Source organism: Engystomops pustulosus, chromosome 4 (genome assembly GCF_040894005.1).
Source record: "Engystomops pustulosus chromosome 4, aEngPut4.maternal, whole genome shotgun sequence".
In the NCBI taxonomy this organism is placed as follows: domain Eukaryota; kingdom Metazoa; phylum Chordata; class Amphibia; order Anura; family Leptodactylidae; genus Engystomops; species Engystomops pustulosus.
In genome coordinates, this window is record NC_092414.1 from 189,088,253 (window position 1) to 189,160,341 (window position 72,089).

At 42.4% G+C, this 72,089-nt stretch overlaps 2 protein-coding genes across 2 annotated transcripts; both read right to left on the bottom strand.

The window, feature by feature from the left end:
- Positions 1-465: 465 nt before the first annotated feature.
- Positions 466-41,665, bottom strand: LOC140127825 (STE20-like serine/threonine-protein kinase). Its single transcript, XM_072148933.1, has 18 exons — positions 41,278-41,665; positions 27,233-27,397; positions 27,072-27,120; positions 26,831-26,980; positions 25,971-26,043; positions 25,146-25,340; positions 24,917-24,998; positions 24,227-24,340; positions 20,673-22,238; positions 18,722-18,891; positions 14,785-14,908; positions 14,279-14,458; positions 10,839-10,965; positions 9,784-9,908; positions 7,297-7,482; positions 1,483-1,608; positions 768-881; positions 466-685 (listed from the first exon to the last, which is right to left on the bottom strand). Exons 1-18 carry the CDS (start codon positions 41,422-41,424, stop codon positions 581-583), a joined length of 3,798 nt encoding a protein of 1,265 aa, XP_072005034.1. The 5' UTR covers positions 41,425-41,665; the 3' UTR covers positions 466-580.
- An 18,634-nt stretch (positions 41,666-60,299) lies between these two features.
- Positions 60,300-69,249, bottom strand: NEURL3 (neuralized E3 ubiquitin protein ligase 3). Its single transcript, XM_072148934.1, has 4 exons — positions 69,095-69,249; positions 63,720-64,181; positions 63,582-63,632; positions 60,300-62,216 (listed from the first exon to the last, which is right to left on the bottom strand). The coding sequence occupies exons 1-4, from the start codon at positions 69,123-69,125 to the stop codon at positions 61,876-61,878; spliced, it is 885 nt and encodes a 294-aa protein (XP_072005035.1). The 5' UTR covers positions 69,126-69,249; the 3' UTR covers positions 60,300-61,875.
- Between the last annotated feature and the right edge of the window lie 2,840 nt (positions 69,250-72,089).

Consider the following 72,089-nt stretch of genomic DNA (forward strand, 5'->3'; position numbering starts at 1 on the left):
ACAATTCACCCACTGTCTATGGGAAATGATGAATTTCCCTGTGGTTCACGTTCATCCAACAGTGTGAACAAGGGCCTAGTTACTGCTGCTGACTGAATTCATCACAGTGATGCTCTGGACCAGCAATAGTTAACACCATTTGACTGAATCTCTAGTTTCCCAATCTTGTCTTATGTTTTGTGACTATCCCTTTGTACCTATGATTCTGTTCTATATCACTATCTCTGTTGTGATTCGGACTGTTGACCTTTCGCTTGTTTTGTGTTGATTTATCTCAGTGTATTGCTCAGGTACGGACTTTCTTTGTGGTTGTCTCGTATCACTTAGGATACACAGAGGCAAGCAGGCAGGGGGCGTTTGGGGGACTGGAGCTTAGGGCTCACTGTCCTGTCTTGCTTGTAGTCCCACAATCCAAATCGCCCCAATAAATTATTTACATAGAAAAAAAAGGAGAAAATAAAACACTTTTCAGCCAAAATCCAAACAGTTTAATATTTGACACCAACAAAAAAACAAAAAACATGTACAAGAAGGAACTGAATGGGTGAGTGTTTATCTCCTAGTTTGGGATGGTCGGCCGTCAGGAAGGGGAGAACCAAGACGTACACCTTTCCATGCCTTTATACTTCTGCTTTCCGGAGCCTATGATCTGCTGCTGCCTGGAAGCAAACTCTGTATCGAGGTTCTGTGAGGAGCCCAGAAAGACGCGTCATGAGAAGGAAGCACAATCTGCTAGACATCTATCAGAAGGGTTTATGGTCCTTTACCTCTTTACTCAGTCGCAGGCGCTCCTGCCACTGTTCTGACTCCATCCTGTGTTCTGCGTCCAACCGTTGTATCTTTTTGGTCTCCTGGTCTTGTAAGGTTCGCATTTTCTCCTCCTAGTTGCGGAAGTAACGCATTATTCATGAATGAGAACTGTCACATTTAAGTCCAACACTACCTTCAATTTCACACAATTGTTTAGTAAGCTTCTCTATGAATGAAACAAAAAATAATTGCACCCTATTTGAATGAACTTGGCCACAATTTACAGCAGAGTTTCCACAAAAGGGCACCTTTGAGGGGCTATGTCAATGGGGCAGATTTACTTACCTGGTCCTGACGTGATCCCGCGGTGCGTTGTCCGACGAGGATTCGGATCTGCCGCGTTTCACTAAGGTCGTGCGTCCAATATCCTGCATGTGTCGCTTCCCCGCTCAGGTCCGCCTTCTTCTTCCCGGTGCGTGTGAGTGCTTGATCTTGCAACACAATTTTGTTTTAAAATTCTGCGGTTTGTCTCAATCTGTCGTGTTGTCCGACGGCCACGCCCCCCCCCCCCCCGTTTTCTGTCGCATTCAAGTCGGCACCAATGCGCCACAATCCAATCGCATGCAATCTGGGCAATTTTACGCAAAAAGGAAATATTCCAGAAACCTGACGGAATTGCAGTCCACGGACCCTTAGTAAATGAGCCCCGATATGAATGATCTGGTTGCTAACCTGGATCTGAACCAGCTCTCTACACGTCTCTTCTAGATGTTCCTTAAATTTCTGAAGCTCTTGTTCTTGCTTCTGCTGCAGTTTATGAGACTCTTCCTTTTGTCGTATCGTTTCTTGTTGCAAGAACTTAAAAAAAAAAAGGATTTAGTATAATAACATGTATTTTGTATGGAACTGATGTCTCAAGCTTAAAATAGCCCTTTCAAATTCACTAACGGTGCTCCACACTTACTATATACATTTGCAAAACCAATAGCTCATGTCGTGTAGGGAAACTTTGCATTACATTTTCAATAACAATGTCCAGCGGTTTCAGCTGTAAATAAGATATGGACTTACAGGATCTCTCCTAGTCCATATCTTATTTACACAAAAGAACCAGTAAAGATACCACAGATGATAGGGGTTGCTAGTTCCTGGTCACTGTGGAGTCAAGGGCATATCAATTGATGTTGCTCTCTGAGTAGCTTCCAGTAGAGCTTTGTGTCTCTGTGGATGCATTAGTATCCTGCACATAACAGGGGTGAATGACGGTCTTCCCTGCTCCCTATCAGTCTCTCTCTGCACCACAAACTGTATCATAGACTCTTCCACTGCAGCCCCTCTCATTTGCAACCTGCTTTCCAGACACAGCACAGACTACACTTCATATGACTATTTCACTGCTGGTTTCTACTACTTATTCCACTTCGCGTGCGCCTCCATATGATGAATGCTGCCAGGCTATTCGCTATATAGGATTCTATATGTACAGGCCTTGCAGAGCTCAGTGGCTTTACACGTTTGAATCTTATTGGATTTACTGCCAAAACCCACTGACCCAAGTATAGTACTTTTCTTACAAATAGATAATGACATGGAAACATTTTTAAAATCTCAAAATTCCTCGAAAAAGTTCAACATAAAAACCTGGTTATCAATAAGTAATTTATTCCTTTAAAGGAAACCTACCACCACGGATCTACCTATTAAAGTAGATCGGGTGGTACCGTATATACTCGAGTATAAGCCGACCCGAGTACAAGCCGAGACCCCTAATTTCAACACAAAAAACTGGGAAAACCTATTGACTCGAGTATAAGCCGAGGGTGGGAAATGGATTGGTTACAGCCTCCCAGTATATAGTCTGCCAGCCCCTGTAGCATACAGCCTGCCCAGCCCCTGTAGCATACAGCCTGCCCAGCCCCTGTAGCATACAGCCTGCCCAGCCCCTGTAGCATACAGCCTGCCCAGCCCCTGTAGTAGGAAAAAAAATAACACTGTACTCATCTTTCCGACGTCCCCCATAGGTCCTCTTCTGTCTCAGACAGAAGAGGACCTACGGGTGACGTCAGAAAGGTGAGTTTTGTCTTTATTTTTTTAGTTGACTCGAGTATAAGCCGAGTTAGGGTTTTTGAGCACAAATTTTGTGCTGAAAAACTAGGCTTATATATAAGGTATATAAGGTAGGTGCATCTGTAGGACATGAGGATAGCCCTTTTAAGGGCTAATTCTCGCGTCCCCTGTATCTTTTTATCACTAACTAATAATGCTAACTAATGCTAATTCTAAGAGGCTACTTGTGGCGTGGAGTTGCCGGAGCTGAGGCTACACGGCGTGGCTAATCCATGCCCCAGTAGCCTCTTTGATCCTCCTACTGCCATATCTTCGGTGCGCAGCTACGAGGAGCTGCGTGCCTCGTCCGTGAAGCCTCTGTTCTTATGTCCAATAGCGGCACCTACCACCCGATCTACCTTTAAAGGTAGATCCCTGGTGGTAGGTTTCCTTTAAGAGGAATAAAAAGTGGATCCAAAAAAATTAGGATTGTTTCAAAAGTGTATATTACCAAACCCTATGGAGGAGAGAACTGATATAGAGCGCTAGGCTGTGCAGTTGCAGGTTGTACGGCATCTTTGGCTGAGCGTTAGCTCAGAAAATAATCCTTCTGTTGTTTGTGTACCAGAGAGAGAGGGTGTCTAGGGAAACCATTTAAAAAAAATCAATCCTTGGCTGCAAGTTTGTTCTGAATCATGGCTCTGTGATATGCATACAAATGCCCTCTTTAAGGGGCAGTGCAATAACCAGGCATGCTTTGGGTATCAATTAGTGATTTTGGAAAGCTTCTTGAATAGATAATTTTTTCAGTTTATCAATCTGAGAAACTATTTGATCCACAAATAGAAAACTTTTACTTTTATCTCTCAGTACAAAAAAAAAATTAAAATGTAGATTTATTTTCCATGAACCCGGTGTAATACTCCCTTTAGGGAACAGACAATAAGCTGGAAAAGTAGGTCAGACACTGATAGGGATCCCTAAAGCTAGACGTCCCAGATGTCCCTACCCACTTTATCCTACTCTAAACGGTAGGTGGCAACTGGTTGTCATTCCCCTGCTGTGCCAAAGTAGAAACACCTGTGCCACTTGGTCTCCATTCAGCGCTACACACCGCTATATGCAGCCCTTCAATAATAATAATAATTCTTTATTTATATAGCACCTACAGATTACGCAGCACTGCACAAAGCATGGAAAATTGTTCAATCAATTTATCTGTATATTTGTGTCTGAAGAGGGTCCTTGATGGAACGAAAAGTCACAAAAAAATCTGCTGTTATAAAAATCAAATAAAAATATTATTATGCATCTACCCAGTGTGACTGGAATCCAATATTAATATGCAAATAAGGGGGTTGGGAAACTTTTCAGAGCACCTGTTACACTTGAAATAATGGGGCACATTTACTTACCCGTCCCGTTGACGGCGCCGGTCCGGAATGTCCAATGAGGATTCGGAGCTGCCATGATTCACTAAGATCGTGCGTCCAATTTCCTGCATCTGTCGCTTCCCCCGCTGAGGTCCGCCGGAGTTCACCTTCTTCTTCCCAGTGCTGATCTTGCGACACAATCTGGTTTTTAAATTCTGCGGTTTGTCCTATTCAGTCGGGTTGTCCGACGTCCACGCCCCCCGATTTGTGTTGCATGCAAGCCGGCGCCAATGCGCCACAATCCGATCGCGTGCACCAAAAACCCAGGGCAATTCAGGGCCAATCGGAAAAAAATTGCGAAACCCGATCGAAATGTGTCCGACAGACCCTTAGTATATGTGCCCCAATATGTGTAGCAAAATTTCTTGTATTCATTTAAAAGTGAAAACAAACGGGACAAAATAAAAACAGAATAGTAATCATAAAAACATGGGTCAAATATAATATCATATGTTTAGTCAGAAGACTTTATAGTAAGCAATGGGAAGTGGTCAGACACTCTTCTTATGAGATATTAAAGACCCAGTCCAAAGAGTGATCGGACTGGTCCTCTGACATCCAGTCAAATCAGACTAGAAGAAGAGGAATGTGAGTGGAGGAGACATCTATCCATCACAGCTGGTTTAACCATCTGCAGCCCAGCACAAAGTCAACAGGACACAGATAGGTGAGGTGTAAAGCAAAATCTTAGTAAGCAGTGCATCTTCATCTATACTTTATGGGCATGAGCAGGATGTTGGATGATCTTTAGAAGATATCTTTTCTTGTGCAAAAGCACATGTAAGGAAACTTAAGTGGAAAATTCTGAAACAAATGAACTGATGTCCCGAGAAGCCCTAAACACAGCCCTAAATAGATTGGTGGTACAAGTCATCATTAGGAGCAAATCTTGAGCATCTGCTCAGACGTTCATATACAAGGTTCTGCCAGAATCAGATTAAGCCAACAGAATGACTCTTCAGTTGAGAAATGATATGTGCAACTCCTCGTCTGAATACGTTAGAGACAATAATTCTCAGCTTCCTGGGTCTTTCAACAGTGCAGATTCACTTGAAGAAACTTTTGTATCTCTGCTCATCTTTTCCAACAATATTAAAGAATCTCAAGAAGAACATAGGTGAGCGTATGGCCGATTCCAATGATGTCACGTCATGTCTGCAAGTCTTGGCCTCCCTTCACAAATGAGTCTGATCAGGGTGCGATCAGGGTTTGGTCAGTGAAAAACGCACATTTTGCATCAGAGTGCAATCAGTTTTCAGTCAGAGTTTGTTCAGTGTCTCAGTTTTTCACGCGCGTTTTCACAGCAATTTCAATGCGTCCTGGACTCAGGACTGAGCTCTATCTTTTCTATGGCAGTTGATGCCTGAAATACGCATTGCACTTGCATGTGTCTCCGAGTGTGATGCGTTTTTGATGCGTCTCCATATACTTGTATGGTGCGTTTTTCACACGTGTGACTTGCAAAAGTAGAGCATGGCGAGATTTAAATGCGTGTGTGTGCGTGAAAAAAAATGCATTCTAATCTGTATTTTTTTAAATAACTGACTTACCGTATATATTTAAGTATAAGCCGAGGCCCCTAATTTTAACACAAAAACCTGGGAAAACCTATTGACTCTAGTACAAGCCGAGGGTGGGAAATGCATTGGTCACAGCCTCCCCAGTATATAGCCTGCCGGACCCTGCCCCATAGTATATAGCCAGCACCTGCCCCCCAGTATATAGCCAGCCCCCTGCCCCAGTATATAGCCAGCAGCGGTGGAAACCGGAAAGGTGAGTTTTGATAATTTTATTTACTCGAGTATAAGCCGAATTCAAGGTTTCAGCACATTTTTGTGCTGAAAAACTAGGCTTATACTCGAGTGGATGTAGTCTATCATTATATGACATTTCACTCGTTTTCTCCTCCTTAGTCATATGAAAATGATCAAAGAAGAGTCATATTTTCATAAGATGAGTCAAGTTTAGAGGCTGCAGGTAAAGCGTCACTTCAGAAGAACCCATCTTCTGTTCTATATTACCTAGAAACATGCTCATCTTTCAGAATCTTATCTTTCATATTGCATCAGGCTTGTGGTTCTGTGAGCTATAGGCTACTAAAGATGTAGTTAGAATTATGAGCTCCATATAAAAATGCAAATCTTGCCTTTTTAACTGTCTATGGGACAGATTTATCAAGCTGTCTAAAAGTCAGAATATTCTTAGTTGCCCATGGCAACCAATTACAGCTTCAGGATTTGTGGCACACAATGTTCATCAATCTGGCGCCCGCACTGCTCCTACAGAGGGCACCAACTTTTTTTTGGTGCACCTCTAGCTTAGGGCGTGCGACACACTTCTGTCGGACTTTGCATGTTAAATCTGGCGCATGGTCCGATTGAGCTCCGGAACGCCGCCTAATTTGTGTCGCATGCATCTGCGCCACAAAAGGCTCCCGTGCGACACATATGTGGAACAGACACTTATTAAATACCTGTGCAAACAGTTTGCACTAGAAATGACGTGCAAAATCCGACAGAAAACTGGCACATGGAGCCTCGTAAATGTGCCCCATTATTATGTTTAATATGACACACAAGAGAAGCAAACTTGACTCATCTCAGGCAAAATTTGACATTTCTCTGATTTCACATGACTTTGATGGAGACTTTCACATAAAAAGGGAATTCTAGAAAGGACATGTTATACCCTACCTGGAGGGGATGCTAGATTTGTGGAATAAAATCTGGTGATAGGTTCCCTTTAAGATTCAATATGGCCACTATTACATTATCAGATACAGTAATCACAATGGGATTAAGTAATAGTTCACTGTACATGTAAGCTTAGTTAAAAGGACATCTACCACCAGGATAAAGGACTGTATGCAAATGAGCCTGAGGGGCTCCAGGCTCCATAGGTGTTAATGGAGCTTGGAGCCCCTTAGGCTCATTTGCATACAGTCCTTCATCCTGGTGGTAGATGTCCTTTAACCTATGGAGGTCTGGCCACTCATAAATCCAATATGAATAAAGCTATGAATGGATATTTCTAACAACCATATAAGCGGTAAATATGTTGAGGTCACCTGCTTGTTCCGTTCTTTCTGCACAGACGCGCTCAGTCCTTGGTTTTTCAGTCTCTCTTTGAACATGGCCTGGCGATTTCTAGCTTCCGTACGCTGGGCTTTTTGACTCCGTACTTTCTCTTGCAGCTGCTGACTCTTCAGTTCTTCCAATAAGATTCCCTGATAATGTTTGAGGCGCTCCATTTCCTGAAAATGGATGTAAATACAGTTATTACAGTATTCTGTACCCTCTTTAATATGTGACTCCTACAATTCATCCAGGTCCACCTTGCAAACAGGGAATCTGTAATAAACTCAATTTGGGGGAGATTTATCAGAAGTGTCTGAGAGCAGAATGGTTCTGGTTCTAATTTGCCCATGGCAACCAATCAGAGCTCAGCTTTCATTTTCCCAAAGCTGTTTATAAAATTAAGGCTGAGTTTTGATTGGTTTCCATGGGCAACTGGAACAGTTTTGAGTCAGACACTTCTGATAAATCTCCCCCAATGACTAAAAGAGCTTGCAGTCTATGAGGATGAGGGGGTGACACAAGAGCTTACAGTCTATGAGGATGAGGGCTGGACACAGGAGCTTACAGTCTATGAGGATGAGGGGGTGACACAGGAGCTTACAGTCTATGAGGATGAGGCGGTGACACTAGAGCTTACAGTCTATGAGGATGAGGGGGTGACACAAGAGCTTACAGTCTATGAGGATGAGGGGGTGACACAAGAGCTTACAGTCTATGAGGATGAGGGGATAACACAAGAGCTTACAGTCTATGAGGATGAGGGCTGGACACAGGAGCTTACAGTCTATGAGGATGAGGCGGTGACACTAGAGCTTACAGTCTATGAGGATGAGGGGGTGACACTAGAGCTTACAGTCTATGAGGATGAGGGGGTGACACAAGAGCTTACAGTCTATGAGGATGAGGGGATAACACAAGAGCTTACAGTCTATGAGGGTGAGGGGGTGACACAAGAGCTTACGGCTTATGAGGATGAGGGGGTGACACAAGAGCTTACAGTCTATGAGGATGAGGGGGTGACACAAGAGATTACAGTCTATGAGGATGAAGGGTGACACAAGAGCTTACAGTCTATGAGGATGATGAGGATGAGGGGGTGACACAAGAGCTTACAGTCTATGAGGATGAGGGTTGACACTAGAGCTTACAGTCTATGAGGATGAGGGGGTGACACAAGACCTTGCAGTCTATGAGGATGAGGGGGTGACACAAGAGCTTACAGTCTATGAGGATGAGGGGGTGACACAAGAGCTTACAGTCTATGAGGATGAGGGGGTGACACAAGAGCTTACAGTCTATGAGGATGAGGGTTGACACTAGAGCTTACAGTCTATGAGGATGAGGGGGTGACACAAGAGGTTACAGTCTATGAGGATGAGGGGGTGACACAAGAGCTTACAGTCTACTAGGATGAGGGGGTGACACAAGAGCTTACAGTCTACTAGGATGAGGGGTGACACAAGAGCTTACAGTCTATGAGGATGAGGGGGTGACACAAGAGCTTACAGTCTATGAGGATGAGGGGGTGACACAAGAGCTTACAGTTTATGAGGATGAGGGGGTGACACAAGAGGTTACAGTCTATGAGGATGAGGGGCTGACACAAGAGCTTACAGTCTATGAGGATGAAGGGGTGACACAAGAGCTTACAGTCTACTAGGATGAGGGGGTGACACTAGAGCTTACAGTCTATGAGGATGAGGGGTGACACAAGAGCTTACAGTCTATGAGGATGAGGGTTGACACTAGAGCTTACAGTCTATGAGGATGAGGGGGTGACACAAGAGCTTACAGTCTATGAGGATGAGGAGGTGACACAAGAGCTTTCAGTCTATGAGGATGAGGGTTGACACTAGAGCTTACAGTCTATGAGGATGAGGGTTGACACAAGAGCTTACAGTCTATGAGGATGAGGGTTGACACTAGAGCTTACAGTCTATGAGGATGAGGGGGTGACACCAGAGCTTACAGGCTGAGGATGTAGCCTCATATATATATGTAGCCTTTTGTCTCCGCTCAATGACAATGGAGCTGTGTCTGCTCCCTCAGCCTCATGTGTCAGCTGTAATATATAGCAGACGCACTGCTGCAATCACTGGAGATGTCAATATCTCTGATCCCTGCTGTTTAACCCTTTGACACCAACAGTGCCTATGCTATAGGTTGCAGGGAATCTTACATGGCTCTATGCTTATTACCTACAGCTTAAATGCTACATATCAGTTTCATATCATATTATTAAAAAAACAAACGTTCAATATATATATATATATATCTTAAAATACGACACGTCCCTGTGGGGGTTAATCCTCTGACCCATATGGAGTACAATAGATTTAGATCCTGTAATGAATTCTCTGTGTAGCACAGTTTGCGTTTGGCTGACTGTGTATAAATCATCTAATCCTGGCATCAGGACAACAGAAAAGTCGCAGCAGTCACTTCTATCAGTCGGTGAGCAATAATGAATTTTTTACCTTCTCGTGCCTTTTGCGCAGCTGATGCTTCTGCAGGGCGTATTGTTCGATGACTTGATGGCGGAAAAGTTGATATTTCTCCTGCAGATGTCGCTCTTCCAGTCTGAGAATCACAGACTCACGAGCTGCAGGGGGAACAGATTTTTTTTTTAGATGTTTGCAAGTACGAAAATAGATGAGCTCAGATACTGTGACATCAAAGGGCAGTTTCATAGATCGGATGCTATGCACAAGGATGGCAACCGTTTCGATTTGTCTACTTGGACATAGCCCACCCACCCACAACCACCTTCCTTGACATCAACAGCTGTGGACCCAATTCGACATGTGTTGTGCTATTGTTTCATATTGGGGCACATTTACTTACCCATCCTGTCGCGATCCCCGAGGATCGTGCACCCAATTTCCTGCATGTGTTGCTTCCCCGCTGAGGTCCGCCGGAGTTCACCTTCTTCTTCCCGGTGCATGTAAGTGCATGGCTTGCGACACAATCTTGAATGTTAAATCTTGCGCATTGTCTGAATCCATCGGATCATCCGACAGCTTGCCCCCCTATTTGTGTCGCGTGAAAGCCGCCGCCGATGCACCAAAATCCGATCCCTTGCGGCAAAAAGCCCTTCTAAATGCGGCGCACATCGGAAATCGTCGAATATTCCAATGATAGTGCGGTCCGTGGAGCCTTAGTAAATGAGCCTCATTGGGGCACATTTACTTACTTCGCGATCCAGCGGCGGGTTCCCCGACGCTGATTCGTGTCTTCCGGCAATTCACTAAGGTAGTTCCCCCGATGTCCACCAGGTGTCGCTGCTGCACTGAAGTCCGTCAGAGGGCACTGAAGTTCACCAAGCTAGGCCGGGTGCAGGTAAGTGCGTGTCATACGACACAATTTTAAAAAAAAAAATACAGCGTTTTCTCCGAATCCGACGGCCACGACCCCGATGCGCCGCAAAACGGTAAAATTCGGGTAACCCGACGTAAAAACGTGATTTGGGCCCTTAGTAAATGACCCCCATTATGTTTAAAAACAGGTCCGTCTCACTCTCGGGGGCACTCACCTTTTTTGAGGCTGTGGATTTTACAGAGGTTTTCTCTCTCTATACTCATGACCTTCTTCTTATGCTCATTTACTACTTTCTGCAAAGCCGAGTTCAGCTCCTGCTGTTGCTCTACGAGAAATCGCTCCTGTAACAAGAGGAACCGATCAGTGGGACAATGAATCTCTGAATGAAGGGGATCAGCGGGAGGCTGAGTGCAGCGCTTGTAATCTACTTCTAATTGTGCATCTATTATGTCATGTTTATGTGTGTTCTTCCTCTAGGTTGCGTATAGGTGGCACTCGATTCATTGTTGTCTTCCTTTGGGAGACGAAATATTTTGCTTTTGCAACTTTTCCTGCAGAGCGCTGCCTGAAAGACTCCTCGAATCAGCTGGATCGCCGCAAATAGAGTAAATTCCAAGTTGCTTTGTTTTGCAAACGAAGGATATAGTTACATAAAACGATAGTTACATAAAAGAAGTCGTCCCCAAATGTCTACATAATAACAATTAAATATGAGACCATTTAATTTAGGGTTAGACGAGAATATAAAAGGGTCTGCTTATGTGCCCAGACTCTAACATCCCAACCGTTCCCTATTGAGCAGGACAGTCTCAGGTTTTTGGGTCCATCCCTCTCCCCGGGTTGCAGGAGGCTCATAGAGTTTAATGCAGTGGTAAAGCGAGGAGCTAGTACTGTTAAAGGGAACCTGTCAGCAAAAATGTACCTAATAAACCACTACCAGTATGCACTAACAAGTAGCTGAACACCTTCTACATCATGTCTATTTTATGGCCCAGTTGGGAGGCATCGTCCAGAAAATTAACTTTGGAGTGAGATATTATTTGGTTGTATTAAGTCATGGAGGCGGAGAGTTTAACACTGAAGTCAAGCTTCCTCACCTCAGAATGCCCTCTTCACTGTAACTGATGGTCCTGCATCCAGACACATCACTAACCAGATCTCCTTCATTCTTGAGTGAGAAGAGCTTGACTTTAGTGCTGAGCTCTCCTCCTCCATGACAACCAATGTACATCTCACTTCAAAGTTGATTTTCTCAATGATGCCATCACAGAAACATCATCTGGAAGGTGTTAATCTGCCTCACAGCATACTGGTAATGGTTAACAAGGTCAATTTCTGATGACTGGTTCCCTTTAAGCCTCAGACACTTCTGTGTGCGGGAGAGGCTGGAAGGCACAACGTGATGATGTCATTGCGAGCGACGGCTATAGAGCCCCTCATGGCAGGGGCAGGGAAGAGAAGAGCTACTGTGGGGCAACATGAAGAAGGGATGTTTAGGGTTGGGTAACAGAAAAAGGAAAATTAGAAAGTTGGGGGAATTATAAAGTGAGGGGTATAATAAATGGGGGTGCTAAACAAAAAGGGGCTAGAGAAATTGGGGCATCATACAGAGAGGGTAACAGAAAAGGGGGCATTATTAAAATGGGGTACAAAAAAAAGAGGTGGGGGGCATCAATAGGGCAGTATACAGGGTGGGGTAGAAATGATACAGTATCGGGGTCAGTAATATACTTTGTAGGCACACTACTGAGCTGGTTTAGGGCCGGGTTAAGAGTGAGTTTGTAAGCCAAAATTTTCTGTTGCACGCGCCATATATATTGTGCCTCGCAAGAACCGCAAGAGGGAGGTATGCATCAAGACCTTTTTATGAGGTGTCCTATATGTGCAATAACAGGGAACATATGTGCTTTATAGATGGAGGATAGACCCTTAGAATTTGCCAGTAGTTGGGAGGCCGCATGCACATTAGGCGGTTACATGAAATTAGCGGATTCAGATGATTTTCATCCAACATGTGTAGGGACCTGTAGTCCAAAACTATTGAAGTCAAGGAGTTGCTGCTATCAGGTACACGGCCAAATAGGAGACCCATCTGCCTGATGACACCCACAGGAGTAAAAATGAATATCCTGGCTACTGATCAACATAAATAACATGTGATACCTGATGTGTCACTAACATAGGACTCAGTCCATTATTTGTTTTGGGCCTTGAAATATATGCTATCAGCCAGGGATGTAAAATAAAAGGGTCCCTGAACCCATTAGCCTTGGCACCTCTTCACCAGTACTATAAATACTACATTATAGTTCGGGGGCCTATCATACATGGTGCATTGGGCCCAACAGCTCCAAGATGAAGGCTTAAATCTTGTTGCTTTCAGCAGTTGCTCCGTTTCCTTGGTTTATACCAGTTTTGTTATATCTCCCACAATCACTTGATAAACTTGTTTGTAGAAGTTTTTTTTTGTGGTTTTGCATATGTAATAGTGAGGAACCATTAAGCAATAGCCTAATTTAGTATGGAAAAGCTGGATTGGCATATAGCTCAAACAAATTTTGGATTACTCTGAATGCTATTGCTGAGCTAATGGCTAACTTCACTAATGCCCTTGTGGGTTAGCCCCCAATCCACGTATTATACTTGAAATTTCAGATGAGGCCAACTCCATATTGACCTACTTCTGCTGATATACTTGCTTAGACTTATTTTGTAATATAATGAAACAATGACCAAATTTTCAAATCCCAGAACACGGAAGAAAACAGCAGTTCAGATGTTGTAGAAGATCAACCACATGTCGTAGTTATGGTAGTTGTATGACCTTAACAAACTACAGAAAAGTTAACCACAGCTGACCATGGCAGAGGTATCATCTAAAGAGTCACACAGCACCATCAATATTACCCCAAAAATGTAAAACCGGGCCCAAAAAACACTGATGCAAATCGAATGACAAATTCCTAAAATATGATTAAAAATAGATGTGATTTTATTGTATTCACTAATTTTATCCAAATAGTTAACCTTCCTCATATGTTCTGAAAGATGGCTGAACCTCCTCATGGCCACCATATTTTCCCTTTCTCCCATAAGCAATATAGAAAGATGACCTCTAAGATTCCAGCTTATCGTTATCAAAGTCCCAATTCTATCTCCAAAAAATTGGGTAACAGTACAAGGGAAAACCTGACCCAGATGACATCTAAGATTCCTGCCTATCATAATCAAAGTCCCAATTCTCTCTCCAAAAAATTGGTTAACAGCACAAGGGAAAACCTGATCCAGATGACATCTAAGATTCCTGCCTATCATTATCAAAATCCCAATTCCATCCACCCCAAAAAACGGGTAACAGCACGAGGGGAAACCTGATCCATGTCAATTAATATTCAGATATTTTATACTTCTAATACATTGACACATTTTCTTCTTCTCTCCATATGGTGCCTTCTGGGAAGTTGATATTCGCCACCCACACTCCTTCCCAACAGCCAATTTCTATTATACGTTAGACAATTGGCTGACGTAATCTGACAGATAATGGGTGTTCGGGAAGCCTGGTAAATGGAAACTATAAATAAGTATAATGTACGTTATTATATTTTTCGTTTAAGCTATGGCTGAAGGGGACGTTATGTAAGGTCCATTTACCTCTTGTCTTTTGTCCTTTAAGTCCACTTTCTTCTTGTTCCTCTCCTTCTGATGCTGAGCCTTGATACGGAGGGCGTCTTGCTGCAGGCGGTTAGTGTGCTCCTGCTCTCGTCTCGCTCGTGCCTGCTCAATCTGTCTCTCCAAGGCCTCAATCTCTCGCTCATAATACTGTTTTTTACTCTGAAAGCACAAAGAGACCTCTCCGTGAATAGATTCTTGTAACCTTGATGCGAGAACATTGACAATGTATCCCGGGCAATTTATCACTGGCAATTACAAGAGTCGAGACAAGCGTTAGACATTAACATTGCCATCATGTATCCCTGGCATCCATATTAAATCTCTTCTGTTATCAATAAGTAATAGAGGGGACGCCTGCGAACCGTTAACGCTCGACCCCCCAGTGTGAGACGCCTGCCAAGAGTTTATGCTTGTCCTACTAAGTGCCTCAGCCCACCCCATTGTCTCCGGCTCGCAGTACAGCTTTGTCTTGTCACCCCACTTACTATAATCTCCTGCTCAATGTGTCGGAACATGATCTCCCTCTCTCGTTGCATTCGCTGCTCCAGCTGGCTCTGTGCTTTCATCTCTTCCTTCTGCAGCACCCTCAGCTGCTGAAGCTCCTGGCGCCTGTAGAATACATTAAAAGGAACATTTCATGAGCTGGATCAAACCACTGTTGCCAAGTATCGTAAAGATGCCACAGGCTGGCAGAGTCTGCGCGGAGCTGCCATCACACCGTACCTACAGAGCTACAGGTCGATGCTTCTAGTCGTGATGAATGTGCACCCCTTGCCTACACACAGTGGAAGCAGCCATTTTGTGGGCTAAACCAAAATTTTTCTCAACAGTGCGGCTTTATAATTCCCCTTGGAAACGTTACCATTAAAGGAAGCATCTGTGACGTCATGACTTTCTAAAGAATTTATAGACTGCATTCTCATGAATATTCATTTAGTCAATGCCTTCACTATTTAACGGCCAAGTACATTTAAGAATATACACCTGTCGCTCACATACAATGAAGTCAGCCATTTTGTGCTCCGGAAACATGATAAAACGTGCCAATTCGTTAGCAAACGGTGCTTCGTTAAGACGAAGGTCAGTCCGTTGCCCAAACTAACTGACTGGTCAGGATTTCAGTTCTGCTGAAAGGTCATTACAGGAGGATGGGAGTATTAACTTTCGGATATGTGAGGGAGCCATTGACTTGACAAAGTGTTAAACAGTTCATTTTAAGTTTAAGTTCACCTTTAAAGATGGAAAGTCACCCGCCGCCCCCACGCCAGCGTCACAACAGGAAAGGAAATAAAGCTGAATTGTTTAAGTGGTTAAAGCATCTGTGTAAATGGAAAGTGGTTGCAGCAGAAATAGTTGGAGTCTAAGAAAAGGTTTGGAAAATTCGGAGAATTAAGAAATGACTTGGCTTCCAAAACCTGAACAGCTTTATATGTATATATATAGGAGTTTGGATGTTCTCTCTCACGGGTTCCCTCTGAGTCCTCCGGTTTCCTCCCACACTCTAAAACATCCTGTAGGTCGATTAGATTGTGAGGCCCATTGTAGTCAGGGACTGATTTGGCAAGTTCTGTGCAGCGCTGCGTAATCTGTGTGCGCTATATAAATAAAGGAATTATATATATGTACAGTGTGTATATATATATATATATATATATATATATATATATATATATATACATAGGTGTTAAAATTCATTATGAATTGCTCAAGTGCATTGGAGATAAAAATTTTTTATTAAAGGTGTCATAGATCACCAATTCTTTTATTACCAGCCTCAAGTAGTGAGAAAACAATATAAAACTGATAATTTCAGCGGTACTTTCCTCTGGGTCTAGCGCAGGCTGACAGTAACATAACATAGACAGTATGTGCCCATTATAGCCTATTGAAAGAAACTAGCGATCCCGGACTACCCCTTTAAGAATTATTGTAAATCCATTTTGTGTTTACAGCTCCCATGTGGACCTATGCATCTCTGCAAACTATTTCAAACTATAGACCAGTGGTGGCGAACCTATGGCACTGGTGCCAGAGGTGGCACTCAGAGCCATTTCTGTGGGCACTCAGGTTATTACCCCAGGACAGAGTTCACCAGACAAGAACAAATCCACCAAATCTTTCTGGAGTCCCAGTCAACTTAAGAGATGCTGCTGCTGCTCTATCTTTTTGAGGTCCCCCAGCTGGACCCTTCATTCTTCCTCTACAGAGACACCCTGGAGAGAAGCTACAATGAGAGTCTGAATTTGCTCCTCCTTCTTTCAACTGTATTGGTGGCCTCAGGGAGCTGATACGATTGAAAGATCCGGAAGAACAGGTAGCAATACGTTACTGCTTAAAATGCCATGTTGGCACTTTACGGTAAATAAATGGATTTTGGTTGTAGCTTGGGCACTCGGTCTCTAAAAGATTCGCCATCACTGCTATAGACCATGGCCCACATTTATCAAAAACTGTAAAGTCTGCAGCTCCGTCAGTGTGCACCAACTTTTTTTGGTGCACCTTTAACATTGGGCGTGCGACACCATTCATGTCAGCATGATAAATGAGGTGCACGGTCCGACTGTCCGGGTGTGCACCGGAACGCCCCCTTCAGTGTAGAACTTTGGGGCAGATTTACTTACCCGGTCCATTCGCGATACAGCGGCGTGTTCTCAGTGGAGGATTCGGGTCTTCCGGCGATTCACTAAGGTAGTGCGCCCGATGTCCACCAGGTGTCGCTGCTGCGTTGAATTCCGTCGGAGTTCACTGAAGTTCACCGTCCTACCCTGGGTGCAGGTAAGCGCATGTTAAGTGACACTTTTTTAAAAAAAAATACGGCGGTTTTTCCGAATCCGTCGGGTTTTCTTGCAGCCACGCCCCCCGATTTCTGTCGCGTGCATGCTGGCGCTGATGCGCCACAATCCGATCGCGGGCGCCAAAATCCAGGGGCACTTCAGGGAAAATTGGCGCAAATTGGAAATATTCGGGTAACGCGTAAATGACCCCCTTTGTGTTGCGTCAGGTATAGAGCAGACACTGAAAATAAGTGCAAAAAACTGGTGCAGGGGCTTTAAAAAATGTGGACCAATGTGTAGTCTGATCCTGCAGAATCCCTTTACAAACAAAGGCTTGTTTGTTGTCTGAAATCACAGAGACACAGAGTGGAGGATAGGAGCTCTGGGAGTTTTATTTAGGATTATTTGTAACATTTGGTGTTTGATCCAGCCTATGCTACACCAGAGATCAGAAAGGAATTATAGCCTGTGGAGGAATATCACTTTTCACAGATTAGTGCTGAATAGTTTATCATTAATTATTCCATAAATGAAACCTACACTGGCCACTTCAAGAGAAATATAGTATTACATGGCACCTGTTCAAATAAATGCAGACCATAATTGTCCCAGGATTGTCCCATAATTGTCACAACAGAATACGCTCTGCAAAGCTACATTCTCTTAAATATATTAGTGCCATGAAACAGATGAAGATAGATTGTATAAAGACCAGAAAACTTTATAGAGAATCAAGGTTTTATTCCACTAAACAACTCGCCCCATCAGGTAGGAAATGAAATATCCTTCGTAGAATTCCCTTTTCATGTGAATTTTCACCCATTTGTCCATAAATAATCTCCCCCAAAGTCAGGCAAATATGACTCTTCTCACCTCATTTTCACATGAGATGAGTCAAGTTTAATGGTTGCAGCGGTAGTGTCATTTCAGAAGTCCCTATCTTTGGTTCTCTAGTACCTGGAAGCATGATATTTATGTCATATTAAAGAGAGGAATCTTAACTTTCATATCAAATCAGGCAAATGGCTTTGTGAGCTATGGAATCAGAGATACAGGTAGATAAAGATAGAAATGAAAGCTTAAAGATCCAATTCCCGACTATTTTTGAACTGCCCGTAAGTTGCACTCCTAGAATGGGGATCCCAACCCTCTGAAATATCTAGATTAAATCCAAGCATGCCAATTCAGAGAAGAAAGTGTAGCAGGAGTGAGCACTCCTGCCACGCTTCTTCTCTGCTCTTATGCCAGTGGTACTTGGAGTGAATCAAAACATCCCATGTTTTTGGCCTGCATAAAAGCATGTTTCTAGGTACTACAGAATCAAAGATAGAAGTGAAACTCTGCCTGCAGTCACTAAACTTGACTCATCTCATGTGAAAATGAAGTGAGAAAAGTCATATTTTCCTAATACTGGGAGAAATTTGTATTATAGGTAAAAGGGTTAGATTGCACATAAAAGAAGGAATTCTAGAGAGGACATTTCATCCCCCACTACCTTAGTGGGGAAAAACCTGGTGAACACTTCACTTTAAGCATAAAAATGTTTCCCTTTAGAAAACAAGTTTTATGGTTAAAAGGTTTTACATTAGATGTAAAATATAATCAGCGAGAGTTCAAATCATTCATGGGAAGTCCCACACGTTCTTACCTAACTGTACGTTCTTTGTTATCCTTATTGCCGGGTTCAGCTTTCCGTTTGGATGAGGACACTTTCACCTCCTTCCCATTCACTACGAATCTCCTAGTGATGCGAATAGTTCTTTGCGTTTCTAAAGAACCAATGTCCTTTTCATCTAAATTGAAATCTTCACTTTGGACCTGGTAAAGATAACAATGAGATGAATGATTCCATATAGAACACGTTGGAGAGTACAACACTTGCTGACTTGGATGGTGAAATGTATGAACTGACTTCTAAAGGCACTGGACAAAATGTCAATTATTGAAGCACGTTACTATTTTTTAGCGTTTATAGAGACATCTAGTAGAGAGTGCTTCATGGGAGTCCTCTGTATGAATTTATCATCTACAAAAGGTTTATCCAGGTCACCCTAAGCCACCACATTGGGGCACATTTACTTACCCGGTCTTGTCGCGATCCCCGATCCGGACTGTCCAACGAGGATGAAGTCCGGTGCGATTCACCAAGATTGTGCATCTGATATCCTGCATGTGTCGCTTCCCCGCTGAGGTCCGCCTCCTTGTGTATGTGAGTGCATGTCTTGCGACACAATTTACATTTTAAACCCCGCATTTAGTCTGAATCAGTCGGGTTGTCCGTCGGCCACGCCACCTGATTTGTGTCGCATGAAAGTCGTCGCTATTGCACCATAATTCGATTGCGTGCACCAAAAACCCCTGTTAAATGCGGTGCAAATCGGAAATAGTCGGGAGACCCAATGGAAATGCGGTGCGCGGACCCTTAGTAAATGTGCCCCATTGACTTGGAGCCCTAAGTCAGATAACTGGAGTACATTAAAGGAAATCTACTCATGATAAACTAGGGACACTTACTCATAGATCCAGGCACAATGACTGTGATAATCATCTTATACTTGCTATTCTTGGTCTACCTCCTTCTAAAATCATCTTTTAAAATGATACTAATGATTTTGAAGAGCTACTGTGGGTGTTACCAGAGCCCCTCCGGGCTGCAGATTCACAGGTTGTTACACTCAAGAGCACTTCCCACTCCCACTGTCTGCTGAAACTTCTGATGCAGTGAGATTACATCAGGCAGAGGGAGGGGGGCCACCTGAGGGAGCATAGGGGGACATTGAGACAGTGTAATAGCCCATGAAGCAGCAGCACAAAGGGGCTGCAGTAACAACCCCAGAGACATTCCGGCTAATTAGAATCATTTTAAAAGTGGGCTTTACAAGGAAGGAGGCCATGGATAACTGATAAATGAAGATTATCACAGTAACATGGCCGGATCTATGATCTTTATGGTTGATTTTCTTTACAGTATTTCCCAGTTTTTGTAGAATGTTACTAAGTGTGATTTTGGAAGTCTTTACAAGCTTGTTGCATTAAATATTAAGATTAAAAGAACACCTGCATTTCATTTGTTAACTAAATATGTACACTTGTTGCTCATATAGCTAAGAGGGCCTATGTACAATGCAGAAGCCAGTCAACAGGATACTGACAGGTATCCCAGGACCATAACAGTCCAAGGCAAGTTCTACAAACAAAGCCACTACTGACAGTACTAGGAATATGCATATGGATATCAGTTCCTTTTGGCATGAGGCTGTACAATGGTGGGACTTAAAGGTAATCTACTACCAGGATCAAGGATTGTAAACCAAGCACACTTACATGCAGGTATGTGCCCGATCGGCCAGGATCCACTTTTCTTCTTATGCCCTTGTTTTTAAAAACAAAAAGCTCTAAAATTTTGCAAATGAGCCTGTGGGGCTCCAGGCTCTGTTAAAACCTATAGAGCCTGGAGCCCCTCAGGCTGATTTGCATAATTTTAAAAACCAGGGAATAAGAAGCTAAAAGAAGAGCAGATCTCGCCCCCTTTGGCAACACACGGTATCCCCGCATGGTACAAGTTTATGCAGCTCTATTTTTTCTTCTTGGCTTCTTACCTCCTCTGTTGAAGTCGTGTCCTCTGCTATGCTTACAACATCTTGGGTTTTCTCCTTTTCTATACTAGATCCACCATTGACTTCAGAAGGATGAACACTCCATGAACATCGAGCAAACTTCAATTTCTTTTTAACTCCATACTGCTGAGTAACATCACTCTCCCGTGAAGGCACAATTCTGTCTCCGGTATCAGTAGCACCATCGGCAGATTTCTTTAAATAGGTTCTTACATGTTCTTTCCTTTCTAATACATGAGATTTCAGCTCGGTTCCTGTTAAACTGAACTGTGATTCCAAAATAATTTCTTTCCCAGAAGTTATGGTCCATCTTCTTAATAATCTTCTGTAAGAGTGATAAATTATTGGAAAACCAGAATCTGGGGAGTTAGGGCTGTATACTTTCTTGGTGTTGCATGGTTGTGGTCTTGATTCTTCTGAAGTTGTTAGATTTTTCTTTCCAACTTTGCTTTTGACTGTATCAAAATGACAAACTTTATTTGTACCAAGTTCTGTTATACCTTCTAAAGAATGTGCCTTCTTCTGAAACGTAACAACGTTATCCTTGGATACATCCACCTCTTTCTTATCAATCCATTTTACTGATGCTTTTTTCCCATGAGAAAATGAATATGAATGTTTCTTGAGGACAATGGGCTTCTCTTCACGAGATACAGACCAAGAGCATCTAAAAGTTACCTGACGTCTACCATTCACTTGATTAAAGTGTCTCCATCCTTTAGTCGTATTCTCCTTCTCATTGGGATCTAGATTAGACTGCTTATCATCTTTGTTAGGAAAGGAAGTCGTTTCATTGAACAGTTCTACTGTCTGTTTTTGTGCTTTGGATAATTCGGCTTCCAGTGATATCCAAGCAACAGCAGAATTTCTTTTTCTACTGCAAGGGCTGGACCATGTCTTAGTTAAAATCCTGGATGAAGAATTAAGGTTTTCATTACTCTTCCACCTATGAGGAGCAGGAGTTAGAGTGTTATACAAGTCCACGTCTCTGTAGATGTTATGTGATTGAGCTACAGGATTAATGACATCAAGTTGACTTTCTGGGACTAATTTTGGAGTCTGCTGAACATCCACATTAACGTTATCTGTACAATCTTTCTTAGCAGGGTGGACGGTGGATGTACCGATATCCATGTCTTCCACTTGAATTGAGTCAATAACCTTAGTACTGTCCTTTATTTCTCCTGATACTTCAGAAGATTGGCATAACCCCAATTCCAGGCTTGGTTTGTCAACAGTGCAATCCATTGGAGGTGTATCCTGCTTCTTGACAAGTTCTCTCCTCTTCTTTTCTGGTTGCTCTATATCAATCCTCCATTTAACAGATGCTCTGGTTTCCCTTGATAATGAAGGAGCAGAACGTCTACGCATCTCTTTCAAGAAACTTGTTCTTTTTTGTATTCTCAATATTTGTTTTTGGTCTGTATTTTTCATAGAGTTTCTTTCTTGGGTGGCTTGCAGGCCATCTTCTGTTTTTGTAGAACCATTATGTTCAGGAGACTTCCTTAGAATAACCACTTGATGTTGGGTACTACAAGGGCCATAATTCTGAAAATAAAATAAAAATGTTACTTTCGCCACCAACTCATGGAGGAATTTGAACGAAAAAGCTGTCAGTTATGTATCCTGCTGCTCCATACATTGGGGTACATTTACTTACCCGTCCCGTCGCGATCCCGAGGTGATTGTCCGATGAGGATTTGGAGCTGCCGCAATTCACTAAGATCGTGCGTCCAATTTCCTGCATGTGTCGCTTCCCCGCTCAGTTCACCTGTTTCTTCCCGCTGCATGTAAGTGCTTGGCTTGCTACACAATTTCGAATGTTAAATCCTTAACATTAGAATCAGCTTAGTCTGAATCAGTCAGGTTGTTTGCCGTCCCCCGATTTGTGGCGCATGAAAGTCGGCGCCAAAATCTGATCGCGTGCGGCAAAAACCCCAGTTAAATGCGGCGCAATACGGAAAAAGTCGGGAAACCCGACGAAAATGCGGACCCTTAGTAAATGTGCCCCATTATCTATAGTAGTGATGGAATCAGTCTCATGGTTTCAGAATAGTAAGCAAGCCATGCACAGTCATACAACGAGTAGGAATAGGGTGCTGGGAACCTCCATTCTACTAAGAGAAGCAGTGTAGGAGCAATAATTATGACTTCAACGCTAAACCAAAGTTACACTTATCTTTACAGCATTTACTGAAAACTACATCTGCTCTATGTTGTTTGCATGTGTTATACAGTTATATATTGTGTTTTTCTGTTCCATTACTGTAATGCAGGTCCTAGGACAGAAAAGTGACACAGGCAGTGGGTCCTAATGCTCAACCGACATCCCAGCTATCTCTTCCTATTGCCTGGTCCCCCTAAGTCACATTCCCTCCCTACGTCAAAGAGCAACACGAAGCAAGACAGACAACACAAACATGGAAGAATTGTCAACAAGACGGGTCACAACAGAGATAGTAATTAAGAACCAAACCGCAGATGAGGAAGGGTGCTCAAAACAATAGCCTAGATTGAAATACCAGACTTAGAGAGGCTATCTCACAAGTAAGGAAGCAGGTCAAGATAAACTAAAACCGGCACTGGACTAAATGTGAACCAAACACTTATAGGAGACCAAAACAGATTGAAACAGAGCTCTGTCAGTCACCACAGTCAACCATTGCAGGAGCAGAGCAGACTGCTGGAGCATAAGGGTATGGTGCAATCAACCCCAATTCAGCCAGCAAGTATGTGTTACAAACAACATTAAAGAGAACCCGTCATGCAAAATAACCCCCCTAAACTAAATATATTTTCATAAACTGCCATTAGAGAGCATTGCCTCTATCCCTTTATTGTCCCTCTACATGCCTGTAAACCTAAGCAATGAGGTCCTAAAGCTGTATGCAAATGACCTGTGAAATGTCCAATGAAGCATTAGCATATTCAAGCTGTCCACCTTATTCATGAGTGGGAGGCACAGCCACACCCCCAGTGCATGACTGACAGCCTGTATAATGATGTGCTTCCTGGTGCTGGTGGCCACACCCCCTGCAGCCTGTGTGTGCATGTGTGTGTGTTTAGGAGAGATACAGCAGCTCCAGGCAGCCATGTTACAGCAGAACATGTCAGATTCATGTGTAGCTGATGTCTGTGTCTCTCACCTGTATATTAGGAGGATGCAGCATGTCAGCAGATGCAGCACAGACACTAGCAATGCTTTACTATACATTACACACAGACATGAGCAGGGGGAGGAGATGGGAGGGGTAACAGGGGTGATATCACTGCCTCTGACCATGTGACCAGCCTCATTTACATAATAAAGAATAGATGATTTTACAATGATTAATGTATGAAATAACTAGATAAAGGCTGGGATGGGATCCTTGTGAGCTGCTCCAACAGGTAGAGGTGACAGGACAAGTGACACAGACCTGATGACAGGTGTCCTTTAAATAAGGAGACAAAATATTGGATCGAGGATGATGCTGACAAATATGTTACAATTTCTAATTTTTAAAAACATTTTTGTAGGTTTTAGAAAGTTTTACCGCCAAGTCCCCATCTTTCAGACTCCCTTCTTCTTCTTCTGTAATTTCTGCCAAAACTTCAGCCACTAGTTCTCGTAGTGAAGCATTATCGACATTCTTAGACACAAAGCAGTGCTAGATAAAAAAATAAGATATACAGAAGACTAATGAATTAATATATATTTTTTAATATTGATTTTATATTTTAAAGAGGACCTGTCACCCCAAAAATGACCGCCACAAAATGTGCCCCCCCCATACTCCGAGATGCGGCCGCGCCGCACTGACAGCGGCTGCAGACTTTCCCCTATACATTGCCGGGCGGCCGCGCTGCGCTTACAGCAGCTGTGGCCGCGCCAGGCTTATATACAGCGTCGCATCTCGGAGAGCCGGCAGCGATTACGCAACACATGCAATGCTGCCGGGTTCTCCTACAGGTCTCCGCAGACAGGGGGCCTGCTGGGGTTGTGTCGGCCGGCCCCCTAACGAATAAGGCCGAATGCCCGGGCTCAAGATAGGAGAATCCGACCTCTTATTTAGTAAGAGGTCGGATTGCTTTAAAGCAATTTAACACAAATTTTTTTTTTTAAAACTGTCTGGGGAGAAAGGAGCTGGGGTGAGAAGTATGAGGGGGCACATTTTGTGGGGGTCATTTTCGGGGTGACAGGTCCTCTTTAATAAGACTTTTTCTGTGTCTTTTCAATAACAGACCTGAAGAAGCTCACTGGTTGATGATCGTTCCTGGGGATTCCTTCGTAAACAACTATTTAGAAAGTCGTTAAAGTCTTGGGACCTAAAATAGATATGGAATGAACACAAGTCACATTACACTAAACATGTAAAACAGGATTTGGAAAAGTGTAGAACAATACAGCTAAAAAGTGTTTGGTGGAATATTGAGTTCTACTAAAAAGAGATTGGCAAAAAAAACATCACTCACCACAATTTCTGATACTTCAGATTCGGTGGCTGAGACTTGAGAATTTTGAGCAAAACACGTGTGGGATTCATTTCATGGTTTGGGGGCTGACTTTCAGCCAGCTCAATAAGAGTAATGCCCAGAGACCAGACATCAGCCTTGTAGTCATATGGGGCATCCTTGCATGTCTCACACATTACAACTTCAGGGGCCATCCTATATGAAGAAAAACGTTTGTTATTTGAAGTTATAAAACTTTATCCTTTGCTTTAGAGTTTTTCCATTTTTTATACTCCTGTCCATTTTCCATTTTTTTATTTTTCTGTTCACAGATCAATAAGGGGGCATATTATTTAGCGCAAAAAATTGCTTCCTAAAGGCATCATCAAATAATCTGCACAATTAAATAACTCTGAATGGGAACGTATTGGGGAAAATGCAGTTTTTCTGTTTTTTTTTTAAGTCTTGTTTTTATGTTGCAACTGCACCTTTTTAAGTCTTTATGTTTACAGATTATTCAGGATGAACTGACATTTTCATTGATACAATTTTGGGAACTGTATGATTTATTGCATTTTTATTAAAATTTTTATTGCTGGCAAAATTTTCTGTATTACAGCGTACTGCTAAAATGCTGTTTCACTATTAACGCCTGCCTCAAGCAGACTGTAGTAGTCACGGTTGATTAAAAGCCATGATAGCCTCTCAGATATTGGTGACCTACAGGAAAATCTTTTTGTGGGATCTGAACACTGGAAACCGCTCTAATCACGGGCATCTAATGGATTTGCAGGGAAAGCTTCTATGGATAATGGCAATAATGAAAAGAACGTAATTCTCTCTTACCAATAAGGAGTTCCAATAAAAGAACTCCGTCGCTGCAGGGTCTGACTATTCACCGCAGAGACACCAAAATCCGCTGACAGAGAGAGGATATTAGAAATTTACACATAGTCACATACAGTATATAGATAGTCAATATATACAAATTATCACAATTTTGTTAATGCAAAGGACATCTATGTGCCACAGAACTTCAACCTTGATAGACAGTTGGCTAGTACAGTACGGTCTCTTGGGTGCTTTGTAACATCACAGTACCACATACGTCCATAATGTAAGGAGCATGTCAAGGGTAGCAAAGAGGACAGAAGGGAGAGTGAGACCTAAGCTGAGACCCCCAAAGTTGTCACCTACCTACCTGCCTCATGTGCCCTAAATCACTGTGCAGACACAAAACAAGGCAAACAACACACAAAAATAACGAGTGCTCCGGGTCACAACAAGATAGTACGTCCAGTACAGAATCGGAATTCAAAAGGGATAGTCGAGGGTTCAATAGCCCAGATCAATAACCAGAATAAAGGAAGTCCCGGACGCACCTCCCGCAGCAGAGTGGAGGAGCTGTCCATCACACCAATAACCCTTTGCTGGACAGGACTAAGCTAGAGGGAGTCGGGAGTGGTCGAATAGTCAACCGGCTAAACCACAGTTCACACACAGGAATCACAACAAGACCTTAACGTCGTCTTGGTCGCATTCTGTGGACAGAGGGCAATGCCAACACGGATATTACACATAATATGAAAATGTACTTCATTACTGAAATAGATAATTCATTTCTACTTTTCTGAACATTTTGGATTTTAATCTCACCACCATAGATATTTTTGTAATGTGACCATCTGGAGGACCAGAACTCTTACCCAGACGGATGTCTCCATGTTGTGTGAGCAGGATGTTCCCAGCCTTCAAGTCTCTATGGATTATTTTATGTGAGTGTAAATACTGAAGACCAAGGAGAGTTTGATGACAGATCACCCGGATCTGGGCCTCAGTCAGGCCATGTCCCAGCTCTGCATCAGACAGGAATCAGACATGATCAGAGACTTCCACTTTACTTTACATGCTTCGAGTATGTGAATGAAGATTGTGTTTTTTACTGACCGATCATAACTCCATCCAGTGCTCCTCCAGCACAGAACTCCAGTATGATCTGACAAAGAGAGAGAGAACTGATACTTATATATAGAATTTCTATATAAAAAGACAGAATTTATATTAATTTGACCCACTTTAAGTCTACATTCAACAGCACATCCTCTTACCCATAGCTGTCGATCCCAAAATACCGCCTCTAGGAGTCTAAGGATGTTGGGATGCTGGCATTGCCCCAGGATATTAATCTCAGACACATGATCCTCCAGGGCTTCTTCACATGAAATTTCGAGAATCTTAACAGCAGCCGACTCCTGTCTCTCCTTATGACTTGCCTAGAAAAACAATATTTTGTAATATGAAATCAACATTGTGTATTGTCAACCTGGCACAATGGGGCACATTTACTTACCCGATCCTGCGCGATCCCCGATCCGGAATGTCCGCCGGAATGCACATCTGCCGCGATTCAAGAAGATCATGCTCCCGATTTCCTTAATGTGTCGCTTCCCCGATCAGGTCCGCCGGAGTTCACCATCACCCGGTGCATGTAAGTGCATTGGATACGACACAAATTTAAATGTTAAATCCCGCGCTTAGTCTGAATCCATCGGATGGTCCGACGGCCCGCCCCAGCCACCCCTCCGATTTCTGTTGCAGGAAATCCGGTGCCGATGAGCCAAAATCCGATTGCGTGCAACACAATCCCCCGCGCGATCCCTGAAAATTTGGGAAACCCGACCAAAATGCTGCCGCGGGACCCTTAGTAAATGAGCACCAATGTGTTAATGTGTTGTATTGAGGACCCTCTGATATCGAGGCCCATGTTTTACCACAACTTACGTAACGCATGAAGCCGTTTAGTAAAAACTGTATTAAAATTGTGTCAATTTCATATTATGAAGATTGAGTGGAATTTACCATGTTCATAGCATTCTCGTTCTACAACCACGCATTCCCTTTCTTGAGATTACTAGCTCCGTAGTGAGTGAGAAGTAGCAACCTATGGGCTGCGAAACTGCTCAGAAGGATTGTCACTTAGACACAAAGCATAACAGTGGGGGCTTTGTTCAGGTCCCTTTGAGACTACTAATCTTATAACGAATGCCAAAATTCTGGAGAGGCATTGTTTTTTTTAACAATGATTGGGGTCAAAGGCGTAAGACCCCCACCAATGAGTTCTCCCCTAAATGGCTTCTTTATTAGAGACCCTTAGGTCACAAAGGAACATCAGTATCAAACAAGATACTTACTCATAGATGCAGGCACCGGGCCCATGGTTATCTTTTTATAATTGTTATCCACGGTCCTCACTTCTCCTTTAACAATATGCTAATGAGCCTGGGGGGTTACACTAACCCCTTCGTGATCTGGCTTTACAGGCTGTTACACTGTCTCAACCCATTGTGCAGTGAGATTACAACAGGAGATGCTCACTGCACAACTACTGAATGGGCGGGGGGAAGGTGAGACAATGGGGCTTATTTACTAAAAGTCTGCAGCCGCACTTTCGTCGGATATTCCGACGTTTTCAGGTTTTGCGCGGCTGTGATATGTATTTAACAGGGGGTTGTGTCGCATGCGATCGGATTTTGTTGCAGCTGCACTAGCTTACATGCGACAGAAATCGGGGGCTGTGCCGTCGGAAGATCCGACTGATTCGGACTGAGCGGAGGATTTAACTTTCTAAGATCAAGTCACAAGATCAAGCACTGGTTTATCCTCACTGGATTTCCTCTAAAGTAAGCCAACTATTAGGATATACCGTTAGATGATATACGGCGTATATACGTCCCCCATACACTTCTATGGGCTCATGACCTTGTACGGGAGCGGTACGGTGCAGCACATGTGTACCGCAACCGTACCGCTCCTTAGCCCCTAGAAAGAAAGGACATGTCCTATCTTTCTACATGATATGTCACCTTGCGCTGTATATGCCTATGGAGAGGGGCAGGGGTGAGCTGCGCTCATCCTCTGCTCCAATCCGCAGCACCGATGTATGCCCGCCGTACTATGGTACAGCGGGCCTACATTGTCTGAATATAGTCTTATTTTTAAACATCCTCCTCAGACACTTTTCATTGACATGTGTTTACAGATATTTCTGGAATGTTTCCTCAATCACGTGGCATACTCTAGATAAGGTTGCCAGTGTCAGGTAGTGTAAGTCGTTTTCCTGTATATATGGGCACAGCACAGTACTACTACTCCTATCCTGCAAATTTGGGCAAAGAACAGTACTTCTACTCTTATTGCGCATATATATGCACAGCACAGTACTACTACTTCTGTGTATATGGGCACAACACAGTATGACTTATCCTGTGTATACTATCCTGTGTACTACTACTGTTATCCTGTTTACATGAGCACAGCACAGTACTTCTACTCTTATCCTGTGTATATGGACACAGAACAGTACAACTACTTTTTTCCTGTATATATGGACACGACACAGTACAACCACTTTTATTCTGTAAATATGGACACAGCACAGTACTACTAGTCTTATCCTGTATACACTCACCGGCCTCTTTATTAGGTACACCATGCTAGTAACGGGTTGGAGCCCCTTTTGCCTTCAGAACTGCCTCAATTCTTCGTGGCATAGATACAACAAGGTGCTGGAAGCTCCTCAGAGATTTTGGTCCGTATTGACATGATGGCATCACACAGTTGCCGCAGATTTGTCGGCTGCACATCCATGATGCGAATCTCCCGTTCCACCACATCCCAAAGATGCTCTATTGGATTGAGATCTGGTGACTGTGGAGGCCATTTGAGTACAGTGAACTCATTGTCATGTTCAAGAAACCAGTCTGAGATGATTCCAGCTTTATGACATGGCGCATTATCCTGCTGAAAGTAGCCATCAGATGTTGGGTACATTGTGGTCATAAAGGGATGGACATGGTCAGCAACAATACTCAGGTAGGCTGTGGCGTTGCAACGATGCTCAATTGGTACCGAGGGGCCCAAAGAGTGCCAAGAAAATATTCCCCACACCATGACACCACCACCACCAGCCTGAACCGTTGATACAAGGCAGGATGGGTCCATGCTTTCATGTTGTTGACGCCAAATTCTGACCCTACCATCTGAATGTCGCAGCAGAAATCGAGACTCATCAGACCAGGCAACGCTTTTCCAATCTTCTAATGTCCAATTTCGATGAGCTTGTGCAAATTGTAGCCTCAGTTTCCTGTTCTTAGCTGAAAGGAATGGCACCTGGTGTGGTCTTCTGCTGCTGTAGCCCGTCTGCCTCAAAGTTCGACGTACTGTGCGTTCAGAGATGCTCTTCTGCCTACCTTGGTTGTAACGGGTGGTGATTTGAGTCACTGTTGCCTTTCTATCAGCTCGAACCAGTCTGCCCATTCTCCTCTGGCATCAACAAGGCATTTCCGCCCACAGAACTGCCGCTCACTGGATGTTTTTTCTTTTTTGGACCATTCTCTGTAAACCCTAGAGATGGTTGTGTAGGAAAATCCCAGTAGATCAGCAGTTTCTGAAATACTCAGACCAGCCCTTCTGGCACCAACAACCATGCCACGTTCAAAGGCACTCAAATAACCTTTCTTCCCCATACTGATGCTCGGTTTGAACTGCAGGAGATTGTCTTGACCATGTCTACATGCCTAAATGCACTGAGTTGCTGCCATGTGATTGGCTGATTAGAAATTAAGTGTTAACGAGCAGTTGGACAGGTGTACCTAATAAAGTGGCCAGTGAGTGTATATGGGCACATCACATTACTACTACACGTATCCTGTATATGCAGACACAGTGCTGCTACTACTACTACTAATATTAATTTCTTATTAATATAGCGCACACAGATTACGCAGCGCTGCACAGAGCCTGCCAAATCAGTCTTATCCTGTGTATATGGGCACAGCACAGCACTACTACTGTTATCCTGTATATATGGACACATCACATTACTACTAAACTTATCCTGTATATGTGGAGACAGTGCTACCACTCTTGTCATGTATATCTGGGCACTGGACAGTACAACTACTCCTATCCTGTTTATATATGGGCACAGCACAGTACAACAACTATTATTCTGTGTATAAGGACACCGCCCAGTACTACTACTCTTATCCTGTATATAGGAGCACTGCACAGTACTACTACTCTTATCCTGTATAAGTGGGCACAGCACAGTACTACTACTCTTATCATGTATAAGTGGGCACAGTACTTCTAATCTTATCCTGTATAAGCGGGCATAGTGCTACTACTCTTATCCTGTGTAAGTGGGCACAGTACTTCTACTCTTATCCTGTATATGTGGGCACAGTACTTCTACTCTTATCCTGTATATGTGGGCACAGTACTTCTACTCTTATCCTGTATATGTGGGCACAGTACTTCTACTCTTATCCTGTATATGTGGGCACAGTGCTACTACTCTTATCCTGTGTAAGTGGGCACAGTATTACTACACTTATCTTGTATCAGCAGGCACAGTACTTCTACTCTTATCCTGTGTAAGTGGGCACTGCACAGTATTACTACACTTATCCTGTATATGTGGGCACAGTACTTCTAATCTTACCCTGTATAAGCGGGCATAGTGCTACTACTCTTATCCTGTGTAAGTGGGCACAGTATTACTACTCTTATCCTGTATAAGCGGCAGGGCCGATTCTAGCATATTTGCTGCCTGAGGCGAATATTAAAATGCTGCCCCCCCCCCCCACGCTCCCTGTTAAGTAAATGCTGAAAACTTTACTAACAATTAACAACCCTACAGGCAGCTCCCTGACACTGTGTGACTGACTACAGGATCTGAGAGACATTAGTGGCATCTAGTACCTTATAGATGACAATCTCTTCCATCAGGAGGACTTTATTCCGGGTTCTCCAATCCATGACGTATCACTGCTGAATTCACGGCCAGATATCTTCAGCTCCGTGCAGCATCTCCACCCGGCGTCCCTAAAAATACCACAGTCACTTACAGTATGAAGTCTCCTGGATAACACACTGTGCTCCTAAATAATATATACCCCTCACAACACAACTGACCGCACGCTACCCCACATATAACACATCCCTTCATTATATAGGGATAAAATCTATATACATATAATATACTGTATCCCATATACAGCCCCTGCAGCTAAGTAATATACTGTACCCGATATACAGCCCCCCCCAGCATAGTAATATTCTGTATCCCATATACATCCCCCCAGCTTAGTAATATACTGTATCCCATATACATCCCCCCCAGCATAGTGATATAGTGATATATAATATATACAGCACCCCCCAGTATAAAATGATTCTGGCCCCATATAATATATACTGAATCCCCCCCAGTATAAAATAATTATAGCCCCAAATAATATCTATAGCATCCCCCCAGTATAAAATAAGTATAGCCCCAAATAATATCTATAGCATCCCCCCAGTATAAAATAATTATAGCCCCAAATAATATATATAGCATCCCCCCCCAGTATAAAATAATTATAGCCCCAAATAATATCTATAGCATCCCCCCCAGTTTAAAATAATTATAGCCCCAAATAATATCTATAGCATCCCCCCCCCAGTATAAAATAATTATAGCCCCAAATAATATCTATAGCATCCCCCCCAGTATAAAATAATTATAGCCCCAAATAATATCTATAGCATCCCCCCCCCCCAGTATAAAATAATTATAGCCCCAAATAATATCTATAGCATCCCCCCCCAGTATAAAATAATTATAGCCCCAAATAATATCTATAGCATCCCCCCCAGTATAAAATAATTATAGCCCCAAATAATATCTATAGCATCCCCCCCCAGTATAAAATAATTATAGCCCCAAATAATATCTATAGCACCCCCCCCCAGTATAAAATAATTATAGCCCCAAATAATATATATATAGCATCCCACCCAGTATAAAATAATTATAGCCCCAAATAATATATATATAGCATCCCCCCCAGTATAAAATAATTATAGCCCCAAATAATATCTATAGCATCCCCCCCAGTATAAAATAATTATGGCCCCAAATAATATATATAGCATCCCCCCCAGTATAAAATAATTATAGCCCCAAATAATATATATAGCATCCCCCCCAGTATAAAATAATTATAGCTCCAAATCCCCAAATAAAATATACAGAACCCCCACCCCCACCCCTAGTATAAAATAATTCTGGCCCCATATAATATCTATAGCATCCCCCTAGTATTAAACAATCATAGCCCCAAATAATATATATATAGCATTCCCCCCAGTATAAAATAATTACAGTATAGCCCCAAATAATATAAATATATATTGCATCCCCCCCAGTAATAAAGAAATAATTATAGCCCCAAATAAAATAGCATTCCATGATCCCCCCCCCCCAGTTTAAAATAATTCTGGCCCCATATGATATATATAGCCCCCCGCAGTATTAATTATTAGCCACAATTAATTAAATACATGAAAAATAATAAAAATCATACTCACCTGCAGGCAGCTGCTCCCTCGGCGCGGCTCCGGTGTTCACGCGGCTCCGCACAGTGACACAGGCGCCGCGCCATGACGTCATGGCGCCTGTGTCACTGCTTAGAACGGAGCGACGCAGCTGCCGGAAAGGCGCTGCGTCGCTCCGCATATAAATCGCGCCTGTGTCTTAAAGAGACAGGCGCGATTTATTTAGCTGGTGGGCGATTCGGGCGTTAATGGACGCCCGAATCGCCCACTTTAGAGCGGCGAATTTCGCCGCCCTGTACAGGGACCCGCATTCTGCCGCCTGAAGCGAGATTTTCATCTCGCCTCATGGCAGATGCGGCCCTGATAAGCGGGCATAGTACTTCTACTCTTATCCTGTGTAAGTGGGCACTGCACAGTATTACTACACTTATCTTGTATAAGTGGGCACAGTACTTCTAATCTTATCCTGTATAAGCGGGCATAGTGCTACTACTCTTATCCTGTGTAAGTGGGCACAGTATTACTACACTTATCCTGTATAAGAGGGCACAGTACTTCTACTCTTTTCCTGTATATATGGACACTGCACAGTACGACTACTCTTTTCCTGTATATATGGACACTGCACAGTACGATTACTCTTATCCTCTATATGTGGGCACAGTACTACTACTCTTATCTTGTATTTATAGTCCAAGCACTATGAAACTACTCTTACTCAGTATACATAATTTTACCAAAGGGAGAATAGGGGCTCACACTTTAACCTTGCACTTGGTCCTTCTTTAACCTATCCACTCGGCCAATATAAAAATAATCTTGCTCAATACATTGTGCCCCGCTGCTCCATTATCCATCAACATTAGTCTATATGCAAAGTGTCAATTGTAGACTGAAAAGATATGTAGCTTTTAATGGGGTAAATAAGCCTTGTCAAGGTTAAAGTAAAGAACTGTATTTTTCATTCTGCTCAGGTATTTAAAAACTGATTGTGTAAAGCCCATACATGTATAACCTTGTACATAATACTTTAAAGAGTAACACTAAGTTACATGAAGAAATTCTCTTTAACTTGTAAAGAAAGAGGCAAGTAATCATCAATTAACCCCTGCACCGCTAGATAATAAACAGTGAACGTATTATCCTACACGCCCTCTGCTGGTCAATAATTACAACCACAGTTTATGGGTTGTAAGCCAGCAAAAATTGGTGACCTTAGAACGCCTGATCATGATGATCTTAGGTCCTTCTGACCCCTGATTATTTAGCAGTCCGACTACATTGACCTGATATGCCTCCACCTTTAGAATAATTTCACAAATAGGTCTTATGTGGGTCCTACTTACTCAATGTGGAGTCAGCCTTGATCAGCATTTAGATGTGAACAAGACTCTACCCCGTTGCCTCACTCCCTTTAACATACATGGTGTCAGGAACTAGGCTTGGTAGGTCATTTTGAGTTGTAGACATGATGACAGGTCCTCTTTAAAGTTGAATTATCAGTTCCTCTTGTGCATATTCTATGTGGGGGACAGAATATAATATACAGACATAGCTTCACCTCTTATATTATATCGGAAGTCCTTGTGGTTTTTCTTCTACCTAACAAGTGTTTTCTAAAAGGAAATGCCCGAACAGTCTACTCAGACTGAGGAAACTACATACAAGACTTTTGTAGATTATTTCACTTTTTAACATTGAATGCTGGTTCTCTTTTGCCTGGTTCAAAAATTACAGTGGTTGATATCTTGTCCATCTTATTTGGTAGTTTACTCCTCCCGAATACTTTACAAGGCTCCATTAATAAAGTTTGGATGTTATTTTGTGGCTGTAAAATATAGATACAGTATAGTTTATTGTAAACCAAGCACACTGACATGCTGGTGTGTGCCCCCTGTGACAAGATATGCTCTTCTTTAAGCTTATTATTCCCTGTTTTTTTTTAGAAAAAGAGGCCTTAAAATATGCAAATTAGTCATCTCAGGGGCTCCAGGCTCCATTAACAGATATGGCACCCCAAGCCCCTCAGGCTCATTTGCATAATTGTAAAAGCCTTTTTTTTTGTAAAAAACGGAGAATTAGAAACTAAAATAAGCGCAGATCCTGCCAGAGGGGGCAGTGTGCTTGGTTTACAATCCTTTATCCTAGCGGTAGATCTCCTTTAATATTTTTTTTATATCTAGCAGTTACCTCTTGATAAAATTAGTCTTCCTCACAATTTGCACTATGTTGAATTTAGAGAAAAAAAACCTTAGAAAAATCGAATCCCAATTATTGCGGCATGTACAAACACTGCTCAGAGGAGAGCCGTCACCTTCATAGACCATCATACAAGCAGATTATGCTGCCTGTGAAATGGACAGTCTTAGCGTAAAGGGTTAACTACATACTTATCTGAAATTCACAGTTGACTAAGCATATACTATCTATTTTAGTACATAAAAGGGGGAGGAAGTAGCGTTAAGTCTATATTTGTAGCCTTCCACATGCAGAAACGAAGCACCTGAATATTTAAAGCACGTAAATATTTAAAGAGATTGTGCAGAAGTGAAAAAGTTTCTTACTGCAGAGAATATACTACAAAAAATCCTTGTTAATCCCTCTGCTCCGGTCTGCCCACGTCTTATTTTCTTTCTATACCTGCAGTGATGATGGGTCACATATCTCTGTGATCTCCATAGACAATCACTGCCTTGCACGCAGCAATAAGGCCAATGGCTTAACCAAGCAATTAAGGACAAACAGAGAAGTTTTAGGGACCCAAGTAGCTACGGGGGAATTGTTAGGGAGAGGTAAGTAGGAACCCATGTTTAGCTGCTTCACCCTCTGTAAGGCACAAATCACTCTGCATTTTTGACATTGAAAAAACAGAAACCCCAGTAATCACTTGGGCGTCTCCACGATATTAAACCTCATTCCTCATGTACCTCATGTCCCTACACAGTATGAAGCTTTCATCCCTATTTAAATAATGTAAGGATGGGAACACACCCGTAATTGATAACTCCCAGTTGACAATGTATTCATACACTTCTAGTAGACGTTATATAGTAATGGCACAATGCAGGTTGGAAAAATACTATTGAAATGCTAACATATTGGGGCAAATTTACTTACTCGATCCTGTTGCGATCCCCGATCCGGACGGTTCGACGAAGATGAAGTCCGGCGTGATTCACTAAGATTGTGCGCCCGATATCCTGCATGTGTCGCTTCCCCGATCAGGTCCGCCGGAGTTCACCTTCTTCTTCCCGGTGCATGTAAGTGCTTGTCTTGCAACACAATTTGCGATGTTAAATCCCGCACGTTGTCCGTATCTGTTGGATCATCCGATGGCACGCCCCCTGATTTGTGTCGTGTAAAATCCGATCGCGTGCTCCAAAAACCCGACGAAAATACGATCCGCGGACCCTTAGTAAATGAGCCCCATTGTAGAGGAAATCTCTTTGATCCCAAAAATGCATTTATCATTTCTGTCCATTATCAAGATATTTCCATTTTAATCTGTATGCTAAAGAGGCAGTTAGTGCACCCCAGACATCTCCTTAGCACCCCATGAAACACTGTTATTGCTGCCTGGACCACTACTCACATAAACAGGAGAATTGTAATTGTGAGATAAAAGGACTGACACTGGAAGAGGGAAGTGATTTAGGTGGGAATAGCAGAGCCCCGGGTGCACAAACTGCCTCATTAGCATACAGATTCAAATGGGAATATCTTGTAAATGGCACAATGAACATAAATAATGAAGGCATTTTGTATAATCACTGTGCATTTCTTGCTGACAGCAGGATGTATTCCTTGGTGGAGGAGGTAGATTCCCTTTAATTGGGAATAAAATTATGTCATAGTGCTCTTTACATTTTTTTTTTAAATCTCAGTTTTAAGTAGTGTCTATTGGGTAGGGTATTGTTTGGTTGTGGATGTTAGGATGTTATATAAGCTAAATGTAAATTATTTTAGCAAAAAAAGGGGAAGCTAGATCTCCTGAGACTGCATGTAGCCTACACAGAGAGGCAACATGTGGGTGACACAGTGTGGAGTAGATTTAACATAAAACTTGACATTTTAATTTTGTTGTCCGAAATTTTTGGTGAATCTTTTACCCAAAATGTTTAATTAATTAACTACCATATTGCACATTAGTGGAATAAATTAGTGCGGTTTGGGCAGTAGCCCAGGGCCAAAGCCTGTTAGGGGGCTCACGGCTACCCAAACCACCCAATATATTTTATACTGAGAAGGACCTTCATCCATGAAATATACATATGCACAAGAGCCAACCACGGATTGTTCCCCAAAAAGCTGGTTGTAGTACCAAATGTAGGAAGTGATTCCAGACTTGTAGGGGCTATAATATTCATACAGACCAGGGTCCTTGGCAGTCCTAATCCGCCCCATGCACATTGCATATTACAGGCCAATATGATTCTTCTGCTGTAATTGCTTGACATTAGCTGTTACTATTGGGAAACCAAAATGTGTGTTCCACAAAACTAACTTATCCCTTATCTAAAGCGATTGCTACCAGAACTCTATTCACATGGACACTTTAAGTCCCCATTCTCCTGAGTGCTGTGAATAGAGAATGTTTTGCAGGGTCACCCCCTCCCTTCAAAGATCCCATTCTTTTCTGATTATATAAAATCCTAGTTCTAACGATTATAAGTGTTTGAATAAGTGTTTGACTCTTTTTTGTGGATGCGAGAGAAGTTAGTTTTGTAGGACATCCCCTTTAAAGGAAACCTACCATTTGATTTGATGCATTATGAAGCAAGCATACCTTGAGAATTTTGTAGCTGCACTGATGCAGAAACATATCTTGTTTAATCCCTGAGCTGAGTGATTTTGCTGAATAAACAATTATAAAATTATGATAATGAAGCTTTGTCGCTCTGTGCCCGGGCTCAGCGCTTTTCCTTTCACATTAGTTATACACTGCTCAGAGGATGATGAAATCATGTTTTCCCTGCCAGGCAGAATAATTAAATGCTGCACCATCCCCCAGCTGCTGTGTATGAGTGATCCAGCTCAGGTTGATTAGTCTTGTCTTGGCTGTTCAGAAAGCTCTGTGTAATGTGGATCCAGCTTTCCCAAGGTCCTGAATTTTATAATAGTTTTTTCAGCAAAACCACTCAGCACACGGATTGAACAAGATTTAACAGTGTAGCTACAGCATTCTCAATGTATGTTTGGTTCATAACGCATGATTTTATTTAAGTAGAACCATTCTTGCATTGAATAGTGTCAGGGTTCAGGGTCTGTGGATCCTCTGGACCACCGGTGGAGATAGTACAAGCCGACACCTGGGACCGGAGTCTAAGTGGTACCTGGTCTTCACCAGAGCACATAGCAAAGCGGGATGGTCTTGCTGCGCCGGGGTGCCACTAGGTTGTTCCACAGGTGCGACTAGCCCATGGTGGCACTCAAGGTAGTAATGCAGGACACAGTCCCTTTAAATAAGACCCATGCATAAATCTGTGCTACATGAGGAATTTCCCTATTACTTCAAGCAGAGCACAGACAAGTGTATTACTTCCTTCTATTGTGTATGTACTATACAGTTTACATGTTATAACAGATTAATACTAATATCTAATGTATTGTCACAAGTCTGGGAAGCCCGTATGTGATGTGCTGATATTACAGCCATTGTCTGAGCACTAACAAATATGACAAAATAGAATCTGTATGACTTAGAGACTGGTTGACAAAGGGCAGATATTTTTAACCTTTACTTTAGAGAAATGTTCTTGTTCCATTACTCAGGTGGGAGGATGTGTTTTCTATGTGTCCCCGCCATCAGTGGTGGGTGTTAAGCTGTAGTAGGCACTTGTTATCCTGCTGTTGTGCCCAGACTGGAGAGAACTCTGATCCCTGTCACTTTGCTCCTGAGAGTAGGACAGTCACTAGACAAGTTGACTTCACCTGTAAACCCATGAGCTTCAGAAAGATAAAAAAACAATACTCCAGGATTTCTCTTACTAATCCACAATGTGTGTGGTAATAACATCTTGTGAACATGTGATAGCGTCGTATTTACACCCAGCAGTCAATCCGAGGAGGCAGAACTGCAGGGGAGGGAGAGAGGAGCAGCTTGAACCAATGATAAGATAGGGGGTGTGTCTTAGACTATCTCAGGCTCTGTGTACTGTAGATACTCTGTAATCACAGATAACTACTCTGCCCTAATGAATATAAGCTATCAATCAGCCAAGCTGTAAGAAAAAGAATATATCTATAGATGCTGACTTGCATATCATTTTAACATCTTACTGGACCATAACTTTAACGGATTAATCGATAATAATTATAACTCCTTAATTTATATAGCATCTACAGATTACACAGCGCTGCACATAACTTGCCAAATCAGTCCCTGTCCCCAATGGGGCTCACAATTGAATCAACTTACCAGTATGTTTTTGGAGTGTGGGAGGAAACCGGAGGACACCCACGCAAACACAGAGAGAACATACAAACTCTTTGCAGATGTTGACCCTGGGACTTGAACCCAGGTCCCTAGCGCTGCAAGGCTGTAATGCTAACCATGCCTTAATTTTTGTTAAAAACCTTAAATTCACTACCAAAACCACAAGACCATTAGACTATTTTGGTGCATTAATAAAACCGTAAGAAACAGTAAAATCTAGTATAAACTGCCATATTTAATATTTAGATAATATCCAGATATAGGGACGACCATCTTCATTAATGAGTTTACGTAAACTTTAGTGAACAGACTGGTAGCTCTTGTCCACTATTATGCTATCAGAGTAGATAAGGTCCATCAAGTCCAACATATTGGGGCTCATTTACTTACCCGGTCCAGTCACGATCCAGCGGCGCGTTGTCCGGCGCTGATTCAGGTCTGCCGGGATTCACTAAGGTCCGTGCGCCCGATATCCACCAGGTGTCGCTGCTTCGCTGAGGTCCGCTGGAGTTCACAGTGCTGATCTTGCGACATTTTTTTTTTTAAATTCCGCATTTTTTCAGAATCCATCAGGTTTTCCTACGGCCACGTCCACGATTTCTGTCGCGTGAAGGCCGGCGCCGATGCACCACAATCCGATCGTGTGTGCCAAAATCCTGGGGCAATTCGGCACAAATCGGAAATATTCGGGAGACCCGCCGAAAATGCACGATTCGGAACCTTAGTAAATGAGCCCCATTGTCCTGTGGTGCTGATCCAGAGGAAGTATAAATTACCCTACAAAGCTGATGCCACTTGGCCCAAAGTTGGGAAAAATTCCTTCCCAACCAGATACATGGCAGCCAGAGCAACTCTCTGAATCAACATCACATCACTCACATCACTATGCTGGTTTCATAGCTTGTAGCCCTTTACCTCAACGAGAATGAGCTTGCATTACCAAACAGGAGTTCTCCTATTTCTATTTTTGTAGTGCCGAAATAACATTGTCATAAAGTATCAAAATAATACTACCATATGGTACCATAAAATGGCTGCACATTACTGCAATATACTCCAAGACACTGATTTAACACTCAAAGTAGGGTAAGGATCACCAAATGGGGTAATGATGGACTCAGTAATTCAGCAGGTAATGCTACTTATTTTTATATAATTGACATCTTAAAAACTCTACATTGCCCTGAGGGTTAGATCCTTGACTCCTTAACAACCACAAATTGAGAAAATGTGCAATAACCTACTTGCCACCCCTTAAATCCAATCGGACAGCCTTGAACATTACGCTGACTTCTAGAGCCCCATGAATTGTTCTTGAATTTATTCGCTTACCTTGTAGACTTTTCCAAATGCACCATCTCCAAGCTCATTGAGAATCTCCCAGTTCTGTTCCGGGTTAATATCCCGTCGGAGCCATTGACATTCTACTAAATGCTTCTTCTCTCCTCCATACCCAAGAAGCTTCAAGATGAAGGCCATGGCTAAGGTTTCCAGTCATTTGATAAGAATATGAATGGTCCTTCGGAGTCAAGATGGATCCATTTATATCCAAGAGTTTAGAAATGGAAGTGTAAAATTCAAAATAAAATTAAATAGTTATCCGAAAACATGGAAAGAAAATTGATGAGGAATCTTTATAGCCTTATATATAGTACTGAGCGTGGCCTCATAGTAATAGTGATGAGATAAAATTCATAGGGAAGTGAGATGCGTCCGTAATTCCTCAGTCACATCCTATAGTAACGTAGTAGAAGAAAAATATAGGCTCTTACTCACTAGACGATGATGTACAGGAAGTAGAGCAGCGCATGAAGGAAACTAAATGCTATCGCCTCCTTCTAACCACACATTTCTTATATACAACTGAACCCGTGTATCAGGCAGCTGTAATATACAGTAAGCAAATTTCCCCTTTTGTTACATGTTTGCCCACACGGATAGATCAGGTGTTCTGCTCGGTGTGTCATGCTAAAGCCCACAATCCACAAAACTGTTTTATATGAGAATAATAATCTTTATTTATATAGCGCCATCAAATTCCGTAGCGCTTTACAATGGGTCCTGAAAAGCTTTAAAGGGAACCTGTCACCGCTGTTCCAAAAAAATGAAACTAAGACAGGTTCCCATAGAGCCCTTTAGTCCTAAGGGTACCCATTTATCAACTAACACTAGCGATGCATAGAAAAGCAAAAAAATCACATTTTATTCTGTACCTGGTAACCAGGGAGAACCCAGCGAGTCCACGTGGGAGGATCACCGCGGCTCGAGTCCTCGCCCTCCTCTGTGCACATCAGCCAGCGCACGCCTCCATGTTTCCTACGTCACGCGGCTCCCTGGCTTCCTGCTCGCTGATAAGCATTGACACAGCTGAGAGCAGCCAGTGCGCGTGCGCGGAACTCGGCTGTGCGATGTAGGAAAAATCATACAGGAGGCGTGCACTGGCTGATGTGCACAGAGGAGGGTGAGGACTCGAGCCACGGTGATCCTCCCACGTGGACTCGATTTTTTCTTGTTTTTGTGTGCATTTTTCACTACACAACAACCTTTGGGAAGCGGACAAAATTTCCAAATGGGGTGAACGTATTTGCGCCATTTTCTCGTGAGCTTGGTTTTTACAGCTTTCACTGTATGTTTCAAATTACATATTTCCCTTATTTTTTGGGTCACTGTGATCATGGGGATACTAAATTTATACATGTTTTATTGTGCTTTAAAACTTTTTAAAACCTTCTGTATGGAAAAGAAATACTTCATTTTGTCATCTTCAGTTTATTTTATATCAATTCAGGAGGAAGGAGTTTTTTTTTAAGTTTTTTTTTGGCCTACTGCAACCTGTCATCATTGAAAAATGACCTCCATGATGATGGGTTGCTTTTAAGTATTGCAATAATGTTTATGTAAAATGGGATGTCCAATGTCTCTCCTATTTGGATAGTTTTCTTTCTTTTGAAAAATAACATCATAAATAAATGACCATAAAACTCATAAATAACTACAGGCGGTCCCTCACTTAAAGAGATTTTCCCACAAATTGATGTTAGGGCCTAATTTGCTGATCGGTGGGGCTCTCAGTGATGAGACTCCCACAGATCAAGAAAACGAGGGGTCCAAGGGGGTTCCACGTACCTCAGTCGGACCCCTTGCCGCTTCATGAGAGAAATGGAGCAGACGACCACACATGACCGTTCTGCTCCACTCATCGCTATGGAGCTGAAGGAGATAGCGCTTGGCAATTTCCATCAGCTACATTGAGATGTATGGATTTAAATGGTGTGTGGCCGTCGATTACTCTCATGGAGTGACAAGGGGTCTGACTGGGTATGTGGGACCCCATTGGAGCCCTAGTTTTTGTGATCTGTGGGGGTCTCATCACAAAGACTTCGATTCGTGAGAAAACCCCTTTAAGAACACCCGAATTACAGATGATACCTAGTTACAAATGGCCCTCTCATATGTTGGTGATTTACTGTACTTTAGTCCCAGGCTCCAATGATCAGCTGTAACAGTTATAAATGGCGTCTGCAATTAAGATTTATTATTAATCCTGGTTCTTATGACAACCAAAAAGTTTTAAAATCTACTTGTCACAATTGGGGTTACAATGATAAAATATACAGTTCCGACTTACATACAAATTCAACTTAAGAACAAACCTACAGAACCTATCATGTACATAACCCGGGGACTGCCTGTACATGTCTAGCCAATTAGCTGGGCGCTATACTTTTTGTGCACTGTTTGTATTTTTGGTTAGTTTTTATATGAGGAATTACAATATTATTTGGCATTATGTAAATGGTAATCTTCATTTTCTAGCAGCTCCTCTCTGTAGTGTTTGTCTGAGAATTTGCAATCCTCTCTGTCCTGATGGGTGAAGAGCTATTTTCTGTTGTAATGTCCCAAAGTTGGACCTGTATGAAATCTATCCCTCGAGCTCTTGCCAAAGGTACCCAATGGAACTGATCCTCCCACTGGGCTTTCCCCAACTCAAATATCCAGGTTACAGGGCCCTTTCTTTATTTCCAGGACCCATATTACCGCATTTGTTCCTCTGGGGTAGGCTGCATGGTACCACACCACCACCAAGTGCTGAGATTATGCCTTTACACTGTGCATAATTATATATCTATTAACCTGAGGACTAAATAGTGTATTTACAAAGTTTAAAACGTATGTATCTTTCCTGAGAAAGACAGAACAAGTCAATAAATATAGGCTCTGTCTGGAGTTCTGGGTCTTTTAGCTTAAACAAGACCTGCCACCAGAATTTTACCCCTCACACCACTTGGTAAGGGGTTAAAAGTCCTCCCCATATCATTTAACATTTTCTACCACTGAGTCACTATACCATAGTTATAGATGCTTTTCTGATATGCAAATGAATACAGATTAGTCAATTTTTGAACAGAAGAGTCATGTTTTCTTCAGGCTGACCACACCTCCTTTTGATTGACAGTTCAGTGTCTTTTCAAATCTTGGCAGCAGCAGACAGGAAGTCCACTTCCTGTCCACTTTGTGTACTTATCAGAATTGGTAAACTGAGCAGTAAGTAATGTGTGGGAAACTGCAGGTTTTCTTACCATTTCACGCATCTCACGCTGGGCGGGGCCAAGCGATGGTGGGTAGAGACTTGCTCCAATGGCTGGTAGTACATGCTGAGAGTTGTAGTTATGCAACAGGTCAGGAGCCACAGGTAGAAGACTTATCAGTGGCATGGACTGCACACATTGCACAAAATCTAGAAGTACAAGCCAAAAAATAATACAATGCCATGTGAACCTTAATTACTTTCTTCATGATGCCACCTCCAAGGCATGTGGATGTGGAGAAGTAAAGAGGGGGCATGACCGTTGGCATAGAAGGCTGGCATGGGGCGTTTTTAGAACGCAGTTCTAGAATTGTGCAACACCCCATGGTTAGGGGGTAGTTGCGAACAGCACCATCTACCTGTCAGGTTCTATCTGGTGAGCCTGCGCAACTCACCCAGAGGATAATGCTTGGAGCAATTAGGTAAATTGCAGTTGTAGCTTCTGCCTGGAAAGGCAACAGTTAAATGAGTGTAAGTAATGATCCAATTATGTGGCTGTATTGTAAACTGCAATGTGATTGAAGAGGTGCTACCACCTTACCAGAGAGATATAAACCCCTGTGCAGTGGGAGCACATGGTCTGTGTCTCAGGTCTTACCACATGGTCAGAATGAGAGACTCTATCTTGGAGTCAGACTTCAGAGGAGACATAGGGGCAAATTTATCAAGTCTGAAAGTCAGAATATTCTTAGTTGCCCATGGCAACCAATTACTGCTCAGCTTTCTTTTTACCAGTGTTCATGAATATTTTAAATGGGAGCTGTGATTCGTTGCCGTAAGCAACTAAGAATATTCTGACTTTCAGACAGCTTGATAAATCTGCCCCTGTGTTTGTAGTACACCTTCAGTGCTGCCACAGATACTAATCCCGGGAATTGAGTCAGGAGACTCTAATCCAGAGCTGCAGCTTCCACAATTTGAACACAGCTTCACCTCAACTATCCCAGCCTGCAACTAGTATCAGGTTAGTGCACCATTCCTGAGGACCACTCTCCATGACCACTCCAGTAACCAGAATCCGATGTTAATTGTGTTTGGGCCATTGCCTGCTTTTTGGAGTTCAATAAAGAACTGTAAGTTGATTTGCATAACATTGCCTCCGTCTGATCCCTGGATACGGCTGTTACCACCACGGGCTTCCTCATCCATTACCCAGGGACTTTTCTTACAGACTCTAAGGGGTTGCCCCAGGAGAGCCAGTACTTCAGCCTCTTCCCTCCATATTTCTTGCACACACCACCTGCTGGAGACCTGCCAGGCTGTAGGACAGCCCTCCAGTCCCTATACCAAGCACCGTAACACTAGTGTGCCTATGCCGCAACCGCCAGCCCCTCAGGTATTCTGAGCCCCGACTGCCTCCAGGCCTGCAAGGAAAGGCTAGGCCCCGATGGGGGATGGTGCAATTGTATGCCAGCACACATGCCCCCCTGAGCATGTCAGAAGACTGGAGCCTCCTGATGTATCCAGCAGCGCACGGAGCTCCGCAATATACTAAATCTCCCCCATAGAGTCCTACCGAAGATCCATAAGCCTGGATTTTTAGAAACATTCCATATTGGAAAATCTGTTCTAGTGATCTATTCTATTTTCTTGCAACTGTCACATGCTTGATATCCATAAATGAATCAAAGCTTGACCCAATAAACTCATCAGGCTGAAATATTGCAATGCTTTTGCCTTATGCAAATGATTCAGCAGGAAACTGGGAAAGGAAGTGGAAATTTCCAGTTAGCAGAACAAAATTTAATGGAAAATGAAGTGAGGTAACGGAAGATGGTTACTATACTAATATTGTGATGTGTGCCACCAAAGAAATGCCAGAACTATACTTCTTTGTTGTGTTTTACTTATACATTTTTATGGAAAGATTACACTTATAGAATCGAGCCAGGCTCTGGAACTGACTGTATGTCCAGAATTGGATGAGGAACCCATGTAAACTGCATTTTTCGGTGTGGATTTGTTTTATGGGATGAAATCTGGATTGATATAATGATTTATTGATATATATATGATGGATATAATGTTATACTCCTCCTTAGAGTTTATTCACTCACTTAGGACCCAGCTTGAAAACCATTTCTTCCTTGATTTTCCATGTAATCAGGAATCATTGAAATCTGTGTAAAGAACAAAATGTGAATATAAAAAGTTGGCCACTAGGCGGAGCACAAAACATAATAGACAGCAGGGAAGATAAATTATGCAAAATGTATAATTGGTAAAAAAAATGCTAACTTGCTCGATAAAGGATTATGGATTCGTGTAAAATGCTACATAAATTGAATGCAATTTCTGGCTTACACTAAGCCAAGTAATAGGAAATGGAAAGATAGACTAGACACTAGATTCCGATTCCACAAATTCATCTGAACATCAAAAGAAAATTTGGCTTGGACTTCGCCAGTCAGTACATGTCCTGCAACTGGGGAACCACAACTAACTGTCAGACTAGGTAGGTGGTGGCGAACTCACCCTACAACGTCCCTGCTTCTAAGGCCCTGCCTACAGCAGATAAACCACCCTGACAAGGGCGAACCCACTATCAGGAACCTAACTGACGGTCCCTGAGCGACCCTACAAGATGATAGGGAAGACTTACTTCGTCTGGCAGCTGCTGGATGGTGGAGCGGAGAGGTAACCGGAATACAGATATAGCTCTGTGTTCACACTGGTAACAGAAACCGACACAAGACTGGACAGGAAGGTGGGGGTCACACTAGGAGATAAATGCTACTGAGGGACAAACAACACATACAGACAGATAAGCAAAGTCAAACAAACCGGGTCAAAACCAAGATGGCGGCAAAAGTACAGATACGTATAGCAAATAGAATGGTCAGTAGGCAAAGCAGAAGTCAGTACACAGAATAGCAAGAACCGCAAGAGCACTAGATACACAGACTGAAATAACCAGCACCTAATGAAGGGCTGAGCAGAATATAAGGCAGTAATGGACACTGCCTCCAGCACTGACTAGCTCAGCCGTCCATCACTCAAACTGCAGCTGCAGGCAAACAATTACAAAGACATACCCAGCTTTCCCAGGATCAGAAATGGAGCTGTCAATCACGTGCAGCTATGGGTGTGGTTTTCCATCAAGAAGCCTGAAACCTGATCCATTCAGTACAATTTGCAAGTTCTGACATCACCACAAACTTAAACTCAAAATCAATGGGGACCCAAAATTAACACATCCAAATGACTGTAAATTAGGGATAGTATGGGTTTGAGGGTTGAAAAATGGGGGTAATAACAGGGCAGTTACTCTGACCAAAATGGGTTAGGGAAAGTCCTTTATCTCTTTAGTGATGCAGCCTGAAAAAGCTCCAGTGACCGGGCATTTTATAGCATATTTTCGTAAGTGGCGGTTTACGGGCCATAACATTATTGTATATATAAATATTAAGCATGCCCCTTTAAACTTTGTGATATATCTGGACCAGAACGTCTAGGCCAGTGATGGCTAACCTATGGCACTGGTGCCAGAGGTGGCACTCAGAGCCCTTTCTGTGGGCACTCAGGCCATCACCAGAGATGACTCCAGGTATCTTCCTGCAGTCCCAGACAGCCCAGGACTTGCTGTGCACAGAGCTATATTAAAGTGACAGCTCTACCTGGGACTATTTTCTGCTTTATTGGTGTCCTCAGGTGCTGGTATCCATGAAAGCTGTGACAGAGAAGGGAGTATAAATCACAAATTAAATTTCTGTGCTGGCACTTTGCGATAAATAAGTGGGTCTTTGTTGTAGTTTGGGCACTCGGCCTCTAAAAGGTTTGCCATCACTGGTCTAGTACATTCATGTATCCCACCAGCGGATGACATATCCAACAGTTTGGGCATATAGTAGGATACACTGCTGCACTCCATTGTACGGAAATCTCGATCAACCTCCTGATATATCTTATCAACGGAGGGAAAAAACAAGGAATAAACGCAATTAAGTGCTGCATGCAGGATAATGTAGTCTGGGATTTAAAATAAGAGTGTGAACTGAGCCTTAGATGAAAACATAAAGGCATTTCTTCATGTTATTCTTATACCCTGAGGAGGAAGGGGTGGAAAAATTATCAAGGCTGATCATTGATCATTGTCCTCTCCACAATAAGACTAGAGCAGGACATGATGAGACATGTCAAACATGGCAAAAGTTCAGAACTCCCACACAACATGTAGAAGTTTCCAAACATAGGGCAAGGGTAAAACGGACATTCTGTCATCATAGTCACATTGGATCCAATTTATTCTTTCTGTCCTAAATTTAGACAGCTTAAACTCCAACAGGCAGGTAGAAAATCCCAACAATTTTACACTGGTGCCCACTGTACAATTAATTTGGCACATCTGTATAAAACTATTTACTATCTTTTTTTGTCTTTACCCCACCTTTTGGTTTGCTTATTTTGGGACAGTATTTTGTGCTACAAAATCATGGTGCACAGCCTGCTCTGCCATAGCTTGCATTGGCCCTACCAAAATATGGGACGCCACGATACTTTGAGCCCATAGCAATTGTTTTGGTTACTTTGTGGGTTCTTGATTGCTGTAGTTATAGCACATACAGGGGCTCATTTACTAAGGGTCCGCATACCGTATGTTCGTTGGGTTTCCCGACGATTTCCGAGTTGCGCTGCATTTAACAGGGGATTTTGGCACGTGATTGGATCTTGATGCATCGGCACCGGCTTTCACGCGACACAAATCAGAAGGGGGGGCGTTGGACGATGCAACGGATTTGGACAACGCGCAGGATTTAACATCGGAAATTGTGTTGCAAGACGCGCACTTACAAGCAACGGGAAGAAATCGGGCGCACAAGCTTAGTGAATTGCGCCAGACTTCATTTTCGTCGGATCATCCAGATCGTGGATCGCAACAGGACCAGGTAAGTAAATTTGCTCCATAGTGCGCTAGAGCAGAGCATCATTGAACTTTAGACATTTGTAGACATTTTAATATTTTGGGAGATTGCTTTGTCATTGTTTGTGGTAAAATGTATCCACTCCCCCCTCAGTAGAAGGTATGTAAAGATAACAGTCACAGTCCCAAGTGTCCTGTAGTAAGGGAACAGAGCTTGTAAAAGGATACTCTGACTGACTGCCCGAGTGACCAGAAGAAGAAGCTGAGACTCTGCCATAGACCCTTGGCTCCTGGCCTGTGACCAGGATACCAGGCTTCTGAGAAACAGAGGGACAGCTACCCAGGCCTTTCCTCAGCGTAGAACCCTTATTCTGCCAGGGAGGAGATTGGAGAAGTCAGCCCTATGATTTATTTGTATTGTTTTGCACCTAAATTTCCTCTGTAAAGAAGGAAACTGATCACTGCAGACCCTGACTCTCTGGACATATTTCCCATTGGGGTGCACCACACCTTACCATCCCTTCCCGGGAGCAGCAACATGTGGTGACACATTGACAGTGCCTGGCATATTGAAAATAGCTTTGGGGCCACCCATAACGTGGCACTGTAGAAACTTAGGCTTTATTCACACTTGCCCTTACCAGAGTAGCACCTGGCAAGGTGGGGAAGGAAGGGGAAGTGACAGCTCATTCCCCTATTCTCTCCATTGAAATCCGCCTGACTTGGTCACGGTGCGGTGAGACACAAGGGGGCTCATTTACTAAGGGTCCGAATTGCGTGATTCCGGCGGGTATCCCGACGATTTCCATTTTTGCACCGAATTCTGCCGGGATTTTGGCGCAATTGATACGATTTTGGTGCAATCGCGGTGGGTTGCATGCGACGGAAATGGGGGGGGCGTGGCCGTCGCAGTATTTTTTTTTAAAAGTGTCACTCGACACGCACTTACCTGCACCAAGCAATGGAAGGTGAACTCCGGTGAACTCCCGCGGACCTCGGCGCAGCAGCAACACTTAGTGGATATCGGCGCACGGAACTTAGTGAATCCCGACCGGACCCGAATCAGCGTTGGGGAACCCGGCGCTGGATCGCGACTGGACCGGGTAAGTAAATCTGTCCCAATGTGCTCACTGCTCCATGACTGGCTGCCATAGACTTCTATTGCGGCTGTGATCTGGTCCCAATTTAAGGCCATGTGATTGGATCCATAAATTCAGGTTGCCTCAAATTAGCAGTAACTGTGGGGGAAAACTCCTACTTTAGAATTCAAATGCAGCTTTTAAATCTAAAGCCAGAAGTGGAGTACACATGTACACATGCTTCAAATTTGCTTCCCTAAAGTGAAAAGTAAGTAGTGTTTTTAGGAAAGTCGCATAAATCACTAATACAATCAATGTATAGAAGTGTCTTCTAGGGAGATTGATTGTGCTGCAGGTAATCAAGGCACAGTGGATGCTGTTTTTCTATTGAGAGTGGAGCGCCTCCAAGGGACATTTCAGGTATTACACAGCACCTATTTACATTGATGCTCTGTATAATTTGCTATGTACTGTATTTTTCGGACTAAAAGGCGCACAAAAAAATCCTATGATTTTCTTAGAAATCAAAAGTGCACCTTTTATTCCGGTTCGCCTTGTATATAAAACGGTCATGTTTAACAAGAGCTCCGGGCCACGCCAGCAATATACTGCCAACATCCTGCATACACGGTAAAAGGGCACAATACCCCACACTGGCTCCTGAAGTGCCCTGGCACCGCGATACCAACATTGTGCCCCTCCGTGCGTCGGAGCAGGACAGTAGCATGGAGAGACTGGAGCCGCAGCCGCGACCCTGCATGGCCAGCAGTACCAGAGGGGGACGCGGCAGTGACTGGAGGAGGCAAGTCGGAGGAGGGCAGCGGAGGTGGGTCGCCGGAGATGGCCCCTTCACAGCAAATCTCCAGCGGGAACTGAAGGCCGCGTCAGGCATGGACCACAGGCGCCACATAGTGCGAACCACGTGGCTGCCTCATCTGCCGCTTGCACGGACCACCAAAAAACTGCCTGCACCTTATAAACCGGTGCGCCTTAAATATGCATCTAGACGTTTTAGCAGGCTTTTATTCATAATGCGCCTTATAATCCAGTGCGCCTTATCGTCTGAAAAATACGGTACACAAGATCTAACACTATTTCTAAGCAAAAATATGAATTCTCTGAAAAGCCAACTTGCATAGCCAGATTCCAGATCCTGGTTACACATAGCTTTTGGGCTGAGACACTGACATTCATTATAGTAATTATAGCCTTAGTATTTTGAGGAAATTTGCATATATTTACTATGGACTCCTAACTTACTCCTTTTCTTAGAATTCCTTCCAAACATGACAACATTTTGTGATTTATTTGCCTTGGATGACTGACTATTGCACAAACCTGTGATAAGTAAATGATAAGCCACTGGTGTAATGTGTGGGAACAATAATGGGAATTCAATAGATCATTTCTTATCATCTCTTATCTTTTCTGTATTTTATGATGGCAATATATGAGGGTTTTCTGAAAACATCATTTGAAAACTTGCAGGAAACTGCATAAAACATCATTTCTGTTTTTATTACTCACAGAGAGTGGTGGTAACACTTAAAGTGGAGTTTTACCTTTACTTTTGACATACTGTATGTGAAATCAGGGTGGTGCCAGCACTGGGTATAACAAGTGCCGGGGGCCCAGAGCTGCTGGGGGGCCCACATAAGGTTGTACATCAGGAATCCATGGGGGCAGGGGGTCTGTATCAAATGGGGGGTTTTATATAAAATAACCATGAGGAGACTGTTTGATATAATAAACTAGGGAATATTTTAGGGAACAGGAGACTGTTTTAGTTTCTGAACTTTTAATGCCACCACTGAGGCTCTGTTGCCCAGGGGACTACTGAATCCTGTAGCCGACCCTGTGTGCCATTATGAACAGAAAATTGATCAGGACCACAGCAACTTTATCTGCAGGCCCTTTCAGGAAGGTGTATGCGGAACAATCCTGCCTAATGGTAATACAATCGGAATATACAGTTTTCTTTTGGGCTCTTTTGGTTTACTGTACAAAGAAGCTGTGACCAGTACGTACCCTAAGGGCAAGACGTATTGTACTCTTCTTTAAAGAGAATCTGTTACTACGACTATGCAAAACTGCAGACAATGTTAGATAGCAGTTCTGGAGGGCTTTGTAACCATACCTTTTCATAGTAGTAGGAAGACTGTAGTAGGAGGACCTACTGAAGCCATCAACAGCTATTATCAATGGTGAAGTATAATGGGGTTTATTTAATAAGGATCGCGGATCACACATCTGTCGGATTGTTCCCGGGATCGCCCGAAATGGACTCAGGACTGAGCTCTGTCTTTTCTATAGCAATTTATGCGTGAAAAACACATTGCACTTGCAAGTGTCTCAGAGTGCGATGCATTTTTGATGCGTCTCCATAGACTTGTATGGTGCGTTTTTCACGCGAGTGACTTGCAAAAGTGGAGATTTAAATGCGGGTTAAATGCAAGTCTGAAAAGACCCATTGGTTACAATGGGTCAGAGTGCAATGCAAGTTCTGCGCGTCAAAAGCACGCGCAGAAAACGCGCGTGAAAAATGCAAGTGTGAAAGGGGCCTAACATGCACCAGGAAGAAGAAGGTGAAGTTCGTCGGACCTGAGCAGGGAAGCGACACATTGGGTGCACGATCTTAGTGAATCACGGCACAGTGCATTATCGCAATGCACTTTCTGTGAATTCCAGCGGACCGGGTAAGTAAATGTACCCCAATGTGTGGTATTAGGGCAGCCACCTATGGCTTATGGATCCTGAGGGTCCAAACAGCCTGTGAAGCTGCTGCAAAGAGTGACTCTAGTAACACCCTGAGGAGCCTAACAGCCTATGAAGCCGCTACACAGAGGGGCTCTGGTAACAACTCCAGGAGCCCTTCAGACTCATTAGCATAATGTACACATCCTGACTTACATACAAATTCAACTTAAGAACAAACCTACAAAACCTATCCTGTACATGAAGAATATTCAGAGTATTCATTTTTACTATTGAGTTATACAAAATGGTAAAAGTTAGTGAGGATTTAAGGCCAACCCGATACCAAATCACTGTGGGTAAACACAGTAGGAGCAGATATATAAATGAATAAATGAACAAAGCTCTATCCCATTCATTTATACAGTGTACAGTAGGAAGCGTAAAAACCTTTTTGCAGATAAAGTTTTCATATCAGCAATTGCCTTTTATATTGGCCTGATATCAGCGCTATGTAAGAGGACCCTTACACTTCTAATAGGAGGTAAATGGGGACCATTGTGATGGAGCACAGTCACTTATCACATATGCGCTGGTAATAATCACTCAGCCAGGGACAATGTCGGTAAGTATCCGGCTTTGTACTATTAGCCAAGAGTGACCTCATTTACAGTTCTGTACAAGTCAGATACGGTTACACCTTCTGTAAACATCTGCGGTCATGAGGATAAGAGTCCGACAGCCAATAAACCCTTGGTGAGAGGACAATTGTTTGGGTTATATGACTTACTGTCAGTGTAATAGTATCCCTCAGGGGCCCTTATTTCTTATAGTGCACTTCCCGAAGGGTTCATAGTGTCCTAATTTGTAAGAGGTAAATTTAGTTTTTGTCCCACCCACATGAAAAATTGGCAAAAATATTAATATTGTCTTAAACTTTAATGAGATGGTAAAAACGGCATAAAATCCATCAAATTCTAAAATTCTTCTCAAAGTATTACATATAATATGAAAAAAAAGTTGTAGAAATAAGATTAATAGATAGTTTTTTTTCTTTCGGGTACGGAGCCATATGGCTGCTACACTCATTCATGGATTTTATATCTCCTGTTATCCACATCCATTTTCTAGACACTTCCGTACCAGTTTTCTAGTGCACAACACTGTATGATTGCCTAGGATGGATAAAGGGACTCAAAATCAGGGGCGAATTAAGAGTGCTTCTGGTCCTGGGGGATGTATGAAAATGATGAGCCCCCACAAGTCTATTTTTTAATAGTTTGATATTTATTGCCTATATACAGCCCCAGAATGAAGCTTCTTGGAATGGTCCCATCTGTTGGTTTTCAGTTCTGCATTTTGAGGACTTTTTGTGGAGCTTCAAAGGTCCTGAAAGTATCATAGTGTCATAGTTAATATGATTTAAAGACACACATCCATCAATTTCAATCAAGGAAGGGAAGGGATTGGATGAGGAAGGGATTTAGGGGAAACAATTCTATATAACATAACCATCAATGTTATTTAGGTGTAAAAAGGCATCTAGACCCTTCTTGAAGCTCTCTGCTGTCCCTGCTGTGACCAGCGCCTGAGCTCAGCTATTCTACAGATTGACAGTTCTCATAGTAAAAAAAAATCGCCTCCGGTGATTAAACCTTGTTTTCTCCAGACGGAGACAGTGCCCCCTCGTCTTTTAATTTAATCTGGAACAACTTACCACCATATTTTTTGTATGGACCATTCATATATTTAAATAAATTAATCATGTCCCCTCGTTGTCGTCTCTTTTCCAGACTGAATAAATCTAGTTGTTCTAATCTTTCCTCATAACTAAGACCCTCCATAACCCTTATCATATTTGTGGCTCTACGTTGAACCCTCTCCAGCTCCAGGGCCTCCTTTTTATGGACCAGTGCACAGAACTAGACAGCATATTCCAGGTGAGGCCGAACCACTGCCTTGTACAATGGAAATATTACATCCCTATCACAAGAGTCCAAACTATTTTTGATACATGACAAGTGCTCTTGTATCCATTTGTATCGGGAGCTGATGGATACATGAGGACTTCTCGGCTATAGATCCCTTTCTTTATTATCTGTACAGGGCAATATCAAATTTGGTGTGTGGGTCGGTTGTCCGTGGGCTGCCACCCAAAAAGCCAGTATTATAATCCACTACTTCTTTAACTATGACATTCGCTGCAGCACTACTGCGAATATTTGTTGTTACATTCTAGTTTTGGCATATATTTTGTCAGTGTCATTGCAGAAATAGCAATAAGCTTTTTCTATAGTGTTGGGCAGGGCAGTATTTGCTAGGACCTTGAATATCCAGTTGAGGAGGGGCATCTTCAGGGACCTTTTTTTCCCATTTATTCATTTATTTTTATTTTAGACTTGGCCTTTTTTTAAACTGCGTAATAACATATAGGAAGACAAGAGGATGGTAGTCTAAAAAAGTAAGGACAGAGAGGTTACTGTTCTATTGGAGGGCGCATGGGTGTCATTATATGTTGTAGTGGAGGCGTAGAATAGAGAATAGGGAATCCAAGTGGTGATTCTATTGAAGTGGAGGGAGGCAGTGGGTCATAGTCTAGATTTATTCTTTATCCTTTATTAACACTGAACAATTATCAATGAAATGATATCATTATAGAAACAAGTACTTCAGCAATAAGGTTTTTGGAGATTTGTAGGGTTAGTCATAATCACCTCCATTCAATATGAACACCTACTTCATTTGTACAAAAATTATTATACAAGTAGTAATTCCAAATGAATAATCTTTATTAGATACAAAGAATTCCTACTAAAGGGTAAAATAATATGGCCGACAGCATAAGAGCAAATGACAGACAAACAAACAATGCACAACATAATCAAAGTTATCCCTGATGAATGTTAAAAGTGCTGAATATAAATGAGGACTATAATAGGTCCAAAGGGTATACAAACCACAGCCGGATATCTCATATTTAGAGCATGGTGCCTCAATATCCTGATTCCCTATAGCAGTGATGGCTAACCTATGGCACTGGTGCCAGAGGTGGCACTCAGAGCCCTTTCTGTGGGCACTCAGGCCATCACCAGAGATGACTCCAGGTATCTTCCTACAGTCCCAGACAGCCCAGGACTTGCTGTGCACAGAGCTATTTTAAAGTGACAGCTCTACCAGGGACTGTTTTCTGCTTTATTGGTGTCCTCAGGGTGCTGGTATCAATGAAAACTGTGACAGAGAAGGGAGTATAAATCATAAATTAAATTTCTGTGTTGGCACTTTGCGATAAATAAGCGGGTCTTTGTTGTAGTTTGGGCACTCGGCCTCTAAAAGGTTCGGCATCACTGCCCTATAGTAAACAGAGGTAACAGTGATGTAATAATGTTACACATAAAACATAAAAAAACTGTTACAAGTACAGACCATGGGTAGTGTGCATGAGCAAACCGCCTGTGAAAAAAACAGAATAAAGTGGATTTTAAAAAAAATTGCAGATACCAAACAGACTCAAAAAAGACTGATTTAAAAGGTGCGCGGATCACATACTGTAAAACAAAAAAAAACCCTTATAGAGGCAGCAGATGGTAAAGATTACCTTCCCTGAGACTAGATAGGGTTGGAAAGTAAGAATTATCCTTACGGAGACTAAAGGCCACCTTGCAGGTGTGTGGAGACTTACAGCCATCGATGCTCCACTAGGGGATTCAGGGAAATATGCAAATACATTTTCCAGGATGGGATAAGGAGAACATTGCTTCATTAACATCAAGCGTGACTTTCAGGAAGCCTAATGACATGATGTTGGATTAAAGCCAAACCATTGTTTGGAATAGATATATTGGTTTGGCCACCATCACCGTAATTGTTTTGAGTCTGGGTGAAACCTGGGGCTCCCCATTATGCAAAAGTTAATGCTTGGAATGAGTTTTATGTGCTGCGACTGTGACGCAGTACATGCTGTATGTATGGTATTGACTTTGATTGTAATTGTCACTTCAATAAAGGGATGTCTACATTCGGGAATCTGTTTATTTTGGAATAGATATACTGGTATGGATATAAATACGCGTCATCTCATAAAGAAATGCTCGGTTTTTAGGGGGCTGCCTTACAAGGTAACTAAGAGGCAATGTTTTCTGTATTCCATATGGGAAAAAGTATTTGCATATTCCCTTGAGACTAGATAATGAAAGACAGGTTATCCTTAGGACTTGTGATATCTAGTACAGCGGGGTGTGTAGGCTGTCGTGTTCAGTAAGGACAGTGACAAGCCCAATGGACTTTTGGATGATTAGCCAAGTGATATAGAACAGTGCAAACAGCAAAGTTTCCGGAATTGCTCTCTAAATTCCAGCACAAAGGTAATCTGAGTAAAGATAATGTAAATCTGTAAGATGATAAAGTAAACTCATGTGATGTTACAGTCTCAGTTGCAGCGCGATATTCCTGATGTTACAAGTCCAAAAGGGAGCATTTTCAGTCACTCCAAAGGTAAAAGCAGCAATGTAGCACATTTACTAACAACAGTGCAAACTGCACTATATGTAGTTTGCCTGTGTAGTGTGCAGGGGGCGGCACATTCAGGATTTCTGGTGCCCATTCTTTATGAATCTGGGGCCCCTGCACTGCTCAGACAGAGTGCACAACTTTTTTTTGGTGCACCTTTAACATGGGGCATGTGACATAACCTGTCGGACTTTGCATGATAACTCTTTGTCGGAGCAGTGCAAGGGGTGCCAGATTTATTAAGAACGGGCGACAGAGATCCTGAATCTGGTGCCCTCTGCACACTACACAAGCAAACTACACATAGTACACAGTTCTGTTCTTTGTTAATGTGCCCTATTACATACATATAACTAATAGGGGCATATTTACTAATATCGGTGTGCAGTTTGCCTGTGTAATGTGCAGAGGGCACCAGATTCAGGATCTCTGCACCACTTTTTTTTTTTGGTGCACCTTTAACATGGGCCGGGTGCCACAATTGTGTCTCAGACAAATGGTGCGCTTTGTTCCTGCTGCAGAATTGTGGAGCAGACACATTTCTTCTGTCTTGTCGGACACAGTGCAGTTGCGAAACTGGCGCAGACACTTTACAAATACATGTGCAAGGAGTTTGCTCATTCTTTCTAGTGCAAAGTCGGACAGAAATCTGGTGCAAACACTTTAATAACACTGCTCTAATTTTGCACCACAAATTGTGCCACAAAACAAGTCGGAAAAAAACTCCTTGCCTTCGGTTGTACTATTACTACCATTGCTATAGAATACCTGTCTTGACTCACAGTCCTTTGTAGGGTTTGTATCCATCCACCTCCATGGGCAGTCAATGTCACTATTGCTGATCCTTGGCTATGTAACAACACCAGCTCCTCATGCAGACTCCCAGACTGCAAAACAACACGCCACCCAGTGTGGCTTTATCTGTTGGCCAAAACCTGGCCTGGATATGTGGGAGGTGGCACCCATCCTGCTCTTTGACTACTCCAATAAAAGCCAGCCCGGATCTAATGCAAGAAGCATCTATGCTCAACAAAAAATGTCATAAACCTAAGGTTTCTAAACAAACATTAACCGGCTCACTTCACTGAGACCAGGCACCTCGGTGACACATCTGTCATCAATAATCATCAAATATCATCAATATATGTGTTACTGGGGAAGGCTGTATATAATTATTACGAGGGGCTCTATATATATATTTATTATTAGCAACATCTACTTTGTCAAAAAAATTGTGGGGAGAGGTCCCAGCAGTTTGCACCCAGGGACCTCCACCATCTTATTGCGTGGTCACACGTTGTAGTTACAACTGCATCGCAATCAGCTTTGAGGTAATTTTAGGAGCAGTTTTGTTAATTCATGTTGCAACTTTGATAAGAAGTAATTGAAGAAAAGGGGGTAAACATTTATGTTGGTAGCATTAAAGGAGTTTGCCCACAAAAGAAATTCAGCAAATTTCAATCCCCTAGTGATGTTTACACAATAAAGATAATTTTTAACCTCTTACTTTACTCAATTTTACTCCGTTTTATTGTGGTTTTAGCTCCTATCACTCAGTGATGGACAGTGTAAGAGTGTGGGCGGACTCTCTAAGCTGATACTTCATGATCCCTCTGTGCTATGAGATGCTGTGTGCTGACAATGTGCTTGGATTATCAGGGTACAGGGTTTATATACACTTTCATTTAGCTTCTGAACATTCACTAGTATCTGACACATAGAAAGAGAGATGAGACAGATAAGAGATGAGATCCATGAGATGCATATAACACACAATGACACAGTCAGCTCTGCTAAATCTCTGATCTCATATCTGCCTGTAGCTTTGTTCTCCTCTGGCTGCTGCTGTTTGCCGGCAGGAAGTCCATGGGGCACATTTACTTACCCGGTCCAGTCGCGATCCAGCGGCGCGTTCTCTGCTCTGGATTCGGGTCCGGCCAGGATTTATGAATGTAGTTCTTCCGCCGTCCACCAGGTGGCGCTGCTGCGCTGAAAGTCATCTCATCGCGCCGGAATGCACCACCTCGGACCAGGTGAAGGTAAGCGCTCCCCAAGCGACACTTTTTCGGTTTTTAAATGCGGCTGTTTTTCCGAATACGTCGGGTTTTCGTTCGGCCACGCCCCCCGATTTCCGCCGCGCGCATGCCGGCGCCGATGCGCCACAATCCGATCGCGTGCGCCACAATCCCGGGGCAATTCAGGTACAATCGGCGCAAAACGGAAATATTCGGGTAACACATCGGGAAAACGCGAATCGGGCCCTTAGTAAATGACCCCCAGTGTGTCTGTGTATTAGTGTGAGCTCGTTCTGGAATGCAGGGGGAGGGGCAGCTGCAGAAAGCAGAGGGAAAGGGAAGCTAAGCTCTCCACAGCCTCAGTCAAGATGTCTGCCGACCCAGAAGATGCATGGTCGGAAACCAGGGGAAGCTGAAATTGTATACACCAGGACTGATAGAAGACAGGTTGGAATTATATCTGTGAAATGCTGTTTTTTTGGTTAATAACAGTGAATTAGAGAACGTGTTATTTTGTTATCCTGAGTATATTTAAGAAACTTGTCTTTGTGGGAATACCCCTTTTAAGCTTTCAGATCAAAATCTAATGAATAAAGACAGCACTTTCAATAAAAAATAATATATTTTTATATTTAAATCATATACAAACCATATGTCTGAGAACATTTACATAGTAGCTGATTCTTACTATACAAAATAAGGTAGTATGGCATAATATCAGTACAAAGTTTGTAATACAAAAAAATTACAGTATGAACATTTCAAGATTGCACATTACCCACAATTTGGTCCTGTATTCACAGTTTTGGTATTTGTGGCATTCCGTCACCAATTCACACAGATTCGATACCTGATTTTCTGCCTGTTCTGCAACTTCCTTAAATTCCCTCTATTTATCTTCTATATTCATACCTTCTGGAACTCTACTATTATCCTTCTTCCTTCCTACTTGTCTCTGACTATCTTTCCTATGTATCCAGGGGGGAAACTATGGCTGGTGTAGAACTGGTAGTCTCACGAGTCTTGGTGACATGACTGGCCTAAAGGCCCTTTTGCCACTTATGAAGACCCCAATATTATATAAAATACATAATAAATGGGACTTGTTATAGATTTTGTATTGGAGCCCAAAATCTTAAAGTTTACACCTCTGATTATACCTTTCTTGACTCTGACTTTCTTTGTGCCACCCATGTAGCTACCTATCTCTTTCCTTGAGCTTCTTTCTCCTCGTTACTTTCCCGCCCTTGTATGATTTCCATGCATCTCTTATTCTCTTACTTAATATTACACTTCCTTTTCAGTTTCTCCTCTCTGACTCTGTCCTCACATTCTTCATCCATCATCTGACCTCCTTTTCCTTCCTCCGTCGTTCCACCCATATTTACATTTTGTAATCCGTAATCCTGTTATACCACTGATCCTATATCCACTGCCTCCACGTGTGTCAGTAGCACTCGGACGTAAAGGATCACATGGTTTGATTCATCACATTCTCCATTCCACATTCTATATCACATAACCCATTACTTGTATCCAGTTCTCACTCTTGGTTAGGTCTCATACATACAGTAGTGGTCTATATAACAAAACCTAGTTTTAAGGTTACATTCCAGTTTTTTACCCCAGTGGTCTGTGGCACATTTCATGGAGCATTCTTTTTAAATGGAGATACATTGCAATGGATTACCACTATTTATTCTGGACCGGCATATAAAATAATTTGTAGATTGGTCATGTGTATAAGGCTATAAGCTAGTCGTACACATTTGATGCATGTCAACTGAACAAGCCGATTTTATTAGGTTGACCTATGATTGAAGAATGCCACTGTGTGCCTACATAACGGGATATAGAATGTTTCTGCCATATACTGGAAAATCCACCAAAAATATCCCCCCTGGAGGAAGGCTTACATGAGTGTGACCCAAAACCATAACCATGTCTTAGGTTCTTTCATCTGGTACCATTCCTTGCATAAAACAGAATTATTATGGCCAAACCTAATCAGATCTAGAACTCCCTGTAAATACGATTGCCAATATTATCGCAAGGTTGCCACCATGTACTTGGTTGTAATACTAAAAAAGCAAGATGGAATAGGATAACAAGTGGATGGCCAAACAGTCTCTGGTGGGAACACAGTGAGAAGAACAATCCTCTCGTTCCATAAATCGACATTAGAGATCAGCTGCCGAAGTTGGAGAGCAAATGTCCTTCTCTGATGCTTTGGGTTATGATGATACTTTGCCGACACAACGGGCAGATGTTGTTCTGTCCTCTGATTTTAAGAACGCAATGTTTGCAGAAGGAGCAATGTCTGCAGGGAAGAAGCAGAGTGTCCGCTTTTCTGTCCTCGCAGATCACGCAGTATGGTCCTTCCTCTGCGAATATTTGTAAGTTGGGCATTTTTGCCACTATGTCCATTTCTATAGATTGTTCCATATATTCCTCAGTAGGAGGATGTTGCAAGGCGTTGTCCTTTTTCTCAGTTGTTCCGTGATGTCTTGAATGCGAAATGATAGGCTCTGTAAAACAAATACACAAGGGAAAATTAGGTCATTGTATACTACCCAATGTTCTATAGGATCCATCAAATGTCAGTAGAGCCCTAGTTAGGACACGATTCATTACTTTGGTTATTACTAACTCTCTATACAAGTACATGGTATTTGTTATGGGGGCATTTGTTATTTTTGGCACTTTTTGTTCTTTTTTGGTGCCTAATTTTAGCAGTGATTTGCACTTTGATGTCACATTGTAGAGCACGGGCTTAATGTATTTGGTGCTCCACAAGAAGAACAAATGAGCGTCAGAAATCTCACACACACATTCCTTTTCTAATTATGCATCACAAAATGCGCCAAAAAAAGTGTTGGGAAATTAGAAAAGCAGGAAAAGTGGTGGCTGCACCAAGAGAAAAGGCGCGTCTGTAGGAAAATAAATTGTGGCGCACATGTCACAAATTTAAAAAAAAAACCCAAGGCTGACATATAAATGGCGCAAAGCTAGTAATAAATGCCATCATGACGGGAGCGAACATATGAGATTGCATAGACCTGAATGGAAGTTGCACACACATGTACAGCCACATTGTCTATAGGAGGAAAATAGAGATGTGAATGGAGAGTGGCCACACACATGCGCGACAAGCTCCTCACTCAGCTAGGGGGCAGGGTAGGGGTGAGCGGATTGCCATTTTTAAGATAGGTACTGGCCCCAGAGGTGGGACACCAATCTATCATGTATTTATGACATATCTTGTGGATAATTAATGTTAAACAAATTAATATTCATATTTAATGTAGCTGTACTCAGTATCTACACTCAAGACCCACACTGATCAGCTGTCTTGTCAAGCACCAGAATCAACAAAAAGAAAGGAGTTGGAAGAACAGCTCAGTTTTCAGCATAGTGGCTGAGATGTGTTACTGCAGCTCAGCTCCATTCACTTCCCTGATACCAGTGAAAAGAAACAAGCCCTATGTATTACCCAAACTCATAGTACTCCAGAACCTGTACTATCTTGTTACTAGACAGCACGCTGGGAATTAAGTGTGTGACACATCTGAAATGATTCATCATAATACAACTCATAATGGACCAGTATAACCAGTTATCCCATCAAAATGCATAATCGTAATTATTTTAAAGGTGACCTGGTTATCTAGAAATGTCTAATGTAATTGTCATATACTAGAGCCTGAAGCTGGAATCTGGACAGGGTGGAGCATCTGGACTGTTAATTTCATGACAGGAAGAGGAAGTGATCCCAGCCAGGACAGAGAAAATCTACAAAGCACTGAGGCAGATTCCTCTTTTGATTGAACGCCACAAAAAAAGAAGACAAAAAAAAATCCCGCAATTTTTTATAAAGCTAAAACTCAACTAACCTGTAATTCCAGGAAAACAACATGGAGTAAACTGCTTCTTTGTTTTGGCATCTGAAATAAAAAGTTTATGATTATTTTTTCTTATAAAATACGAGCATATTACTATTATTATATTGACTGATAGTATAAAACACTCACTTAGAATCTGTAAAGCCTTTGTTTGGCCATATATGTCTACCATGGCCCACAGTGGTGTCCTTCTTGGCATACCAGAGAATAACACCTTCGGCTTATAATGCCCCTTCTTCTTAAAAAGTGCTTGGCCTTTCCCGTTCATCCAGAAGCAAATCTCCTCACCCTCTATGCACATCTCTTCGGGAATCCCTATAGCCCAGAAATCAGGTTTATCGGTAAGGTTAGGGCAGGCAAATGGTGGTAGAGAGTCAATGTTGTTAGGGTTCTTCGAGGTAAAGCCAAGACGGAGAGCTCCGTGCCATCTCCGTTCAACCTCCAGGATCTTTATCCAGACTTTTTCTCTTCGGAGAATTGGGCGGTTGGAAAAGACGATTCCATCACTGAAGCTGAAGCGTCGTTTGGCCCGATGGTAACAACTGCCCAGTTGGATGTTACTACCCTTGGAATGGGGATGAAAAGATAGCCCTAAAAATGCAAATAGGAATATGAGTCAACAATTGTAAAATTTCTAGTATATGTTTTGAATTTGAGTTTTGAGTTTGTTTAAAAATTGTATGTAGTCGATGGCTGGAATTTATTAAGCCTGGCCGTTTATAGATCATTCGTAATTGCGGAAGACTCTTATTAGAGTGGGCCCCCATACCCTTTCTGACAATCCCTCTTTAAGCCACTCCCACTATTTGAAAAGAGTGGCAAGCAGGTTGGATAGCAGCAATTCCTAGATTGTCCTGACAAGACACGCTAAACCATATATATACAGGGTCGGTGCTATTTTTTAGCCCCATGTGGCCAGGGTCTACTTCAGTCTTTAGGAGGCCCTCAAAGAGTAAAGCCCTAATCACCCCCTATGGATTCATGAAATACAGCCCCCCTCACCCACATGGATTCCTTATCTACAGCCTTGTGTGCCCCACACACCCTGGCACTTGCCCAGTGCTGTCGCTGGCCATATATATTTAACACCAGTAAGGAATAGGTTAAATTGAGCTCATTTATGATATAATGATATCACATTATAACAGGTACACCCATGTGCAAATATTACAACTTCTCTCACACCTATTTATAACCAAAGGTTGTACTGTAGATGATTCATAATAATATCTCGTGCTGTAGGGGAACCTAAACCTTGTACTTTGTCCATATCTATAAAAAGTAACAATAGGTTTTTAAATGAAGAGCCATATAACATGGATGTCACAGGACTTTGCCATCTATCTATCTATCTATCTATCTATCTATCTATCTATCTATCTATCCATCCATCTATCTATCCATCTATCCATCTATCCATCTATCTCTTTACTACATACAGAAAGATGACACTCACCATTGACCCCTTGCTGTTCTTATACTCACTGGTTCCCTGCTAGTTTTAACTTTTTGGTCCCTTCCTTACCAAGTATGAAAGGCCTTTTAAGGACCAATCAGCCAATCACATATAACAAGCTGCCTGCCGATAGGACACTATGTACAAGCTGCCCTACTCCTCCTGCTCTATAACATGCTTCCTGCAGATAGGACACTATGTATAATCTGCTCAGCTCCTCCTGCTCTATAACATGTTGCCTGAAAATAGGACTCTATCTACAATCTGCTCAGCTTCTACTGCTCTGTAACATACTGCCTGCAGATAGGACACTACATACAATCTGCTCAGCTCCTCCTGCTCTATAACATGCTGCCTGCAGATAGGACACTATGTTTAGTCCACTCAGATCCTCCTGCTCTATAACATGCTGCCTGCAGATAGGACACTGTTTACAATCTGCTCAGCTCCTTCTACTCTATAATATGCTGCCTGCAAATAGGACACCATGTACAATCAGCTCAGCTCCTCCTGCTCTATAATATGCTGCCTACAGATAGGACACTGTGTGCAATATGCTCAGCTCGTTCTGCTCTATAACATGCTGCCTGCAAATAGGACACTATGTACAATCTGCTCAGCTCCTCCTGCTCTATAACATGCTGCCTGCAGATAGGACACTATGTACAATCTGCTCAGCTACTCCCGCTCGATAACATGTTGCCTGCAGATAGGACACTATGTACAATCTGCTCAGCTACTCCCGCTCGATAACATGCTGCCTGCAGATAGGACACTGTGTGCAATCTGCTCAGCTCCTTCTGCTCTATAACATTAATAATCTGTCAGCAAATCCTGATGTATAACTATACCTATTACAATGTATTTTCATGGCTATCTGGTCCTTTCATATCTTAAAATAAATCCAGCCTTGATAATTCTCACGTGTGGATTGTATTTCATTGTGCCATGAAACACTATGGAAATTTGTCACAGAACCCAAACAACTGCAGCTGCTTCCAAATATAAAGTGCATAGAATATCCGTTCATTCAGTATAAGAGACAAATTCTGCAAAACAAGCATGACATTATGTATGTGGATGCCCTGGAGACCTGCTGTGCTCTGTATACTTAGTGTCTCTATTGACTTGTCCTACAGCGAAGGCTCCTAGGATTGTCACCTCCAACATAACCTCCATTAAACAGACACGCTGCACTAAAATCTAGAATTTAGAGTCTCCATGGAAACTGTAGCTAAATGTTGGCGCCCGATTCACTGTCAGACACTGAATGAATAGGAAACCACAAAGGGAAGTCAGAAGTTGAATGAAGTTCTGTCAAGTCATGTGACTTGTACCGATGGCGCATTACATTCCTGGCTACTACCTTCACCAGTCACTGCCAAGCTGTGCCGAGCAAAATAAGCTAAAAATATGCTGGAAGAACCGGTGCCAGCGCCTGCTGTGCCCACATCCAGCGTTACCCGTTACTACTGGATACTTTGTATCAGATATTGTTACAGATATTTCTGCATCTTTTCGGTTACAATGTCGCAGTGTGTAAAACAATTGCCCCATTTTACACTCATAGTTACCTCCACTATAACCGTGCAGCAGGTGCTGCTTATCTGAGCAATTATACGATAAAGCACGGTAATTATTAACCACGAGTTCCCTGGACGACAGGAGAGACCGGCGAGATTGGGAAACTCGAAGGAAAACGCAGCATCATCAGTCTTTCCTAGTTTTTTTTAAAAAAGCAATTTTTCCAACATTGTGACAAGTAGCGCAACTACTACTACTCCCAACAGCTTATCCTTAACCCATAATACAATGGGATCCCATTCCGACATTTCCCTATAGTGCAAACAATCTGCTATGAGGCATATTCAACATCAACATCACATGCAAGTATTGGAAATGTTGCCGCCCGTAAAACTCACTATAAAAATAAATACGGAGCACATAATATATTCCCCATATAAGACAACATGTCTAAGGAAACCTAAAAGCAACTCTATATGCGATTCTGGAAAACTAGAATACTTTAACACCCTGTTTGGTTTGGACAGTAAGGCCACCTTCTTGATATTGATGACCTATCCTTAAAGGGCTTTTACCACAAAGACAAGTGAGGGGATAGGGCCTAACTTGCTGATCAGTGGGAGTCTCAGTGCTGAGACCCCCACAGATCACGAAAACAGATGCAACAGACCCCTCGCCGCTCCTCAGACTAATGGAGCAGATGGCTGTGCATGACCGTTCTGCTCCATTAATCTCTATGGAGCTGACAGAGATCGCGTGGATAGGGCCCAACTTGTCTTCGTGGGAAAACCCCTTTAAAGAGGTTGTGTAGATTTTTTCCAAAAACAGCGCCACACCTGACCATGGCTTGTTCTGGTATTGCAGCTACGATGTATAGAAATTAATGAAGTTTAGTGGCAAAACCACGCACTATTTACAGTCAAGAGAGGAGCAATTTTTGGAAGAAAGTGGCCATGTTTTTCAACCTACAGGCAACTTTTTTTAATATTTGGTATGTGGTGGAAACAGAGCCAGAAGAACAGCTCCAATTTCTGTATAGTTGCCGGGCCAGGTAACTACAGTCCAGCTCTCATTCATGCTGCAATACCAGAAACGAGCTTGACAGAGACGGTTTTAAATATTAAAGGACATCTACCACCAGAATGAAGGATTGTAAACCAAGCACACTGACATACTGGTGTACGCTCCCTCTGGAAGGATCTGCTTTTCTTTTAGCTTTTTATGCCCTAGTTTTAAAAAAAAAGACTTTTAAAACTATGCAAAGGAGCCTGAGGGGCTCAGGGCTCCATAGGTGTTAATAAAGCCTGGATCTCCTTAGGCTCATTTGCATAATTTTTAATGCCTTTTTTTTCTTAAAAACTAGGGTACAAGACGCTAAAATAAGAGCAGATCCTGCCAGAGGGGGCACATACCAGTATGTCAGTGTGCTTGGTTTACAATCCTTCATCCATGGTGGTAGATGTCCTTTAAGTAGATTGCAATCCCCATGATGCAGGATGCCTGGAGACAAGTGAAGGAAGGGGGTTTTGCAAAAGAGATTCCTAGGGGAAATCACAAGTCTCATGCTCATCTTACCTGCTGTTGTAAAAGCCTTATGAAATACTAGCAATAAATATTATATACTGTACAGTGAAAAAAATCAACAGAGTCAATGGGCATTTAAAAAAAATCCTATTGAAATCTATCCATTGCTTTAGACTCCTGACATTATATATAAGAGGGGGTCATACCATGGGTTCCCCTCTCTATAGTCCACCTTGGAGCAGGTTAATTAGGAGGTTTCCTAAATAAAAAAAACACCTATACTGGATATCTAGATTGTATTAATTGATTTTTTTATACCTTGCATAATATAAAGCATTACAATGAGGCTTTCCATGACTTTTGTCCCTTCAGTTCTAGTTAGTTGCTTCACCTTTCTGCTGGCTGGGATCTTGCATACCTGTAATAGGGGCTTAAAAGATGGAGGACTTTTGTAGGTCCAACACATTTTCCATCCCTTTTTTGTGTTATAAACAGTGAAGCTGATGGTCCCCAGTGCAAAGTCTGTGCCAGGCCCCCGACTATAATGTATGGTTTATAGTAATAGTCTTCTCATATGGGAAAGTGACACCATAAGGGCCCCCTAAACCTCTTGGGCCCAGTTGCAACTGCACCCTCTGCACCCCCTCAAGTTACGCCCCTGGTTATAAACACATTCTGCACATAAACTGTGACTAGTAGCATAATTTACATCAGATCTAAAGATTTAAGAAAACCGTGATACAAGTTTGTGTCCATAATATCCATATATCTCCTGCAACATCTGCACCAACCGTAGTTCTACATATTATTAGTGCAGGGTGTCCAACATGGCGATATTATAACCGCATTGTAACATAATAATAACTATGTCATTTGCAAAATTAGAACGAAATACCAGCAACGACCAGTTAAATGACTAAAGAAGTTCTCCAAAACTTCAGCTTTAAGCATATTTATTATAGTAGTGATTGCAATACCTGGTATTCTTTGTACCACTCACCTTGAGCTGCAGCGCTGCAGGTTAGCCCCATGGTGTATAGTGTAGCAATGTGATTTCACATGACATGTGTCTGTGTGTATACAGAACGCCTGTATCCTCCCATAGGGGATGGACCAGAGCCGGGACATTCCCCAATAGCCACTCCCCTCCTCGTTCCTTTCTCTTTTCTTTTCTCGTATGTTGTCGGAAAGTCCCTAATGAGGAAAGAGACACAAGATTAAAAAAAAAAAGGAGCCTCATTATCTGCAACAATAATGAAGAAGGAATTTTCATGTGACTTGATGCTTACATCAACTCATGAATAGGGAGAAGGATTTGGAAAATTCCTATAGCTTTGTGCTTTATGATAAAGCTGCAAACTGTACAATGGAAAAATACAGAATAGTAATGAGGTAGAAGGGCACAGGAAGCAAAATAAAACCTTTTATAACTCGTTAGACATATACACACATATACTTATATATGTATCTAACTTGTAAAAACACCCCATTGTGACGATAAACCCCCCACCCTCCCCTTCCCAGTTCAGTTTGGATCTAAGTATTGCACAGGGATAGTGCACAATGGTGCCCCGGGTCTTAATAATCCGTAGCACAGGCACTAAACGTCTAAGCACCATTAAGATGTCCCTACCTCATAATAACAGGTCAACATCTGCAGAGAGTTTGTATGTTCTCTCTGTGTTTGCGTGGGTTTCCTCCGGGTCCTCCGGTTTCCTCCCACACTCCAAAAACATACTGTTAGTTTGTTTAGATTGTGAGCCCCAATTGGGACCAATTTTTTCGTCCTCTGTGTAGCGCTGCATAATCTGTGTGCGCTATATAAATAAAGAATTATTATTAACCCTTGGTCATTATTTGTACGCTGGACTCACCCTGCGCTGCCAACTTGTGAGCAGCAAGCAAAAAGATCTGCTATTTCAATGGTGCATACAAGCTGCCAGAAGCCAGAAGAGGAATACTTGTCAGATGTCATTATCATATGTTTGCTCTGGGGGTCTCCAATAATAATGTCTGCTCTGGGGTCTCAGTTATTATTGTCTTCTTTGGGGGTCTCTATTATAAATAGTCTACTATAGGGGTCTCCATTATTATTGTATATTGTAGGGTCTCCATCATTAGCAATCTGCTCTGTAGCTCTACATCATTAACTGTCTGATCTGGGTGTCTCCATTATTGCTTCTCTGCTTTTTTGGTCTCTGTTAGTTGTTTTCAAATGTTGGCACAATACTTTGTCTCCTCTGGGATCAATATTATTATTTAATACCTGCTGTGGGGTCTATATTTTATTTATTGCCTGGTCTGGGGTCTGCATCAATCATTGTCTGAATGCAGTATACATTTATGGAGTGTCAATGTCTATAAGCCTCCACACATTTCAAATAGGCGGCCTTATTTGGCAAAGTCTCAAGAAGGAGACCTCTTACTTCCTGACCATAGTCAAAAGCCTCTCACCCTGCCAAACCAGTTCCCTACACTCTACTGAAGAGATGCAACAACATTCACACAGGGCTGTCTATAGCTGAGAATCTGTTCCTTTTGGAATAGATATACCGGTTTGGTTTTAATCCAGCCTCATATCATTAGGCTTCCTGAAAGTCATGCTTGATGTTAAGCATAATGTTCCATCCTTGATGATGTTTCATTCTGAAGACTTTTGTGTACCTTATATACTCGAGTATAAGCCTAGTTTTTCAGCACAGAATTTGTGCTCAAAAACCCTAACTCGGCTTATACTCGAGTCAACTAAAACATAAAGACACAACTCACCTTTCTGACGTCACCCATAGGTCATCTTCTGTCTGAGACAGTCTGAGACAGAAGAGGACCTATGGGGGACGTTGGAAAGATGAGTACAGTGTTATTTTTTTTTCCTACTACAGGGGCTGGGCAGGATATATGCTACAGGGGTTGGGCAGGCTGTATGCTACAGGGGCTGGCAGACTATATACTGGGAGGCTGTGACCAATGCATTTCCCACCCTCGGCTTATACTCGAGTCAATAGGTTTTCCCAGTTTTTTGTGTTGAAATTAGGGGTCTCGGCTTATACTCGGGTCGGCTTATACTCGGGTATATACGGTATATTTTTTTAGAATTCCCAAAGGAGTGTCAATGGCTGTAAGTCTCCACACGTCTACAAGGCGGCTTTAATTGGCAAAGTCTCTTACTTCCTGACCCTATTTGAATGGTGTGATGGTGTACAATGTCTGAACTGAACACCTCATGTTCTTTTTTTGGAAAGTAAGATTAAACAGTCACTCTAAAAACACACATAATAAGGGGGTTGAAAGGATCAATAAATTAGGCATAGCCAGTAGATAAACTCTTTTGCTGCTTTATGCGTGATCTCACGATAACTTGAAAAAAGAGAACACCTTTACTAATTCACAATAACAGCCATGCATTGAACCTGATGACATGTGTGACACCTGTGCCTTCAGATACATGGTTGTGAGCTTATAGGGAATATGCTGGGTATTGGCACAGTTTCTGGGTTGTCATATGGGGCTTAAAAATAGCAGGCACAATAGAGAGAAGTTTCACAGGCTTCTTAATCGGGTAGTTATACAAATATAGAAACATTAGAAATACTGGCGAGGCTATAGAATACCAGACAGGTGGCAACCCTGATTCCCTGCTACTGCTATTACAAGTCTCTCATGGGACAGGAACTTGCTTTCTATCTCTATGACCACTTGCTTTCCACATACTGGTCTGGGTCCATCCCTGATCTGTATGTTTTGGCTTTTTTTCTGCCTGTCTTTTTTTCCGTCTGCTCCTTTGATAATTTATCAATCTCACTTTTTCCTTGTGTTAAATAGTTTTTTTTTTCCAGATCTCTTTTTGAGACATTTGTTACAAATGTCTCAAAATTGTCACACAAATGTCTCAAATAATTTCCTTCCATCTTCTAAGTTTTCCTTAAGAATGGTTTCGTGTGGAGATTTTTACGCCAAAAATGTTGCAAAATTTAGACAATTTGAAATGATAAATG

Coding starts and splice junctions, on each gene's coding strand:
- LOC140127825 (XM_072148933.1), bottom strand. CDS start 41,424: ATGGCCTTCATCTTGAAGCTTCTTGGGTATGGAGGAGAGAAGAAGCAT. Junction 26,981..27,071: donor ACTGGATGGAGTTATGATCG/GTCAGTAAAAAA, acceptor TGTCTGATGCAG/AGCTGGGACATGGCCTGACT. Junction 24,999..25,145: donor CTGAAGTATCAGAAATTGTG/GTGAGTGATGTT, acceptor TATCTATTTTAG/GTCCCAAGACTTTAACGACT.
- NEURL3 (XM_072148934.1), bottom strand. CDS start 69,125: ATGGGGCTAACCTGCAGCGCTGCAGCTCAAG. Junction 63,633..63,719: donor AAAGGCTTTACAGATTCTAA/GTGAGTGTTTTA, acceptor TTTTTATTTCAG/ATGCCAAAACAAAGAAGCAG. Junction 62,217..63,581: donor TTGTTTTCCTGGAATTACAG/GTTAGTTGAGTT, acceptor TTTGTTTTACAG/AGCCTATCATTTCGCATTCA.